This window comes from Pleurodeles waltl, chromosome 2_2 (assembly GCF_031143425.1).
Source record: "Pleurodeles waltl isolate 20211129_DDA chromosome 2_2, aPleWal1.hap1.20221129, whole genome shotgun sequence".
Lineage (NCBI taxonomy): Eukaryota > Metazoa > Chordata > Amphibia > Caudata > Salamandridae > Pleurodeles > Pleurodeles waltl.
In genome coordinates this window covers 17,737,566-17,809,654 of record NC_090439.1, presented here as the reverse complement: position 1 = coordinate 17,809,654, position 72,089 = coordinate 17,737,566, and positions in this window count along the sequence as shown.

Here is a 72,089-nt window from a genome sequence, read left to right as displayed (position 1 = left end):
AGGCCACCAGCACCCCTCCCCCTGCAGAAGGTGAACCACCCCGCAAATGTTCCCTGCGATCCAGACAGAAGCCAGAGACACTTGCAAAACCCCTCACCCCCCGGAAATGAGACTCTCCTGATTGTCCCCCTTGTATCCCACTGAGTCACCCTGTCCACCTTGAACTGCCATTGCTCACCTTCCTATGGCCCCTTGAACAATGCACCTGTGCTGCAAACAGACTGGAACAATAACCTTGACTTTCCTCAATCATCACCCCATCCAATTGCACTTTCCTCTCTATATATTAGCACTTCAATAAACACCCTTTGATAAAAATCGATTTTGAGTATGTCATGTATTTCAAATATGTATTGATTGAAACAGGTGGAAACATTGCAAATGAACTCTACATAGAATGGGCACAGAATTAATGACCTGAAGCTGGCTGTTGTGATCACACCAGGAGTATTTACCAAATCACCAACATCTGCACAATGAATAGCCAGAGGGTACAGTAAGTGGGCATAGAAGTGGGAAATACCAGCATGCCAATGCCACATAGAATACAACCAAAGTCATTGAAATGTAAAGTTACACTGTCTCACCTGTGTGTCATTGGAAGTACTGACGGATTACAGATGTTCTGTTATCCTCATGCTCATCCTCATCCTAGGCCTTCTCATCCTCACTTTCCACAGGGTCCACTGCTGCCACAGGGGAATCTCCATTCTCCTCCTCCTGCAGAAAAGGGGCATGGCTGCTGAGGGCCAGGTTGTGCAACCTTCTTGGGTGAGTAGCACAGGGATCCACCTGTTAGCTGGATGCACCGGAACCTGGCCTTCAGGAGGCCAAAGGTTCTCTTAATGATCCTTCTGGTTCACCCATTTGCCTCATTATAACATTATTCTGCCCTTGTCCTGGCATTCCTCACAGGGGTCAGCAGCCATGATAGGTTTGGGTAACCAGAGTCACCTGCAAATATTAAGGGCCAACATTTAGCCACACACTATCCTATATGGCCAACAAAATACCCATAAACCAACATATACTGGGAGGTAACCAGCGATCACCTATGAGCCACACCATGTGTCTCTGTAGTTGTGCCATCACATTTTGGATGCTGCTATTCCTCAGGACAAAGGCATAATGCACCGACCCACAATACTTAGCAGTGACGTAGGAGATATACTGGTCCGCCAAGCACACCATCTGCACATCTATAGAGTGGAAACTCTTACGATTTCTGGACACCTGTTCATTCTGGCAGGGGGGGACAAATGCAACATGTGTTCCATCAATCGCCCCAATTATATTGGGGATATGTCCCATTGCATACATTTCTGCCTTCACAGTGGCCAAATCCTCAACCTGTGGGAATGACAACATTATCAGGGCAGACAACACTCTTGTCAGCACTATTGAGAACACTGGCTGTGACATTCCTGCGACCAAGCTCACTGTCACTTGGAAAGAACCAGTTGCCAGGAAATGGAGAACTGATAGCACTTGCATAAGAGGGGAGATCCCAGTGGGATGACAGATATCAGATCAGGCTCCAATTACGCACACAGCTCTGTGATTATGGCCCTGTCTAGTCTATAAGTGAGTATTAGGTGCCTGTCCTCCAGAGTAGCCAAGTCCACCAGGGGTCTGTGCACGGAGGTTTGTCTCCGTCTCCTATTCATCCGCAGCAGTAGAAATCTAAGGGACAAAAGATGGGGAGGCTGTCACAAACTGAACAATGGAGCCAAAACAGTAGTCTGCAATCTGTAAACATGTAATGGGTCAGTGTGATTTGTCTAGTATGTGCCTATTTCTCCTGTGACACAGCATTATTCCATAGGCCTGCCCCCCCCTGAAATGGCATCCACCTGTCCTGTGTGGAGGGACAGGTGGAAGTGAGTTAATGCTGCTGACGCTGTGCACCGTCGCGGGAGGCGGTCGGGAACTGCAGTGCAATTCATCATTGGTTAAAATTGGGCCCTATGGGGTAAAGTGGCCAATGGTGATCTACGTCGGCGGTGACGGTATGCACCACCGTGGACATGACCGCAATTTCCTAGCTGATTCCTCACTTGTTTCCTGACCTTCCATAGGAGAGGACCTACACTGCACGTGCTGCTGTGACCTGTGCTGGAACCTCCATGGCCCGTGTGACCTGGGAAAGGGCCCTAGCCTTCACTTCAGAGGAGTTGGAGAGACTGGCGGATGGGGTCCTACCCCAGTATGGATTGCTGTATGGGCCTCCAGACCAACAGGTGAGTACACTGTGGGCACGATGCATGTGGCATGAATGTATGGAGGTGTGTGAAGGGATTGTGTAAGGGGGGAGGGATGTCCTCCTGGCTGGGTACACATTGAGTGCTGGGTTATGTGTGTGCCAATAGTGCTGGAAACGGGTATGGTGGGCTGGACTGTTTGTCTAATGGTGTTCTCCTGTCTGTATTGCCTCTGCATGTCAGCGCCCATCAAAAGAAGGATATGTGGTGTGCCTTCGCCAAGGAGGTGCGGACCCTGGGGGTCTGTGGCAGGCGGAGCACCCACTGTCGGAAACGGTAAGAGAACCTGAGACCCTGGGGACGGAAGACCACAAAGGCCCAGCTGGGGATGGCCTCCCAACGAGGAAGGGGTGCCTGTCGAACCCTGACCCCCCTGATGGCCCTCATACTGGCTGTGGCCTATCCAGAGCTGGATGGGCGCTTGAGGGCATCACAGCAGCCACAAGGGGGTGAGTACAATGGCCATCATTGAAGGAAACAGCTGGAGGGGTGGTATCTGGGTAGTGGGTGTGTGTCAGTGGTTGCCCTTAGGCCAGGCAAGACATGGCAGCATAGGTCCTTTGGTGGCTATGGGTCTGAAGGGGAAATACTGCCCAACTAGCTTGTTAGCTTCCACTACTGGTCAGGGCTACGTGGGTTCCAGGTGTACTGCAGTTGTCGGTGTGTGCTCCTCCTCATGCCTTGGTTGCTAGCAAAATCACTGGTAGTGCAATGCATAGTGCGTAGGCCTGTACCCTGTGTGTGAGGGTGCTGTGTACACCAACAGTGGTGTTGGTGCAGTCATTGACCCAGTGTATCCTTTGTCTCTCTCCCCCCCTTTCTTGTTTTGTCATCCTGTCCTTATGTGCATTAGCATCATGTGACGGAGGAGCAGAGGCACCAGCAATGGAGGGAGATGCATCCCACAGGACCCAGGTGGCAGAGTCCACTGACGTTGAGGGCACCAGTGGGACAGAGGGCAAGCGAGCACCACGGCAGAGACTGGAGAGGACAATACAGACTCTGATACCTCCTCCGATGGGAGCTCCCTGGTGGTGGCGGGCACCTCTGTGACAACCCCAGCTACAGGTACAGCCGCCACCCCCGTACCAGCCTCTCAGCGAGTTGCCCGTGCACACTCACTCAGGAGCGTGGGCATCTCCTTCGTCCCAGGCATCTTAGGCCCTGCCCCAGTCAGCCCTACTCCCCTGAGTGAGGAGGCTATTGACCTCCTGAGATCCATCTATGTAGGGCAATCAACCATTGTGAAAGCCATCCAGGGGCTGGCAGCCCAGATGCAACAATCAAATGCATTCTTGGGGGGCTTTCACAGTAGATTGGCAGCCCAACAGAGATCGATCAGGCTCTGGCCTCCTCTCTGATGGCAGCCATAGTCCCTGTTTCCACCGTTCCCCCCTCCAACTTCCACTTTCCAGTCACATTCTCCTCAACCCCAACCCATCCCAAGCACACAGCCAGACAAGTGTGCACACATGACAACACCCAAGATTGTCACAGGCAAACACAAGCACCACACTTTATCCCACAGGCACTCACACAAACACCATTCATTTGCTGACACAACAATATCCACTAATTCCACAGTCTCCCCCTCCTCCTCTTCCACCTCCCGCCTAATTACGCCCACACTCATACCTGCATGCACTACACCATCATCCACTACCTGCATCATCACCACACCAAGCAGAACACACACCTCACTGGCAGACACATCCACAACATCCATGCACAAGTCCCCTGTGTCCTCTCCCACTGTGTCGGTCCCTGGCTCCTGTCGCGTAGGCTCTCATTATCTTAATGAGACTACTGGATTTTGAGCAGCAAGATCGTCCACAATGTGGGGGACTGAGTCTGACCCACGGTCGATGACGCTTGTCACTCCAAATCCAGATTTTGCTCTGGCTAACTAGCAGTGCCTCATCTCCTCTCCAATGGCAGAGACAATTGGGCAGCCGAGCGCATGACATATCAGTATTTCTCAGGGAAGTCGTGGTCACTTAGGTCACAACCGGTTCTCTCATACACAGTGCAGTCTCATCTATAAATGACAATAAAGGCAGTATAAGTTTTAAAGATCGGTTTAATAAAACGACTGCATTTTGGATAGCAAAACGTGAGCTGCAATAACCAGAACTACACAACACAGTAATATTAAAATAGTAACGACGAGAGTGAAGCACAAGAATAAGGCTATCATACTGCTGCTAGCGTATTTTCTCTCTAAATTATATTTCGAGCACAGCATGTTAAGCTCTAAACCTGCCTTTCCGGTTCCCCCGGGAGGACATCAACCCTCATACCTGAGCAAAGGCCTGTAATCTGCATCAGCATCTGCAACGGGGCATTCAGCATACAGTTGTGGTTCCCTGGCTGGAATCTCCCTCTTGAAGTGTACTAGGACTAGAAAGTGTTTTAATGACTAACACGCAGATTTTCTAAGAAAATGGCCCTACGTAAGGATGTATATTTTCTACGAATGCTGTAGACTAAAATTCTACCACGTTTACCAGCAATATACCAGAATGTAGCCTTGACTGAAGCACAGGGCGATCAAGAATGCATTATTTGAGAACACAGTGCTGAACTAAGCTAAACAGTTTGATAGAAGAAATTAAAACTAGACAGTAAAAACTGGTTATTGTAAAATCACAGTGCAAAGCTGAATAAAATATATCTAGGGCAAAGTGTACAGTGGCCTAGTATGTTAAACTAACGTGCATGGAGCTACACATAAAATGGCTACACAACACTCCTAAAGTACAGAAACGCAAGCACTCACACACCCAACAGACATCCACCTCACAACAGCATAAAACCAATCCATCTGCACCCAAATCCAGCACACAAACACCTCCAACAACCACTCCCTCATCCTCCACTCCCATTTCTCCTCCCTCTTCCCGCCCCAATGTCCCTAAAAATCTTTTCCTTTCCACCATTGACCTCTCCCTATCCCTCCCCCCGTCCTGCATGTACAGCCAGGGTATCATGAACCCAGCCAAGCACATCAGCCAAATAGTCCATGGGCCCAGTTCCATCAGCACCTACTCACGTTGGAAAGGGTTCCTGGCCACAAATACTGAAGGGGAAGGAGCCTGCACCAGCCAGCAGAAAGTGGAAGGATCCTGCACCAGCCATCAAGAAGGGGAAGGAGCCTGTACCAGCCAGCAGAAAGGGGAAGGAGCATGCAACAGCCAGCAGAAGGGGGAAGGAGCATGCATGCAGCTGTCACAGAGCCCCCACCAGCAGCCGTGGTTGTGCAGCTACCACCAACACAGTGCAGCCATCGGAGGGTGCAGGGGCTGAGCAGGAGCCTCCCTCTACCACCATCACCATAGTGAAGCCATTGGAGGGTGCAGGAGCCTCCCACAATCACAACCACCACAGTGCAGCCATTGGAGGGTGCAGGAGCTGAGCAGTAGCCTCCCACAACCATCACCACCACAGTGCAGCCATCGGAGGGTGCAGGGGCTGAGCAGGAGCCTCCCACTACCACCACCACAGTGCAGCCGTCACCATTGGTGGATGCCGTATGATCCAGCCTCCATGGGCTGCTGTGCGGCCTGCCCCCACCAGAACCAGTGGGCAAGACACTCACCCAAGACTGTGGTCTTGCACTCCAGAGACTGGCCTTGCACTCCCCAGGACCAAGCCCAGGGCATATTGCCTCCTCCAGAACCAGTGGGCAAGTCACCCACTCCAGAGACTGTGGCCTTGCATTCCCAGGATCAAGCACAGGGCATGTTGCCCCCTCCAGAACCAGTGGTCTTGTTTCCACATCTCCCTGAGGTGCCCCCCCTGAGGTGCCTGCCTATTTGCCAACTGATGCCCCTGCACTGTTCTCTCCGTATTGGTGCAGGGAATGAGTGGGGTCTTGGACTTTGCCCAGTGGCTATGTGGCGCCTGTAAACTGAGGACTGGGCAGTGTCCCTTTTTTGTACATTTGTACACATCTGTTGTATTTGCCACATCAAATTAATACTTTTGATGTTGATCTTATTACAATCAGTTTAGTCAATTCCTGTTCTCCTTGCATTATACAGCTAATTTGCAGGGATAAATTGTTTTTCTTGTGCAGCTGGTTGTGTGTATGGGGTTTGAGTTATGTGTGTGTCACTCTCTTTTTCCTCCCCCCTCCTTTGTGTGCTAGGCGGCTGTACTCACCGTTGTCGTCTTCGCCGGCCTTGGTGTTCGTGGTGGAGCATGACGTAGAAGACCATCGGGAAGACTTGCAGTTCTGGTTCCAAGCGGCGTGGTTCCTCCCTGTGTCCCTGTGGTGAGTCATTTCACTTCTGTGCACTGCTTTCGCCAGGCTTCTGATGGCGTTAGTACCAACCAGGAATAGGTGGCAGTTTGGCGTGTCATAATATGGTGGGCAGTACTTTGTCTTCCGCCTGGCTGTAGGCGGGTACCGCAGTGGTGACTGTTGGTTCTGCCCAGGCGGTCAGTGTGGTACATTGGCTGTCTTTCAGAGATTTCATCGCCATGGACATAATTTGGCAGTACTTACTGCCAGCCCGTTGGTGGTATTACCGCAACTTTATCACTGACCGCCCGGGTCGTAATGAGGGCCTTGGTTTGTTTGTAATTTGTCTATTTAGTAGTCCAATCACACGTGGTTGGTAAGTCGAGTTTATGAGTTAAAATTTGGTTTTTGGACATTTTCGACAGATATTTGGCGAGTTCTATGTGCACTAGGACTGTCTCCATTGATCAGTTGAAGTTGCAATTTGCAGGCCGAATTTTGCTTGCGATGCTGAGGAACTGAGAAAAGAGAATAACTGCAAGAGCGAAAGCCAACAGTGAAATTTAGAAAGTTCCTGAAGCAATTGTGCTACCCTACTTGTAGTAAATAGACACATTTGTGTTTTTTGGATTTGAAGAAGTGCTTGCGATTAATTTTGTATTAAGCTTTGAGTTTAGGAGAACAAGCTGCATGACTTTGTCAGCTGCTGTGTGTAAATTTGACGCAAGTTTTGTGCCGCACTGGGATAGATTGGTTAGCGAGAAGGTTCGCACATGGATTGGTGGACAACCATAAAGGGCAATTGGACGAGAAAGGAGGTGAAAAGGACTGTGGGATTGTAGTAATTTCCCGATTATCGATTTTTTAAATAGATTTTGTGGAAAATGAATTTATCCAAGGTTTTAAAAAGTGCTCTTTGAGGAGATGAGTATATTCATAAGGGAAGGAGAAATTTGTCCGCCAGAAGGTACTCTGGCATCTTTCGTAATTGAGGAGAAAGCTACTGGAGCATGTGTTTGGTTAAAAAACTGGATTAAGATCACAAAAAGGAAGGTTGTTTAGCTTTTCCTGAAAATGGTACATTTAATCTGAGGATTTTGGTGAATTTGAGGCAGAAGATGTATGGTCTGAGACCTCCACCAAGACCAGCTCAGTTCGAAGCCTTAGCGATCTGGGAGCTAGTAGCTAGGCAACAACAAACTCTGAAGTTTAAGAGAAGAATGAGAACAGCAGAAATGTCACTAGTGGAACCTAGATTGGACGGTGAACAGAGAAAGTGGAGACTCAATACCTTACATGGTGTTAGATTGTTTCCAGCAATGTCAAAAGACAATCAAAAAGAGAGAAACACAATTTCAAAGAAGTCTAAAAAGAGTTCTTCAGCAGTTGAAGAGCAGGCATCAAGAGGACCTAAAGGGGTTTTGTTTAATGATGATGAATCAGATGATGATGAGTTTATTACACGGATTTTGAGAAACCATCACAGAGTTCAGTTCAGAGTGATCATAACACAACTGAGAGTTTTGTACAGGTTAATACTAATGTGAACCAGAGTTCAGGACAGAGATCACAGAGCTCAGGACAGACTAGTTCTTTAGGGCTAATACCTATGCAGAGTATTTTCAATTAGTCTACAGACAATAGACATCTACCGGAGATTAATGTTCCTGAGATTTATCCAGATGTCCTGATTGTGAAAACAACTACTAATTTAGTGTTATCTTCGAGTCAGAATCCACAAGAGCTGAGATTGATTCAGAAAGATCCTTCTCCTATATTATTACAACAGATGCGGGATATGGGAATGATGCAGTCTCGGAATGTAGAAACCAGAAGCCCAGATGCGATTTCAATACCAATTACATTTGGTTCACCTATGCCTTTATATGTCCAGGGCAACAGGGGTGTAGCAAGTCAAGTAGTTCAAAGTCAGAAGGGAAACATTGGGTTAATGTCATCTATAGGACAGACTCTAAGCAAGTCAAGATCTTTCACAGATTTGACTCCTCTTCAGAATTCTGAAATAACTGGATCATTTAGTGCCCAGGAGATGTGATTATTAACTCCCTAGTGTGTGAGTCCAATGCAGCAGCAATTACCGCATCTTCAACCTGATAATGTTTTATTAAAGGGTCTAACTGCACTGGAAATAACAAAATGGTTAGAGGATTTGAGTGTTTCAAAAGTCCTTGAGAATCAAAGTAAGGGAAATTAAGTTTTAAACAAAACAAGATTATCAATGGAAGCCTGTGACGTTCTTGACGGGACAATGGGAGTGAATAGATTTGAATCTTATGCTTAGGCGAGATGTTTGTGTTGATTAATTACAGAGGGAGCAGCTGAAGTGCATCAGCAATTCCAGGAATTAACAGACAAATACAAAATAGATCTTACAAAAACAAAGAACCTGGAGAGAAATTATAGATTACATTTTGAGAATGAAGATTTTGAACACATGAGGTCTGCAGGGATAAAAACACATCTTAGAGAACTACTTGAAAGAGTGCAAGTTTGGAGAGCATTAGAAAAATGGGAAGGCAGATGGATCAAGAAAAGAGAAAGACAGAGGAAAGGTTCAGTTACTCCTCTTGTAGACATAACGCAAACAAAAGAGCCAGTGAAAATTTTGCCATTCAGAGAAACTCTGGGAGAGAATTTTGTACATGTACCTTGAAGCAGGAGTGATATTTTGTCTTTTACGAATGACTACCCCAGGTTGAGAGAGAAACCAGTTGAATGGTACCAGCAGACAGATAGGTTTGTGAAACTTGCGAAATTCCTATGGGAGGACTTGAAAACTCTATTTGAGATTGTTGTTCCAGCAGATTTGTGGACTGAGTGTAAAAGGAGTGTAGATTGGCCTACAAATTAACTGTAAAGAGATCAGAAAACAGGTGCACCATCTCCTGAAGTAATGAAATATTACTATAAGGACATTGAGTTCCTGAAGACAAGAATTTCACCGAAAAACATTGATTGGCAACGCATAGATAGAACAGCTCAGGAAGGGAAAGAATCGATTCTTGAATACTATGAAAGGTTGTTAAAAGCGTTTAAACACTAGAGTGGTACAGAAACAATCGAGCTGAAAGACATGATTCATTTTGTGTTCAGGTTTGTTGAAGAATTGAGACCAGAGTTTAGCCAGATAATTAAGTCATTTGATTTATTGGCAAGCAAAACCGATTGATGAGGTGTTACAGTATGCGAAATAGTGTAGTGGTGAGATTGAATTGAAACAGAGAAGGTTGAAGGAGAAAGCAGTGGTGATGCAGATTAAAGCTGCACTGACAGTAATTCAAGGACATTTTTAGCAGCAACAGCCGCAGGGAAATGGTATGTTTTCAGAATCAAGGCAGAGGTAGAGGTCTTGGTGGAATGACAGTAAAGATATTACAGCCTCTACCCTTTTTTAGTTTGCCTGCATGATTTATTAGGAAGAGTTTTGAGCTTTTTGCAAGAGTTCCTTTTTTTCCTTGTCTTCATGCCATATGTGGCCTAAAATGCCTCCTCATGATCAGTTTCTGATGGTATACAGGTTGTATTGTCAAATAGATGTTTTTCCTCAAAGTTAAGTCTCTGGTGATTATCGTGCAATTACAGTTATTGGAGGCAACAGGCACAGCTGAAGTCTTTTGACAGCTGTCTATACTCTTCTTGCAATCGTCTATAATAGTTTGGATCACTTCTGGGACCTTTTTAAGCTTGATTACATTGATCGAGCAATTACAGGTGTTCGATTTAATAACTGCATTTTTCAGCAAGTCTGCCATAACCTCCTCTATTATTCCCATTCTCCTATCTTATAGGGCCATTATTTTAGTATTTATCTTTTGGGAATGAGGCACTAAAGTCCCGACATTTGCAGCTAGAGTGCTATACATTGTTTTTGTAAGTACAACCACCAGTTGAACTAGTGGTGCAGTGGCTATTTCATTCCCCTGGGCACTGGTGGGTAACATTTCCTCAAAAAATAGCAGACTTAGTAATGGTACTGATGGAGACGGGGAAACAAGGAGAAGCAATGGTATACATCACGGTCATCTCCTCTTTATCCAAATGCAATGAGTCATCCACATTTTCACCTTTACATTGTTCGCCTCCTGAGTACTTAAGCCTGTAAAGGTTTGCAAGGCTAAGACTGGAATCCATTCTTTGGGTGCTGGTAGCCTTGGACAGTTCTACCAGTACAGAGTCAAGTAAGTTTTGAAGCAAATATACAGTTATGGCCATGTAACTATTAGGAGGTGAATGATAAGGCTTGGTTATAACCTTGAATAATAATATTGTCACCTGGAGCTTTAGTAGGTCTACATTATTATGCATTTTTGTACATAGCTGCTCTGCTCTAGAAAATTATGATGTAACTTTATTTAGGACAGGGGTCTTTGCATTTACAGTTTGTGAGAAATTGGGTTATTGGTTGAGGGGAGAATCCTCCTCAAGCAACAACCACAGTTCTTGTCAGGGTGAACCACAAAAGTCAGTAAAAGTACCTGTGCTTAAGCCTCTGGTAGCTTGGAACAAAAACAGTCAGTCTTAACTTAGAGGCAAAGTGTAAGGTATTTATGCAGCACACAAACAGTAATAATGTAAAAACACAACACATGAAAACCACCACACCAATTTAGAAAAAATATAGAAAATCGTATTAAGTAAAATGATACCAGAACAACAAAAATGTGATCCGTAAAAGTTTTAGGTAGGTATAGTGCTTGAAAGCACAAAGTGTGACTTGCGGTTATCTGGTGGTGCTAGACAGTGGAAAATCACAAGCTCAGGCCAACCGTGATGTAGCGTGTAGCTGATACAGTGATCAGGTTAGTCCCATTGAAAAAGTTACCCTCCCAAAGTCCTGCGTGAAGAGTCCAGCTCACGGTGGAGGAGGCAGCGAGGAACATGGACAGCACTGCACATACTCTTTGCTGTAGGGTGAAGAGTAGGCCAGGCATTGCGTACGGCCACCACTATAGCACAAAGATCTGGTTGGATGGTGTGGACTTTCACCACTATAGCTTCTCGTTGGCACCACGGGCTGTTGCTAATGTAGCACAAAGTACAGATCTCACATTGCCATTCATCGCTGGAGGGCATTATAGTGCGAAGAGTTATGTTCACCAGAGCTTCATGTCGTTGTGATGACAATGTCTTGGCACAAATGTGCCCATTCATGGCTTCAAAGAGCCCAAAACATTAAGATTTCATCTACACTCTTATGTCAGCCAATGATCCAGTACTTCTAAAAGCCACCTCTTGGGCATCTGGTACTCACTCTAGCAGAGATCAGCACTTCTCAGGCAGGTCCAGTTGCAGGTCCTGTTGCAGGTCCAGGCAGGTCCAGTTGCAACAGGTCGGCTGGGTTTGTGCAGGGGGGGGGGCTGTGGAGCTCATTGTGTACCTGTAGTTTAGAACAGGAGGCCATCTAACTAGCCTTTGGAGTAGTGGTCCAGGGTTCAAGGTGCATGTCCAGTCTTCCTTCCTCAGGCAACAGGGTAGTCCTTCCAGCAGCAGGGCAGCAGGCCAGTCCTTCTAAGTTTTCCACAGGTCCAGAAGTGATCTGATGAGAGGCTCAGGTGGGTCAATGTCTATATTTGGTGCCAGCCTTTGAAGTGGGCGTACTTGATATACTACTCCCACATCTGGTTCTGGAAAGTTCCTTCCTTCACCTGCCCAGGGTCATAGTGGTCTAGGGTGACAATAGCCTGGTATCAAGTCCCTTTGGGAGAGTGCTGAAGTGAGCACTTTGAAAAGTAAGTGAGGAAGAGAATAACTCCTTCCCAGCCATCCAGGAAGGATGTCCCCTCTGGTCAACAACTAGTCCTATTTGTCCCACTGTCTAAGAAGAATCCAGAAAGGCCAACTAGTATGCTATTCACAGTCATGTGACCCAGGACATAGGTAGCAGGCACCAAATGGTTAGGACAAGCACATTTCAACTTTATAAAAGTGGCATTTTCATAATTGTGACTTAAAATCAACTTTCCCATTAAAATATACTTTTAAATTACAGTTCATTTGAGTGTAAAAATCATGTTCATGCCTGCTCCCAAGTGCATTAAGGTAACACAATGTTATTCCAAGGGAGAAATAGGCCTTGCAATAGTGAAAAATGACTTTAGGAGTTTGTCACCAGCAGTACATGGAACTCTTAAACCCACATATCCTACTTTTTAAATACATTGGACCATGCCCTATGGGCATTCAGGGTCTGCCTTAGGGGTGATGTATATGTATTAAAAAGGGCCATTTAGGCCTGTCAAAAGGCTTCTTTAGCCGGGTCAAAATGGCAGTTTAAAACCGCACTACAGTCTGCAGTGACAGGCCTGAGACATATTTTGAAAGGCTACTTTGCTGGGTTGGATAATGAGTGCTGCAGACTCACTAGTAGCATTTAATTTATAGGTCTTGGGTACATGTGATACTAATTTTCAAGGGAATTTCAAGCAAATTAAATGTGCCAATCAGGTGTAAGTCAATTTTACTATGTTTTAGGGAGGACGCACATGTATCTAAGCTCTGGTTAGCAGCAGTAAAGTGCACAGAGTCCTTAAGTAAACAAAAACGATTCCAGCAAAAAAGGAGGTGTGAGAGCAAATGTTTGGCTGACTAACACCCAAGGATGTTGATCTAACAGGGTTATTGCAGCATCTCTACTGTTTAGCATTACACTAGACTGGAGTACAATGTATCAGAGAAAATAGTTGCTAAATGGTCCATCCCCTTTTATTTACTTTTCTTGACCATGACTTATTTGCTCGACTGGTGTTTATGAGTGAGTATATAGCATGACCTTATCCATCTTTATCTGATTTATAAGGCCTCAGCTTTGGTGTCCTAGTGGCCTAATGTCAATAAAAATGATGATTAGTCATTGATGTAGTGGAGATTCAAGAACTTTAATGAGGCATCAAGGGCAGTTGCAAGATTAATGAGGGCAGCAGTGTCTCCACAAGTGCCCCGGCTCACCCACCCTATGCTGCTACTCGGTTGAGTCTATAGGCAGTATTTATAACAATGCAGGGCAGACACAATATTAAAGACCCTAGCTGGGAACTGTCCACAGAAAAATGCCCCCAGTCCTTCGGAAAAATACCCCAGTCCTTCAGTCTTTCAGCCATCAGCCCTGCTGGCACCAACTGCTATAGCCAAGCCTACCCTCCCACGTGGGGGGTGAGAAGGGTCGATAATGTTATTTCCAGGGATAATTCAACTCCAGGGGCTACAGTCTTCCTTCTTGCTCTTGCTTCCCAGTGAGTTAGGGTTTTTTTAGAATGCAAATGTCCAGCTCGACCTACTGCTCCACTCACCTTCAGTTAAGCTCTCTGGTGAGGCCAGAAGCCACACTACTCCTCAGTCCTTCCCACTGGCCCTACAAGTGCTAGTACCAGAACAAGTCCATCCAGTTCACTGACAAGCCTTGAATTGGCTTCCCATGTGTAGGCGAAGGGAAACAGGCATTTTGCAGGTTTCCCCCCACTTTTTCCCCCCATTTGGATTACTAGCTGCTGGTTTTTAGATTCAAAGAGTGCATTGAGGGCTTCTAACCAGACTTCAGTGCCAGTATTCTAATCCCTTACAAAGTGCATGTCGAATTGGCTATCACCAATTAGCAAGGACTGACTTACCTATAAGTCCCTACTTTATGGTACCCAGGGAATGTAAAGCAGAGTGTCCACCCATGGCTGCACCACGGATTGTGCCACCCTGTGTGACAAAGTACAAAATGGCTCCAAGCCTACCACTACAAAATGGAAGTACAGTGGTCATACTGCCAGTTTGACTTTACCATTCAACCTAATGACAAAGCCAGCACTTCCCTTCACAATATATATAGGTCTCACCTAAGGAAGGCCTTTGGAGCCCTTAGGCAGGGAGCAGTATATTATTAAGTAGGACATGTGTTTTTACATATATGTCTTAGCAGCAACACCTCTAAATTGTCATTTTGCTGTGGAAAGGCTAATAGCCTCATTGGCTAACACAAGATTACTGTCTGACCTCTCATCCCGGATAACTTCTGAATGGGACTACCTAGGTGATAACTGTAAGGTATCAAATTAATCGTGGCATTAAATCTAACTTGTCCAAGTCAAATTTAATGTCACTATTAAGGAAATGCAGCTTTTAGAAAGTTGCCACTCTGTGACCCAGTTTGTTCAGTGGCCTCACATGGTCACTGGTATCAGACAGAATTCTGCCCACCTCAGAAGTAGTGTGAACGACTTGAAGGCTTATGAACAGAGCAGCCTGCTGCAGAGCAAGGTTTTACCTCCCCTTCGCAGGAAGCCACTTACTGTGTTAGTCCAAAGGGTGAGCTTCAAAAGCGAAGCTGCCTTTGGTGGGCTAATGACACATTCCAGAGGGACTGCTTTTTGTTCAGGTATACAGGCTGGTGTTAGGGACAGTGGGGAGACCAGTGCCCAAACCGGTTTTCCAGTGGGCATTTATCCCACAGGTAGCCACCGTTTCCTTAGCTGGCTGGGCTTTCTGAATTCCTGGTGATGGTAAGAGTTTTCTGAAAAGTCAGACATCAGGCTTTTATAGAAGTTAACAATGAGAGTCTCTTGGCAACAATGCAATTGTTTTAATTTTTTGCCTAACAATGTTCAATAAAAAAAGTCACTAGACAAATGAGAAATTCACTGATTTTGGCACCTATTGGCGGGCTTCATTGAAAGGTTGTGCCTGTTGCTCAGTTGGCTAAACTGCAGGAATGGCCGGTGGCCTCTTTAAAAGTCTTACTTGAGGCTGTAATGGGTAGGATATTGGAGGACCATAAAAATTGATGTAGCCTGATGCCCAGATTGCAAACTAAGAATGTCTCAGAAAACACTGCCTGCAACACCCCCACAACAGCCAGTCCTCTAAATGTGTTCTGCTCAATGGCAGGTTTATCCCAAAAGTTACTCCCTTGTGTAGTGAGTGGAATTTTGTGGGAAATGGTTTTGACAGCAGATCAGCTCTTTCAGAACAGCATTGTGGAACTGCATCATGAGACCATGAAGCACCAAAAGCACAGGTGCATTTCTAGTACCTATATTCAAAAACTCCTGACATGGGGGTGATTTTTACAGTTGTGTTGAGGACATTTACTGTGATATCCTGTATGCACTTAAATGACACCATCGAATGTAGGCAAGCAGTCCACCACTGTTGGAAAATGGGTTAATGGTAAGGGCAGGTAGGTACCTACATTTAGCAATAGGCCACTAACCTCCACTAAGGTCCAGTTAGGTCTCAGTAAATTAACCCCAGCTCAACCCTTGGTAGCTTGGCAACGAGCGTCAAGGCTTAACTTAGGAGACAGAGTGTAAAGCATTAAAATATCACAAAACAGTAATTAAATAAAACACAGGAAACAGTTTAAATATCCAAAACCAATTTATAAGAATAGATTATGGGGGTCATTCTGACCCTGGCGGTCGGTGATAAAGCGGCGGCCAACCCGCCAACAGGCTGGCGGTCCAAAAAATGGAATTCTGACCCTGGCGGGAACCGCCAACAGAGCCCGCCACTTTAACACTCCGACCGCCACGGCGGGACCGACAAACAGCGCGGCGGTCACCGCCAACAGGCAGGCGGCAGACAATGTACCGCCCACCCTATCACAACTCACCAACCCGCCACCTTTTCCGGGGCGGGAGCCCCGCCGATAAAAACACGGTGGAAACGGACTACGAACGGGAAAACGCTCACCTCTATACACTCCACGAGGACGGAGGACAGCATAGAGCCCGAATTGAACATCCTACCTGCTCTCGTCTACCTGCTCATCTACCATGAGTACGAACTCCGGCGCAGACGACAACGGTGAGTACCGCACCTACGACACAGGTGGGGGGGAGGAGGAAGGGTTACGGGCACACACGTACGCATTACACCCACCCCCCAACTATCTACACACCAATGCAGAGCACCAAGTCAAAGTGACCCCACCCAAACCCCCCGGAATAACGAAAAGATATAATTAAAGTGAGAAACTAAATTGATGTAAAAAATAGGTTCATTGAAGTCATGTTAAAATAGGAAAATGAAACAAAAAAATCCAAGTGTAAACATTGCGTAACCGATAAATAGAGGCAATAAGTCCAGCACAGTCACTGAAATTGCAAATGTCTGTGGGCCAAAGTGTATCAACACATGGGCAAAGCCCACACAGGAGACCTGAGTCTGTTGGAGAGAACACTGCAGGGGCATCAGATGATAAAACTACAGGCACCTCAGGGGGAAGGGAAGGGGGGGCACCACAGCCACATGAGTCCACGACGCCAGATCCAAGAAGGGGCCACCATGCCCACTGTTCAATCCTGGGGAGTGCAAAGCCTCAGTTTCTCAAGTCTCTACAGTGGGTGGCTTGCCCACTGTCATATCCTGGGGAGTGCAAAGCCACAGTCTCTCAAGTCTCACAAGTGGGTGGCTTGCCCACTGTCATATCCTGGGGAGTGCAAAGCCACAGTCTCTCAAGTCTCACAAGTGGGTGGCTTGCCCACTGTCATATCCTGGGGAGTGCAAAGCCACAGTCCATCAAGTGGATAACAGTCTCCACAGGCAATGGAGGAGGCAGGGTGGCCCGAGTGCAGCGTGAACATTAGCACAACACAGAACCGGCACTGTCATTGGGCCAGCGGTGCTTGAGACGGCGGGGCCCAGAGGAGCGGTGCTTGAGACGGCGGGGCCCAGCGGAGCGGTGCTTGACAGGAAGGGGCCCAGCGGAGCGGTGCTTGACAGGAAGAGCCCAGCGGAGCGGTGCTTGAGACGGCGGGGCCCAGCGGAGCGGTGCTTGAGACGGCGGGGCCCAGCGGAGCGGTGCTTGACAGGAAGGGGCCCAGCGGAGCGGTGCTTGACAGGAAGGGCCCAGCGGAGCGGTGCTTGAGACGGCGGGGCCCAGCGGAGCGGTGCTTGAGATGAAGGGCCCAGCGGAGCGGTACTTGACAGGAAGGGGCCCAGCGGAGCGGTGCTTGAGACGGCGGGGCCCAGCAGAGCGGTGCTTGAGACGGCGGGGCCCAGCGGAGCGGTGCTTGACAGGAAGGGGCCCAGCGGAGCGGTGCTTGACAGGAAGGGCCCAGCGGAGCGGTGCTTGAGACGGCGGGGCCCAGCGGAGCGGTGCTTGAGATGAAGGGCCCAGCGGAGCGGTGCTTGACAGGAAGGGCCCAGCGGAGCGGTGCTTGACAGGAAGGGGCCCAGGGGAGCAGTGCTTGACAGGAAGGGCCCAGCGGAGCGGTGCTTGAGACGGCGGGGCCCAGCGGAGCGGTGCTTGAGATGAAGGGCCCAGCGGAGCGGTGCTTGACAGGAAGGGGCCCAGCGGAGAGGTGCTTGACAGGAAGGGGCCCAGCGGAGCGGTGCTTGACAGGAAGGGCCCAGCGGAGCGGTGCTTGAGATGATGGGCCCAGCGGAGCGGTGCTTGACAGGAAGGGGCCCAGCGGAGCGGTGCTTGACAGGAAGGGGCCCAGGGGAGCAGTGCTTGACAGGAAGGGCCCAGCGGAGCGGTGCTTGAGACGGCGGGGCCCAGCGGAGCGGTGCTTGAGATGAAGGGCCCAGCGGAGCGGTGCTTGACAGGAAGGGGCCCAGCGGAGCGGTGCTTGACAGGAAGGGGCCCAGCGGAGCGGTGCTTGACAGGAAGGGCCCAGCGGAGCGGTGCTTGAGATGAAGGGCCCAGCGGAGCGGTGCTTGACAGGAAGGGCCCAGCGAAGCGGTGCTTGACAGGAAGGGGCCCAGGGGAGCAGTGCTTGACAGGAAGGGCCCAGCGGAGCGGTGCTTGAGACGGCGGGGCCCAGCGGAGCGGTGCTTGAGATGAAGGGCCCAGCGGAGCGGTGCTTGACAGGAAGGGGCCCAGCGGAGCGGTGCTTGACAGGAAGGGGCCCAGCGGAGCGGTGCTTGACAGGAAGGGCCCAGCGGAGCGGTGCTTGAGATGATGGGCCCAGCGGAGCGGTGCTTGACAGGAAGGGGCCCAGCGGAGCGGTGCTTGACAGGAAGGGCCCAGCGGAGCGGTGCTTGAGACGGCGGGGCCCAGCGGAGCGGTGCTTGAGATGAAGGGCCCAGCGGAGCGGTGCTTGACAGGAAGGGCCCAGCGGAGCGGTGGTTGAGACGGCGGGGCCCAGCAGAGCAGTGCTTGAGATGAAGGGCCCCTGTTCAGCGGTGCTCCTCCCGGCGGTACCCTGTACAGCGGTGCCTTTCTGCACGGCGTGGCCCTGTTCAGCGGTGCCTTTCTGGACGGCGGGGCCCTGTTCAGCAGTGCCTGTCTGCACGGCGGGGCCCTGTTCAGCGGTGCCTGTCTGCACGGCGGGGCCCTGTTCAGCGGTGCCTTTCTGCACGGCGGGGCCCTGTTCAGCGGTGCCTTTCTGCACGGCGGGGCCTTGTTCAGCGGTGCCTTTCTGCACGGCGGGCCCTGTTCAGCGGTGCCTTTCTGCACGGCGGGGCCCTGTTCAGCGGTGCCTTTCTGGACGGCGGGGCCCTGTTCAGCGGTGCCTGTATGCACGGCGGGGCCCTGTTCAGCGGTGCCTTTCTGCACGGCGGGGCCCTGTTCAGCGGTGCCTGTCTGCACGGCGGGGCCCTGTTCAGCGGTGCCTTTCTGCACGGCGGGGCCCTGTTCAGCGGTGCTTGTTCTGTAAGTCAAGGGAGTCAGACCTGGCCACGACTTCCTGCTCAGTCGCCCTCCGACCGTGCAGTTGCTGGACCCTTCGGGGACGGTGTGCTGGGCCCTTGGGTGTCCTCCCTCACACCCGGGATGGGGCTTGTGGGGCCCTCCTGGTCCGCGCTCCTGCTGGCTGACTTATCCGCCCTGCTGCCCTTGCCCTCCTTTGATGTGGCTCTCTGGCCCTTGCCTCCCCTGGATGTTGTGGCAGGTGAAGTGGCAGAACTTTGGTCCTTGGGGGCAGCCATGTCAGTCGTCCCGCGGCGGCCCCTTACTTTACGGGTCCTCTTTCCGGGGGGGGGCTGGCTGTCCCCTTGCTGCTGACCGATGTATCACTGCTGGCAAAGGGGGGACTCCAAAAGCCATGCACTACGGTGACCCTTGAAGCCGGGCTGGTGGTGGCTGAGGCGCTCTTGGGACTCTTAGCAGATGGAGGGGGGGGGGTCAGGTAAGGGAAAGAGGTCAAAAGTGGAGAGGTAAACTTTTTTAGGACCAGGGTAAAGGGTAGGTGTAGTGGTTATGGGATTGGAGGAAGAGGAGGTGGTTGTAGGAGAGTCAGGTGTGCTGTCCTTGGGTGAAGGTGCATGGGCTGGAGGCTGTCGTGAGGTGGTTGGCTGTTGGGTGGGTGGCTGCCTGCGTTTGTGTGTCTTGGAAGAGGGGGTGACAAACACAGTGGGAGAGGACACAGGGGACGTGTAAATGGCAGTGGGGGTGGTGACTGCATGTGTGCGGACTGTACTGGAGGGTGTGCTGGTGATGGAAGTACTGGCTGTTGGTGGTGTGCATGCAGGTGTGAGTAGAGACGTCACAGGGACGGAGGAGGGAGACGAGGAGGTGGGGGACACAGAGGTGGTAGTGGCTGTTGGCATGTCTGCATCTGGGTATTGCTTGGGTGAATGTCTGTGTGATCTGTGGTGCTTATGTCTGGATGAGCTGCCCTTGGGTGTTGAGGTGTGTGCAGGCTGGTCTGATGGTGTGGGTGGGATAGGCAGAGGAACAGGAGACAGAGACAGGCTGGAGGCAGTTAGAAGAGGGAGGCTGGAAACAGGGACAATGGCTGCCGTCAGTGCTGAGGCCAGAGCATTGAACGATCGTTGATGGGCAGCCTGACCCGAATGAATGCCCTCCAGGTATGCATTGCTACGATGCACCTCCCTCTCTACCCCCCTGGATGGCATTCAAAATGGTAGACTGCCCAACAATGATGGTCTGTAGGAGGTCAATGACCTCCTCACTGAGGGCAGCAGGGGTAACAGGGGCAGGGCCTGAGGTGCCTGGGGCGAAGGAGATGCCCGCCTTCTTGGGCGAGCGGGCACGGAGCGAAGGCTGAGGGGCTGCTGGGAGGGCGGAGCTGGTGCGTGGGGTGGCGGCTGTACCTGTAGAGGCGGGGGGCACGGATGTTGCCGCCACCGCTAGGGAGCTCCCATCCGAGGACGTGTCGGTGTCGCTGGTGTCACCACGGCTCCCCGTTGTGAAGCTCCCCTCGCCCTCCGTATCACTGGTGGCCTCGGTGTCTGTGCCATGGCCCACCGGGGCCTTGTGAGTTGCAGCTCCCTCGTGCTCTGGTGGCAATTCTCCTCCGCCTGATGATGCTAATGCACACATGCACAAGAACATAAAGAAAAAGGGTGGGGGGAGACATAAAAACAGGTTGAGTGCATGCATTGTCAACACCGTTGGCGGAGAGGACAGACACAGGAGCCTCATGCACTAAGCCGCGCAATCGGGGTGCACTACTCAGTACTTGTGACTAGGCCAACAGGTCTAGGGACAACAAACGCGCACATGGGTGATGCAGGACCATGGATAGCTGTACTTGTCACCCTACAGAGGTGGGGAGCGGGGGCACAGGGACATGGCTAAAGGAAAGGACTACACTACAGAAAGCGCCCAGGCCTAATGTCACCCACAGCCCTCTTCCCCCACCCAGGCACCTCCACTGCGCGTAAAGATAGCTGAATGTGCTGGTACTCACCCCCTTGTGTCTGCTGTGATGTCCTCACGCGCCCATCCAAATCAGGGTAGGCCACCGCCAGGATCCGGGACATCAGGGGGGTCAGGGTACGACTGGCACCCCTCCTAGGTTGGGAGGCCATCCCCAGCAGTGACTTGGCGGTCTTCCTGGTCCCGCGGCGGATGTCCTCCCACCTCTTGCGGCAGTGGGTGCCCGGTCTGTTGTGGACCCCCAGGTTCCGGACTTCCTTGGCGATGGCACGCCAAATGTCGACTTTCTGATGGGCGCTGACCTATTTGACATGTACAGGGTGGAAATTGAAATATCATCAATTTTCCGCATGATAGATGCGATTGGCCCCCCCTCCCCAACCTTGCCATGTGGCACATGCTCTCATCTGTCGTGCCTTGCACTCGTCATTGTCTCCCCACCCCACCATCTTACATCCACCATACACAACCCAGGCATAGCCCATTCAACGTGCACACAGTGTACTTACCTGTTGGTCTGGAGGACCGTAGAGTCGCGCATACTGGGGCAGGACCCCATCCACAAGTTTCTCCAACTCTTCTGTAGTGAAGGCAGGGGCCCTTTCCCCAGTCGCAGCAGCCATTGTATCTCCCAGACCGAGGTCACAGCAGCACTTGCAGTATAGGTCCTCTCCTGTGGATGATCAGGTCTCAAGTGATTAACCAGATAGAAAATGGCGGTCACGCCCGCGGCGGTGCGTACCGCCGCGGTGCGTTCCGCGACCGCCGGTGGAGCTAGTCATTGGCTCGTGAAACCCATAGGGTTCGATGTTAACCAATGCGGCTTTGCGCCGCGGTCTTCGACCACCTACCGCCACGGTGTGTCACGCCAGCGCATTGACCTCACATCCCACTGTCACACTTCTCAGGTCAGGCAGCCGCCATTTCAAGGGCCCACATGGCCTGATTTCTACTGCGTCACACAGGCCTAGGCCTTGCATTGCCACTCATACAAGCCATTCAATGCATTGAGAATCGTGTACTGTGCAAGCTGTAGTTACGTACCTGTGGGTTGCTTGACTCTGTGCTCCATGTTGTCCTTCCTAGGCACCGTCCGCTGGGACTTGCGAGGAGAAGGATGAATCCTCCCGTGTACCGACCGCTGGTGGACCTGTCAACAATGGAGGAACGTCATATAATACTTCGATACCGACTTGACCGAGCCACTATACATGAACTGTGTGCCCAGCTGGAGCCAGCACTGATGTCCCCCATCCGCCAACCCCCTCTGGTGCAGGTTCTGTCAGTCCTCCATTTTTTGGCAAGTGGGTCTTTTCAGACAACAGTGGCCATGTCATCAGGGATGTCTCAGCCTATGTTTTCTAAGATTTTGTCCAGAGTGTTGTCTGCCCTGACGAAATACATGCGGAGCTACATTATTTTCCCTGAGGAGGGTGATTTGGCCACTGTGAAGGGTGACTTCTATGCCCTTGGACATATCCCCAACATCATTGGTGCCATTGATGGGACCCATGTGGCCTTAGTACCCCCAAAAGACGATGAGCAGGTGTACAGAAACAGGAAAAGTTACCATTCGATGAATGTCCAGGTGGTCTGTTTGGCTGACCAGTACATCTCCCATGTAAATGCCAAGTTCCCTGGGTCAGTGCATGACGCGTATGTTATGCGAAATAGCAGCATCCCTTATGTGATGGAACAGCTACAGAGACACCGTGTGTGGCTAATAGGTGACTCTGGTTACCCCAACCTGCCGTGGCTACTGACCCCAGTGAGGAATCCCCGGACCAGGGCAGAGGAACGGTACAATGAGGCCCATGGGCGATCTAGGAGGATCATAGAAAGGACCTTCGGCCTCCTGAAGGCCAGGTTTAGGTGCCTGCATATGACAGGGGGATCCCTAATGTACTCACCCAAGAAGGTGTGCCAGATCATCGTGGCCTGCTGTATGCTTCACAATCTTGCATTGCTACGCCAGGTGTCTTTTCTGCAGGAGGATGGTCCAGATAGTGGTGTTGTAGCAGCTGTGGAGCCTGTGGAGAGTGAAGAAGAGGAAGACGACGGGGACGACACGGACAACAGGGACACAGTCATACAACAGTATTTTCAGTAGCACCCAGGTAAGAATCCCCCACGCCATTTTACATTTACTTCTGGCCTCCTGCATCTCCACTTTCTGTGTTTCCCCCCAGTTCCTTTCAACTGAATTGTGACTTTCCCTTGCCTTTTCAGAGCTGTATGACCCACTGCGTGACTTCTGGTTTGTTCGCCCATGGAGTAAAGCACATTGACATTGGTATGTTGTCATCACAATGTAACTGAACAATTTTGAACCGTTAAGTGTAATACATTTGTTAAGAATACAAGCAGACTCCTGAGTGTTTTAAGTGCAATTAGTGATTTATTTAAAGTGCTACATATAGGTCCATGATAGTAAAACGGTGATGGGTGGGGGTGGAGTGATGTCCATGGCAGAGTCCAGTTCTCGGTCGCACAGGTGCATTGTCCATATGCCTGTGGAAGGATGGAGCAGGGGCAGTTCAAGGTTGGACAGGGTGACGATGTGGGACAGTGGAATGACATCCGGGGCGATCTTAGGCTGGCGGGGGTCTTGGCATCCTACTCTGTCTTCCTTTGAGATCTCAGGTTCCTCTTGCGGGGTGGTTGATCTTCAGCAGGAGGTGGGGTTCTGGTGGCCCGTCGTTGTGTGGGGGCCTCCTGTCCACTTGCGCCGGCGGAGGTGGTAGGCTGCTCCTGGTCCGGGCTGGTGACAGGGGCCCTTTGGGGTGCCACATGGTCCCGCAATGTGGTGACTATTAGGTTCAGGGCCAGGACGATGTTCCTGAGCTCCTCTCTGTACCCCATGTACCGTTCCTCCTGCTGTGCCTGGATCTCCTGGAAACTGGCCAGTACCGTCGCCATCGTCTCCTGGGAGCGGTGGTATGCTCCCATGATGGTGGTGAGGGCCTCTTGGAGAGTCGGTTCCCTGGGCCTGTCCTCCCCCCCTGTCGCACTGCAGCCCTCCCAGTTGCCCTGTTTCCCCGGGCCTCTGTCCCCTGGACGGTGTGCCCACTACCACTGCCCCCAGGTCCCTGTTGTTGTTGGGGTGTTGGGTCAGCCTGGGTGCCCTGTAGTGGCGGTCACACCGCTGATTGACCTGTCCTGGAGACAGAGGCATGGGCCCGCTGGGTGGGAGCTGTGCTGATATTCCCAGAGGGGGTTAGGTCTGCTGTGGCCTGTGTCTGTGTGTGGGGAACCGACTGTCCAGAGGTCCCCGATGGTCCGGGCTGGTCGTCAGGTTCTAGGTCGACAGAGCTGCTGTCCTCACTGGGGGCCTGTTCTGGGGGTGGGATGGACATATCTGGACCCTCCTGGCCGGTGTGTTGGCGTTCGGGCCCTGCAGGGGTGAAAGAGTATGGTTATTGCTTCTGTGTGTTCCATGGCGTGCGATTTGTGGGTGCCCTTGTCCCCCAGTGCTGGCATTCCCTTGTGGCAGGAGTTGTGAGGGTGGTTTGTGGGGGGGATGGGTATGTGCAGTGGTCATGCATAGGTGATGGGTGTCCATGGTTTGTGTTGGCATTCAGGGTTTGGTTTTGGGTTGGGTGGGTTGTGCTGGTGAGACATTGGCAGGGAGGATGTGTGCTGGGGGGTTGGGGGTGAGGGTGGGGGTGTGGCTTTGCATGCTGGTGGTTGGGGGGGAGTAGTTGATACTAGACTTACCAGAGTCCATTCCTCCGCCTACTCCAGTGAGGCCCGCAGGATGCAGGATGTTTAAGACCTCTTGCTCCCATGCTGTGAATTCGGGAGGAGTGGGTGGTGGTCCGCCGCCAGTCTTCTGCACAGCGATGTTGTGTCTTGAGACCATCGACCGTACCTTCCCCCGTAGGTCGTTCCAGCGCTTTCTGATGTCTTTCCGGTTTCTGGGATGCTGTCCCACAGCGTTGACCCTGTCGACGATCCTCTGCCATAGCTCCGCCTTCCTGGCTATTGTGGTGTGTTGCACCTGTGTGCCGAAGAGCTGGGGCTCTACCCTTATAATTTCCTCCACCATGACCCTGAGTTCTTGGTCCGAAAACCGGGGGTGTCTTTGGGGTGCCATGGGGTGGTGTGGATGAGGTGTGTGGTGATGTTTGTGGTGATGTGAGTGGTGGTGTGTGGTGATGTGTGCGTAGATGTGGTGTGGTTGATGATGTTGGGTTCCTGTGTGTGTTGGGGTTTTCCATTGCTGTGCTCGCTCTCTCTCTCTCTCTATTGCCTTCTCTCCGATTTCCAACTAGTGGGGGTTTGTGGGTGATGTGGGTGTGTGTTTTATAGTTGCTTGGATGTGTGGGGGTGGTGTTTGTATGTGTATCAGGTGTGTGTATTTCAAATTGTCCAATGTGGCTGTGTTTTGGAGCTGGGTGTGTATTTTGACCGCGGCGGTGTGTACCGCCAATGGAATACCGCGGTTGAATGATCGCCGCGTGGATTCGTGGGTCGTAATGGCATGGGCGTGTTTGAGTTGGCGTGGCGGTGGAGGTTTGGTCAGCTCCAGTTTATCGCTGCCCGCTGATGAGGCGGCCTTCCGTGGATGTCGGGTTTTTGGCAGCTTGGCAGTTGTGGCTCAGAATGACCGTGGCGGTTTACCGCGGCCGCGGCGGTAGAATGGCGGTCTTCTGACCGGCAGTAAGAGCCTTTTACCGCCGAGGTCAGAATGACCCCCTATATGTTTATCTTTAAAATGACACCAACATGAATACAATCGGATAAGGGGAACCGGAGATATGAATTTTTAAAGAATTATTTTTTTTTTAGCGCCTAGAAACAAAAAGCACCAATCAGGTCATCTGGTTGCACCTCGACTGGGGCAAAGTCAAAGTTTGAGGCCAACTGCGATGGAGCCCTGCTCGGCTACAGGCCGCGGGAGGCCTCGGTTAAAAGTTTACCTTCACACTTAGGGCCAGATGTAGGTAGGTATCCGTTTGCGAGTTGCAAATTGCGAGTCCCAGAGACTCGCAATTTGCAACTCGCTAAAGGAAATGCAGAAAGGTGTCTCAGACACCTTCTGCGACTCGCTATGGGGTCGCAAAGACCCACCTCATGAATATTTATGAGGTGGGTCGCAGTTTGCGACCCCATAGGGAGTCTAGGCACTCACGGGGATGGTGGCCTGCTGGAGACAGCAGACCACCATGTCCGTGACTGCTTTTCAATAAAGCAGTTTTTCTTTTTCTCTTTGCAGCCCGTTTTCCTTAAAGGAAAACGAGCTGCAAAAAGAAAAATTACCGAAACCTTTTAGTTTCGGTTTTTTTCAGAGCAGGCAGTGGTCCATAGGACCACTGCCTGCTCTGAAAAAATATTTTTTTTTGCATTCACAAGGGGGAAGGGGTCCCATGGGGACCCCTTCCCGTTTGCAAATGAGTTACCATCCACTTCAAGTGGATGGTAACTGCGAGTTGATTTGCGACCGTTTTCGCGGTCACAAATCAACTCTACATCGCGATGCGGTCGCAAATAGGAAGGGACCACCCCTTCCTATTTGCGAGTCGGAATCACATTTTGCGAGTCGGTACCGACTCGCAAAATGTGATTCTGCATCGCGTAAGGGCTTTTGCGCCTCGCAAACGGCGTTTTTCGCCGTTTGCGAGGCGCAAAAGCTTTCCTACATCTGGCCCCTAGTCTCTTTTTCGAAGATTTTCTTCAGCGGGACGAACCGGCCAGCCCAATCCAACCTCCTGGAGCCCTTCTCTGGATACGCGATGCGGGAATCCTTGGTGGAGATTTTTACCTTCGGACTTAGGGGGTGATTCTGACCACGGCGGTCGCCGCCCGCCAAGCGGTTCCCGCCGAAAGACCGCTCCGCGGTCAAAAGACCGCGGCGCTCATTCTGGCTTTCCCACTGGGCCGGCGGGCGACCGCCGAAAGTCCGCCCGCCAGCCCAGCGGGAAACACCCTTCCCACGAGGACGCCGGCTCAGAATGGAGCCGGCGGAGTGGGAAGGTGCGACGGGTGCAGTTGCACCCGTCGCGAATTTCAGTGTCTGCAAAGCAGACACTGAAATTCTTCGTGGGCCATCTTACGGGGGCCCCTGCAGTGCCCATGCCACTGGCATGGGCACTGCAGGGGCCCCCAGGGGCCCCGCGGCACCCCCTACCGCCATCCTGTTCGGCGGTAGGGGGTGTCAGAATCCCCATGGCGGCGGAGCGCGCTCCGCCGCCATGGAGGATTCTCAAGGGCAGCGGGAAGTCGGCGGTACACCGCCGACTTTCCGTTTCTGGCCACGGCTGAACCGCCGCAGTCAGAATGCCCAGCGGTGCACCGCCAGCCTGTTGGCGGTGCTACCGCCGACCTCCGCCATGGTGGTAATTACCGCCAGGGTCAGAATGACCCCCTTAGTCTCTTTTTCGAGGTGATCTTGATCCGACGTCCCTGGAGCCCTCCTCGGATACGCTGGCTGGAAGGTCACGGTCAACTTTTTAACTTCAGACTTAGTCTCTTTTTCAGAGATTTTCTTTACTGGGACGAACCAGCAAATCAGGCCGGGTCGCGGTTGAGGCAAGCCGGCTAGAGTTGCCGCGGCGGGTTGGTCCCTTTATGGAGCTTTTTTGCAAAAGTTCTCCAAACTTCTCCAAACTTCTGGGGCTTCTCCCAGATGTCCTTTTAAGGTTCTTTTGAGGTCCACAGCTCACCCCAAGGGTCCAGAAGTTCTGAGATGGTCCTTGGGGGGTGCAGACTACAACTCCTAGAATGCACCTGGCGCAAACTCCTTTTTGGCCACTGGCCAGTGGCCAGCTGGTTGATTTCTTCAGGAGTTGGTGCAGGGGCCTCTGGATAGCAATTTTTCACCTGTAGCAAACAGGGAGTCCCTCCTTGAACCAGTTGAAGCCAGGCAAAGTCCTTCTTGTGGTGAAGCCCAGGTGTGCAGCTGGTGCAGGCCTTCTGAGTGCAGGTTCCAGGTGCAGGCCAGGGGTCCAGCAGGGCAGTCCTTCTTCTTCTGTCGTTCTTCCTTGTTGGATGTGGTAGGGAACTGAGGTGTGGGTGCAGGTCTGCCAGTTTTATCCTTGCTCCTGGGGGAAAAGCAGGGGGGTCCGGGTTCTCCAATAAGGTGCAGGGTCCATCCCCCTGTGATGACCACTTCCTGGGAAGTGTGGCAAAAATCAATCCCAGGAGGCAACATTCTCCAAAAATCCATTATGGCTGAATCTGATTTTTGGAGGTTACATCTGGCTGAGCCCACCCACTGGTGTGGCTAAAAATCATAAACACACCCCTCTCCTGCCATCTCCTAATCTAATCAAGGGGACACCTAGTTGTCTGGGGTTGCAGGATGTGGGGGTGTTGCTGGTTGCTCCAAATGTCCTTCTCTGCCTTTGAAGACCAGTTTGGCAGCCCTCCCCCTTCCTGCCTCACCATCTGCTGAGGGGAGATTCCCTCCCACAGGCACATTCCTTTGTGTGAAACCAGGCCACTTCACACCTCATCAATGTAGCCTGGCCAGGCTGCTAGAGGCTGGCCAATCAGGGCACAGCAGCAAAACAATGCACGGCTGAAATTGGCAACTATTCAGGTAAAGTTTAAAACTCTTTACTTGAACAAGTTATATTAAATCCAACAACTGGAAGTTGTGGGATTTATTACAACAATTAATTTGATACCAAACTCTTGGTATGCATCATTTAAGGAGACTTTAAAAATTAAAATACAGTCTCCCTATTCTAGCCTATGAAGGCCATTTACTACAATGAGGGAAAAACGAATTTGGCTGTTTTTACCTCACCAGGGCTTATAAAACTATTTTCATAAGGTCCCTGCTTATAGTTACATGGCACCCAGCCCTAGGGGCACATAGGGCACACCTTAGGGGTGACTTATATGTAAAAATAATTTAGTTTAAGACTTTGGAACTACTTTTAGTTCCAAAGTCGAATTTGCATATAACTTTAATTTAAAAGCAGCCAGCAAGGCAGGCCTGCCTTTAAAATGACACTGGGCACCTCAGCAGTGCACCTATGGGTGCACTACCTATGCTGTGGTCCCTAAACCTACATGCCCTACCATATACTAGGGACTTATTGGTAGGTTAACTTAGCCAATTATGATTAGCCTAATTTGCATATCCATTTTACCCAGAGCACAGGCCCTGGGACTGGTTAGCAGTACCCAGGACACCATCTGAGTCAGGAAAACACCAGCAAAAAGTGGAAAATGGGGGCAAAAAGTTAGGGGGCCTCTGCAATCAGCCGTTTTCTCTCAACCACCTTTTGTGACAGAATCATAGATGCAGTTAGATATCGGCTGCTAATTGCAGGATGAAGGTGGACCCACCATCGGTAATATTAAGTAGAATGATGAGAAAGGCAGAAGAGGCATATTTCTTTTTTTGGTGGCTGTCTAATTAGCGCCCTCCTCTAAATCGGACTACTAGGTTCTCAAACAGTAATGTAGAACAATACATTTCCAAAATCAGAAAAACATATAACTTCTTTCACTTTGCAACCATTAAGATAGATGAATTTCATAGAGTGATAACAGATAGTAACAGTAATTCCAGCTACTGAGAGTCTCCACATGGAATCCTGCCTAACTCACTAGTGGCCTAGGTCTGCCAAGTTGTCTGGGTCATCCTATTAGGATACACCCTCTTGGACCTATCTTGATTTTCTTGGTAGGTCCAATATTAGCAATACCATTCCAAGATGGGCACCAAAAGCATGTGTACTGACTTAGGACCTGATATAAATCTCAGCAGTGGGGTTACTCTGTCATAGTGCTGACGGATCTTGCGTCTGCTGAAATCTGAATCCCATTGTTTCCCTATGGGATTTAGATTCTTGAGGATGGGATATCCATCACCATTTTGATGGAGTAACTTGCTGAGATCTAAATCCTGCCCTTAGAGCACCTCTTCCGCTATTTCTATTAAATCTAGTAATAGTACCCCTGCTGTTCTAGGCACAGAAATTGTACCCAGACATCAGTAATGATGTTTCTTGATATGTCTTTTAAAATGGGGGATGAACTGTCCTGCTTCATTTTCTATATGGAACACATATTTTTCCACCAAACCATGCAATTTATATGGGTAGGTGAATTCAAATGCTATGGGCAATTGAAATTCAACCACAAAACGTAATCATGATTGGATTAGGATTTGTCAGGTGATGAGCAATTCTGTAGTTCAACTTCACATAATCAGCACACTGATAAAATAATTGATGTTACAGTTCCTGAGTATTCCTTCATGTCCTTGGTGGCATCACTTTCATTTGTCGCTTCTATGACTCCAGTGTTCACACAATCTTATAATGCTGAGCTTTGGTGCTAAGCAGAAAGGGGTCCCGTGCATATTTTGAAATTACTTATAAAGCATGTATTAACTTTTATGAAAATAAGGCCCATATTTATACTTTTTTAGCGCCGCATTTTCGCCGCTTTCTGATGCAAAAGTCGTGCAAACATACAAAATACAATTGTATTTTGCAAGTTTGCACCGCTTTTGCATCAAAAAATGACTCCAACGCGGTGCTAAATAAGTATAAATATGGGCCTAAGTTTGCAGGAAGGCTTCCACAGCTGCAGCCCTGCAAAGAAATTCACTTATGGAACAGAAAGGCAGAGCATTTGGGCCTTTTGAGAGGATGTGTATGGCCCTTAGATTTCACAGCAGTTTCCAGGTACATCAATATGACCCGGTAACTTGCTTTTTGAGGACTGATATTTTTTTTGTATCTCCTCTCGCTCTTCCTTCTGTTTGTTCTTCACATCACATAAAATTGTCCCTCCTTAATGGTCACATCTGAAACTCTGCTCTAGTGAGGTGTCTGCTTTGTGGTCTTTGGACACCACTGCTATGGGAGATGTGCAATCTCTCATTTAAGTGCAACTTCATCAAAACCATTACTATCCTCCATGTTTGGGGCAAAGTGGCACTGGAAATTTAATGACACATTGGTTTCCAGCACTAAAGGTCCTACTTTGAAAATGGTCATTACAACTCATCAGACATACAGCATGCAATGGCAGTAACACTTAAGTGCAAGAACAGACTTAGAAGAAAAGTGTTGGGTTAATATCCACTAAGTTGTTTTGACTTATTTGTGTCACAACAGGTGCCAGATGGGCTTTCAAAGGATTCATTTTATAGAAACCTTGGCGGTTGTCATTCGTTGTCTCGTGGGATAATGTCTATTGCCAATGGAAGGCACAGTACGTATTCTTTATTATAAGACAGGATCTAGAAAGTGGTATTGATTATTACATCTAAACAAAAATCCTGAAAGTGGTATTGTTCCACAATGATTAAAGTTAAGAGTCTTTAGAAATGAGGTTTTCTTCTTTAATGATGAGTTCCTCTCGTCTTTGACTAGGAAGGACTCAGACTTTCGCCACCGGTTCCCTTAAAGTGCAAATGGAGAGAGCACTTTTACCAGAAGAGTGGAAAGGTACTTTGGCTCATATTTATACTTTTTTAGCGCTGCATTTGCGTCATTTTTTTTACACAAAATCGGCGCAAAGTTACAAAATACAACAATTGTATTTGTAAGTTTGCGCCGATTTTGCATTAAAAAAACGACACATATGCGGATAAAAAAATTATAAATATGGGCCTTTGTTTTTATATGATTATTAGATGCCAAATTTGCAAATGTGTTAAAAATTTGTGAATTAAAATTAGTTAATTTTATGGTTAAATTGCAATTTACATTGAAAATGTGTTCATTGATTTGTTTTGACCATGACTGGTTGGCTTCTTTAGGACCTTTACAAAAATCTGAAGAATACCTGCCATATTTAGATAACTCTTTCTCTATAAATAGGCTTTCTGTAGATTTGTTAGAAGTAGTGGGCTAGGGCACGATTTGAGAGTTAGAACAGTATTTTTTTCTAAGAAATTTGAAGTCATTCGTTGACAAATCTCAGAGAAACTCGACATAACATAAGTGGGCTTGAGGTGCTGTCCTAGATTTGTTAAACAGTGCTAAAGTTATTAACAAGTTAAAACATGTTTGATTCCTTCTACAATATTGTTGAAGGGCTTTCAAAATAAGGCATCTGTGCATGGCCAAAAGCCATAGGCTTGAATCTTAGCCCAGTGGCCACTGTGAATGCCAAAGACTAGATGTAACTGAAATGGGTGAGTTAGGTGCTAGGTGCAAGACCTAGCCACATGTCATTTCTTGTGCCTGGAAGTTAGTGCACGTGGTCAAAGGTTGAAAGACATTAGTTTGGATTGGTCTTGGTCATCTGCTCTAAGCTTGGTCACAGGGTAGGATATAGGTCCAAAGTCTTCTGTGCACATTGAAACGGCATCAGTACCTAGTTTGTATGGGATATAGAAGAGGTGCATGGACTAGGCAAAAGTTATGCCCCACACCTAGACCCTGCTTTGCAAGGCCAAGAGCCTCATGGTTTATGATGTCCCCAGGACCCCTCATGGCAATAAAAGTCAATTTTACACAGTTATCCATCATGTATTCTCTCTATCCATATATTATGTGTGTGAATGTGTGTATGTATGTGTTTGTGTATAGTAAATATAGTAACAATAGGAAAGCTTGAGATCTATAGAAAAGTAGAGGCATGCACAATTTAAAATGGCCAAAGGCAGGGAAGTGAGCATGTAAACAATTCCTTGTCAAACTGTTTATATGTTCAAAAATCCCAACAGCTTATCATGTCAACTAATCTTCCTAGTTGCCAGTCACACATGCCATACCAAAAAAGCACACTGCATGCACCTGGCATTCCGTGGGGTCCCACTCACACTCCTAGAGCCTAAAGAACTGGGCACATAACAGATATGGTACAGACTGAGTGAAAGTGTGTAGTTGTGACTCACTTGAAGAAACCTGACCAAGCGAGCAGACCGAGTTCTGAGTTCAATGTCTGGAACCAAATCAAAAGTTTTAAAGAGAATCTTACAACTTGCTATAGCCCCGGAAACAATGGACATTGAAATGTCAACTAATCAAGAAATATGACAAGAAATATGGTCTAAAGAACTGGGCACATAACAGATATGGTACAGACTGAGTGAAAGTGTGTACTCCTGACTCACTTGAAGAAACCTGACCAAGCGAGCAGACCGAGTTCTGAGTTCAATGTTTGGAACCAAATCAAAAGTTTTAAAGAGAATCTTACAACTTGCTATAGCCCCAGAAACAATGGACAATGAAATGTCAACTAATCAAGAAATGTGACAAAAAAACATGGTATTTTTCATTTTTACTGTTGTGAGCTGGGCAAAGTTAAATAGAAGACAATGCAGGTAAGCCCATAAGAAAATTGTAAATTTAAAGAAGGAAAGGTACAATTCAAAAGGAATTAAAAATGGAAGGCAAGAAAGAAGGGTCCAACAACAGTATCAAGAAGGTACTTCAAGATCTCTAGATAGGTAAAATGATCCATCTGAATTATGATTGCCAAAATTAAAGAATAGAAAATGTGCCTTTTGTTTATTGTCATACATGTGGTTTGTGCAGAGCTTCATGTTCAACTTATTCCAGTTTACCAGCTTCATAGAAGGGCCTATTTGCAACTGTCCCTTGATCTGGTTTAGAGTTTTTCCATTGAATTTGCCATTTGCCAGTATATCGGATATAGGTCGCTAAAACCCTTGCATTGGTAACTATGTCACATTTGAATTATCGGCAATGGAGGTGGACGTTTTGCCATCAAAATGGTATGTATTTTTAGGAAGGAGCCACATCAAAGGGAAAGTCTTTGACGTTCATTTGCCAGTGCTTGTTAGAGTTTCCACCACTTTAACACTAGAAATGTACCCAGAAAGAGAGGGAACATTATGTCTGGGGCGATTTGTAGCAAAATACAGGCACCATTTATACTTTTTGTGATGCTATTTCTATAGTGTTCTCTCACAGTGCTAGCATGGTGGTGGATCTTCCAATGTAGGTTGGGCTACTCAACCAACATCATCTTCACCAATATTACCACTGCAGGTTGGTGGATATGATGGTCAATGACGCATGAAGTGTCTTTGGCTGTGGGGTATCTGCCACTTAAGGACATCTACAGTGGGTGAGGAAATCAATATTCGTCAGTGGATTCTTTGTCCTTGCTCTCCTCCAAATCAAGGTATTATTTTCCAGCAGTTTCAAATTGAGCAGTGGTGGGAACATGTGTAGTTTTGCATAAGCATTTGCCTATATATACACCTTGATATCTTAAACAAGCGTTTATTGTGACAAGATCCACATTTGTTTACTGAAGTCAAAAAATGTTGTGCAGAAATATTTGTATAAAATATGTTGATGTCTCGAGGATGCTTTTTCTAAAAGACTGGAAACCTGGTTTACTGTTGGGTGACAATGGACAAATCGTCAGTTTCTTGAGGGGGTGCTCACTTCAAATGAAAATCCTCCAGTGGTATTTCACTCAACAAAGGAATGTAAAGCTATTCCTATTTGTTATTCCCCCTTTGAAATTAGTACTTGCTCCAAAAATTGGAGGATTTTCCATGACCACTTAATTTTTGTTCACCTTTAAAAGCCACATGAGTTTTTAACTTTGGCTATTTTGTTTGTTAGTCTCCTGGTATCAAACTCGGAAACTGCTGGATGATACAGGTGAGGTAAATTTGGAGTTATCAGCATACAATGAAAGTCAGAGTAGTCGAGCTCTATTTGATATGTAAGCCATTCATGTACTCGACTGAGTCACCAGTGCCAACGTGTACATAGTTACATCAAGCAGAATATATCACAAACGATCGCATGTGTTACTTCTTTTGGGGCTCAATCAACAGTTTTTTCTGCAGTGTATTTATATTTATGTGGCAGGATCCACAGTAAAAGCATTAATCTCTCTTTACAATTTTTTCAAGTAAACTGCTAACATGTCTGCCCTTAAATAAAATATTTCCTCTTACACTTGCTCTCCTCCTCTCCTTTTTTTCCTGTTCAGCATTTCCTTTTAGATGCTGGAATACCGACATACTGATCAGTGATATGTTTCCCATGCTCACATGTGTGGCAGGTATTTCGACACTCAGGATCATACAAGTCAAAAGATATTGATCAGGTTACATACCCCAGAGAAACACTTGTTATGGATTCAGTTCCAAAGTTATCATTTATTGGTGATTTAGGGGGAAAGACACTCTTTTCAGAAGCCATCTTAAACAGTGCAAAGATAAACACCAATTCACTGAAATGCCAAGCGTAGCAGATGAAACATCATCCGTTGACCACCAGATTACATCACAGCACGTTTTATTTATTTATTTTCTATCATGGGTTTAAATTTCCACTATGAGTTTGCCTGCATCTCCGGTGCTCAGTTGGAAACTGATGTATTTCTTGCCTCCTTTTGAAAATTGCTATAATAATAGGTATAAGTGACTTCATAACATTGCAGCTGCCTCCAACTTAAGTGTCTAAGTAGGTGTTTATTTTTGTTTCCTTCACAAATAAGAATAATGCATGGCTCCGCTGAAAAGTGTGTTGTTTAGAAATTTCACTAGGAAAAAAGCCACATGATTGCAGTTTTTTAAATTTCGATTATGTATTGCAGGCTTTTGATAGCCATGGCCAGGTGGCAGCATGTTTTTTTCCTTTTGCTTTTGTGGCAAATGGTTGAAATAATCAAATCAATAACCACTGCACCAGCTTGGCAGGCTAGACTGTTGGTGTTACTGATGCTTGTTTCTTACTGCTCCTGCCACTGCCTTGGTGACCTCAGAGATAATGGTTAGCAAGGGATTGCCAATAATATCAAAGATCAAAGCAGGGATAGCATCTGCCACCCCTGACCAACACTAATTGAGGACCATCCTTAAAAACATCAAGCAGTTCATTAGACCTTAGGCAGCCCATCTTGGGAGTCTTTTTTCTGTAAGGCGATCAATGGTCTGATAAACCTCAATCAACTTAATCGCCACACAGTGCAAGGATGCAATTGGCTTTGCCAACATTAACAAAGTTGTGTCTATTAAGATTCTGGAAACTTTCCCCAAGGAAAGTAGTTTTTTTTCTAGTATCTAAATGTGCATAGGACAGGTTTGACCATTACATTCGGGTAAAAGGAATTCTGATTCCTGATGAGACGGAAAATCACTCAAAAACTGTAGGGATTCTAGAAAACCTCATGAACATCTTAGGTCACCTCAAAGCACCTGAGATCGCTTTCCCCGCCCCTCTGATAGCAATTTCTCTTCATGAATGTGTGTATATTTCCAAAAAGCTAGCTGAGCAGTGCCTTTCCCGGACACCTTCGATATTTTGTGACTTAAATGAAATGGTGGTAGGTAAACCACCTTGCTGTTGCAATCAGAGTTTCAACGTGTATGTTTGTACAGTCAGAAATAAATTGTTCCCGTGGGCTATCTCTATAAACTGGTGAACACTAATTGGGCCTTTAAGGGTCAGCAATTACCTATCCGCTATTCAACACATCTGACAGTGCCAACTTTCACCGAGAACAACAGAGCCAGCAGACAAAAGGGACGTCGCCTAGTCACAAAGCCAACAGGCTGGCTCAGCTTCGACCCCTTTCACATGTCCAGGACGTATGAACTATATCGTATCTAGACTTCATTTCTATATGAAGGTGTGCCAATTATATTGTCTGAATTCTCAGTGACACAATGAAGGAATGAATCAGCGCCCCGGCGATTGAATGGAATTGTCTGTGAGTGAATCATATCGCACCCCTCAGGGAAAAATAGTCTCTGTGGAAGAAAATGCCCTTTATTTTTCACAAGTAAGATGGGATAACTCAAATATTTTAGTCGAATGGTGCTGCAATTTAAGCAAATTGTGTTCAGAGTGCCCCTGTTTGAGAGTGCAGAGGCTTGAAACTGTTGATGAATAATGTAATGACGCAATAAAACTAACTCAACAGTTGCGTCATTGAGTGGGACTAGAAGGGGGACTCATACAGACCTAGCAATGAAGAGGCACGCGCAAGACGTAGACCGCCTCGAGCTACGAACATTTAGCAAAATGCCTCACATGCAGTACGTATGCCGTTCTTCCCGGTCATACCATTAATCGCAGTTAAAGAGGCAAGCCACTTAAAATGAAATATCAAAATAAATGAATACTATGTTTTTGTCTGCCCATGCCTTTTAATCGCACTTCAAGATGCAAACGGCATAACAAGAAGTACCAAAAAAAGTAGATGCTGACGCAAAAAGTAGACACCTGTGCACCGATTCTCACCAGGAGGGAGATCAAACTGTTACAGAATATTTTCAAAAGAAATCGTTCGTTATTCCGCGCGGAATACCAGGCCAATCATTCACCAATAAAAAATAACGTGTCTTTCTTTCAAAAATGATGTTATATTTTTTTGTCCTCCGACAAGTAGTAATCGCTCATTGTCGATCATTTTTCTGTCGATATACGACAACATGTTTGCCGCGGTCCAGTCCTTATACTGATGGATTTTTTATCGAAATGTAATATGGATCAACATGCATAAACTACAAACTGAAAAATCAAAACGAAATGTAAAAAAGAGAAATCATTTTACTTTGGTTGTTTGCTAACAGTCAAACTAACCCAAACAATGAAGGAATCAGGAGTGCCAGGTACAGGTTAAAAATAACACCCCAACTGATAGTTCAATTAATGCAGTCTGTAGGTAAAATTGAAGTTCGGCGAAATTTATGATTTTTTGTTGTTGAGCAATAAATAATATGTGTGCTAAATGCACCAAATGCCACAGCGAAGCGTCGCTTATCTTTAGTGTAGCTGATATGATTATTTGTGAATGTCAAACGTTCATTGAAATATTCTAATACATGGCGTTCTTCATTTATAATAGTCTCAGGTGTCTCGCCAAATCCCAGGTACATGAGATATTACAGGAAAATATGAAGGGGACGTTGGGGAGGAAGATTACAACTGGGAGCTCTGTGAGGTAGGGGAGGCTGGAGGAACTCCTATCACCTGGTGCCGTCTGAGCTCTATGTAGATGATTGCCTTACCCCACTGTGCAAGGCGTGTAGGTACGCCTGGGGAAGGAGATTATAACTCCTGCTTTGCAGCTATGCCTGTGAGGGGGCTAAGGCTGGAGTAAAGTCTCTCACCTAGCGCTGCCTGCGTGCTATGTAGCTCGTTGCATTCTCAACACTCCCCAGGAAGCCTACACCTGGGGAGCAAGACTACAACTCCCACTTTGCGACTTTGCCTGTGAGGAGGTGGCAGCTGGAGGAGTATGTCTCATCTGTGCCCCCTGAGCACTATATAGTGCTTGCTTTCTCCCACCGCATGGGAGATTACTGGGAGAGGGAGTTTACAGCTGCATTTTGCAACTCTATATAGTCACAAAGGGAAACTGTTGTTAGATAGGTAGGAGGCAGAAGGTGCCAACTGAGTGCTATACAGCATGTTGCCTTTTCTCACTGCATGGAACACATGAGGGCCCTGCCCAGGCGAGGTGCCAAGAACAGGCCGGTCAGTGGCCTGTCAGTGCCTGCAGAGAGGCTAGGGTTGGGTCCCCTTCCTTGGATTTTGGAACCAATATACATGACTGTTGTCTACAAAATATAATCAAGATTAAAGCAAATTTATCCCTGGCCTCTTCTAACTATACAAAAAAGGACTAAGACTGCCTCCATTGAGAAATATTTAGAAAAGACAGTGCAGGCTTCAGGAAAATAGACTGAACAAGCTGAATCCTGCATCTTTAAACCTTTTTCTGAAAATTGTTTTAATACAAAAGATATTAACTTAGACACTAAACCAGGCTCTCTATGCAAGCCAGAATTGCCTATGTAGGTTCGGTCTGCAAAATTGTTACTTGCTGTGGTAATATACTTTTTCCCCCATGCAACAGACGAAAATAGCAGACATTTCACCTCATATTGCTACTTCTAATGTAAATTGTGACAAGTTAAGCAGACTAAAAGCTTTATTGTTTCAGAAACATGTAGCGCTGACATCTGCCCGCAAGACCTAAGTACTCCAAGTAGCAATGTCATCTGGAGGGATACAGTCCCTTTTAAATAAAAACTTTCCGAGACACTTCAGTGAACATGTTAAATACTGCTGGGATTGTACATTTCTTTAAAGCTGTTGGTTCTGGTTTCATCACTACATTTTCCTCAATGTTTGGCATAATAGCGTCAGCCGTACACCCAATATTTTCAGGCATTGTTAGGGCTTTCCCAATTACTTTGGCCTTCATTGGTGGCATTTTGCTGTTGCTATATTATATTCACAGTGGCTGCTCCTTGTCAGCAAGTAGGACTGATGGTGCTTCCACCAGCACAAATGTGTCATGTATGCATGATGCAGCATTTTGGAGTACCATTCCTTGAAGAACTGGAGTGTAACTGGTCTTTGTCATTTAGACTGGTCCTGGAATGTGTGCAGCCTGTGTGTTGTTGCCTGTGGTGCCTTTTCAAATGTGCACTGCAATTGTGTCTTTCTACGCAGCTCTTAGTTTCTTTAGACACTGATCTGTTGTTCTTGCTGAGGGATCATTATGAAACATTTTCACTGAGGGTGCGTTTGCTATGGGAAACGTCATATGAGCTGTACTTTGTGGATCAAGTGGCTCTTGGTAATTTAACACCTGGCACTACACACAATGCTTCTGCCCTGGCTGGAGCTGAGGCTTTGGAACACAAGTGCTCTCTGGTTTTCCTTGGTACAGTTTTGGTCACATTAACACATGATGAAGTGGAATCTTTCCTTGATTCAATTGTCATATTATTGGAGATTTTCAAAATAACAATGACTTTTGATGTAATGCTGATATTCGACTTTTGCTAAATTTTAAGTAACCATTATTATTTGGCCTGCTTCAGTATGATTTGCTTGTTAACTTGGACGTTCATGTACACATTTAATTTTTTTCTTAACATGGTACATTTATGTGGACCTCTACACTTTGAACCGACTACGTGAGGGTGTTGTGAGGTTATTTTAGCAGCATTTTATGGGCATGTGATTTTAGCCATGGCCTGCAGCTTGTCCCCTTTTGCCTACTAGTAATTCATTTTATTATTTTACCAGAAAGCCTCATTTTGCGGCATGTTTTTTTTCTTTATCTGTTGTTCGCTCTGCCCAGGAATTATTTTAATTTCTTAGAACAACATCTTCACTCTGTGCTTGCTCAAAGCTGTACACTATATTGTTGTCAGTATAAAGTAGAACATCACATTCCCTGCCACTTCATGGAAATATTTGTGTTCTTACGTTAGGCGTTAGGACAGTTTCTTAGAATACCACCTGTTTTATTATAAAACATCTCTCTGCCACCTATACGTTAGAGGGAGGTTCCAGCCAGACGCTGTCACAGCATGATGTTGTTTTACTGCAGCTGTCTGCTGAGAGTTGATGTCTTTTCTGCCTACATGGGAGACGACTCTCTGTAGACCAACGGGCCTCTTCGCTACTACCACCTTCAGATATGGGGAATGGTGTCTTCCCGGGGGTCCTAAAAGGCAGATTAGGGCTAACACTGCTGTGCTCTAACACAGTACTTTAGTGGCGTAGGTAGGAATTCCTATATTGAGCATTGTGACAGTATAGTGGTACTTTTCTTATGTTTCACTTATTTGTCACCGCTCTGCTACTAACATGTTTCATTATCCTAATCATTGTAGTGCATGCCTTTTTATCTAGGATGCAGTTGATTCAATTAAATACATTGAACCAAGTCCTGCTTCTGTTTGTCCTTTGCATGTGTGAGATGAACGTAACTGAGAGAAAAGGATAAGATCTGATCCACCAAAATTTCCCTGAGAAATCAGAATGTCAAGCGCACGGCTGCCACAAATCACCTCTACCCTTGGGTACTGGGGAGGTGCTGCTAGCTGGCCAGAAGGGTTAGGCTGACAATTTTCACACAGTGTGGGATTGGACTCAGTTCCCCACAATTTGGTGATGCTGCCGTCTGAATCCAGTAGTTTCACTGGTACAATGAGAACCAACACAACAGTCTCTCCTTGGCATTGCAAACTTGTAATCCTGGGTGGTCACTGACAGTAGCATGGAACATGCCTGAGATAGTGCTGCTCTCACTTCATCTTCTCCCCAACTGTGTCTGTCAGAAATCCAGCTAGGAAAAGGCAGGAGGTGACTGGATTCTCACAGCGCCACTCTCACTTCCACATCCCCGATCCCAGATAGTTGTGATGTCACAAATCACAGGCGACTTGTGTGAAATTTTTCTTTTTACAAACACAGTTTGCTGAAAGAACATCTTTATAGTAAGAGAGTAATTGCTAGGTCTTTATAAGGAAATCCCGTACTCTTCCCTCACTTAATTAAACTGAGGCCATGTTCTACTTAGCTAAAGGAACATCACCTAGTAATGAACATGTGTTTTTATAGTTTTTACTTGCACATTTTGCAATTGTTTTGTAAATGCATGTGCTGGATAATGGAATAGGTAAAATAATATATTAAGTGTATACTGCTGAGCATAACTTGATGGGATATTGCACTATTAAAGCACTACATAACAGCAGTGTGGGTTCTGAAGATGAGGCTGGTGTCAGGATTTTGTACAATTGAAGAGTTATGGAGATGAGCCATCAAGCTTCTAGCTGAGGATCATTCTTCTACTTGTTCTTGTTTGCTGTCACTGCAGATAAGTACAAGCTCCTTCTTGAAAGCCCTGAGCAGGGTTCTGACATCCAGGATTGAATTGTGGTAACTCAGTCCTTCAGATGAGTGATTTCAGTCCCAAGTGAGACTTTCAAGCAGAGCTGGGTTGTGGCCACATATTACTGAATTTGATGTCCTGGTGGGCCGACGTACATATAAGGATTTCATAGGGCTTTTGGCCCTGTTGCAGGGACCATTGGCAAAAACAGGAGGAATCTGGGCTTGCTTGTTCTGGTTGCATAAGAAATCATTAGTAGTCTTGGTTTTTGTAATGGGAGCTTGGGACAGCAGTCATGGACCATACACATTAATTTGTTGATGTCATTCATTTCCTTAGGCAGTGGCTGTGGTTGATTAGTATGAACTCTCTTGGAGTACAGATACAGGAACAAATAGATGAGTGATGCTGCTGCCTGCTATTTCCCCACAAGTTTAAGCAGTTTAGATACACTTCTAGGACCAGTTTCTGACATTTTTTTCAAAATGTTTAAAGGAAGCATTGCTTTGCACTTGTTCTGCTTCATAGCTGTTTTCTAGACTGACTTTTGTAGCCTCAACCAAATACAATAATAAATACATTTATCCCTGCCGCAACATAACAAACTCTCAGTCAGTTTAGTGCCCTATGATATGTTATACACTGCTATTATCGCTATGTGCCACAATCTCAACTTTTATGTCCTGCTCAATGCCATAATGGTTTCTGATTGCAGGCCTTAGCACTAAGGAATACCTATGTTTTGAGTTTGCCTTCATGCAGCTTTCTATTGATAGCCCACTTTTTTCTGTGCAATGGGGTAACATCCTATCATTTGACAGCAACAGGCAAACTATTCAAAATTGTCATTGCATTAATATTGTGTGTTTTTATCACTAGTATGGCTGCCTTTTGGCCTTGAAGGTAAGGTTTTGCATGCATTTGTGGATTGGAAGGATGCCAGTTGCTTTCCCTGCCGGAGTGATGTTCCACTTAGATTTCTAAAAGAATTCAAAGAGATAATCCAGCAACTGTGTGAAATGCTAACATTATATAGATGCAGGCGATCTATGTATAGAGTTGCACAGTGATCAGGATGATGATGCTGCATGTATGCATAACTTAGATGTAGAATATATGTTAGTATGAGTGACGTGCATTAAAATTAGAAATGTCCTCCAATTGTGGCACACCAAGAGGTATCAGAAGCTAAATCAGCAGTGAGTAGTTGCTCGCGTGCCTTCACAAGGAGTAGTTTTCTTCCATCTTCTGTTACAGCTTTGGAACCCAGGTGAAAGGTAGCCGGGTCCTTGATCAGTCATCATTTGTCGAATACTCTGTGGGTCAGTGGTCAGGCTGCAGATGATGACTTTGACTGGAACAATAGTTTTGTTTGCAACCAACATACATTCAGAAAATATACACCGTGACACTCAAGAGTATCGGGAGGATAGGAACAGCCGGGTCATCAGTGCATTGCTAAAAGTGACATGGCCATCAAAGTTGCTTATTTGAATGGCTACCGTCTTTCAAAGTTTTGTTGTCTGGACAGAAATTCCTGTGCCTTGTAGTAACAGCTTTCAGTATGAAAGGATTTCAGTATACCAGGTTGACATGAACAGAGTTTTCTTGGGCGGGGGGAACATTGTTGCTCTATTTAAGACATAGTGGGTAAAGCAGATAGACCTGAAGATCTTTCTTACAAATGGACGCCAGTGCAACGGATGCAGGGCTTCTTGATTGGATGTGAGCTGATGGTTGCAGACGCAATAGAATTCTGTCTGTAGTTTTTAGTGTCCATTTGCACATTTTGTGAGCGTGTGACCTTATATTTTTTTATATTTTTATGACAAGGTGACATGTAAGAGAGCAGTGACATCTACTACCCTCAGAGGTTGAGTCGAATCTTTTGACTCAGACAGGAGTATGAGATCATCCAATTAAACAATGAGAATCAATAGCCATCAAACTATCAAAATATGCAATAATGAATCAGTAATTTAAACACACTGTGACCTATATGGTTATGATTTACCACACCAATTTAGTAAAGTTTAAACATGAATTGCCCATAAAGTGACAATGCTAAGGCTGCGTAATTAATGCTAATAAGAGAAATTACCTTCAAACACTCCAAGAGAAGTATACAGAATAACAACAGAATTATTTGGAAAATAGCAACAGACTTCATTTAGTTGTGCAATTGAATCAATCACAATCAATTAATAAAGGTTTAAATTCAATTTTGGATTTGACATCCTAACTACCAAACACTAATTTGAAAAGCATGTGTGGGCTTCATTCAAAAATAAAAACAACGAAAAAAATTAATTAGGAGAACATCTAACTACGGCGCTAACCAAAACATGCAGCTGGATTCTTTTTAAAGGGAAATGGGTGTTTTTGGTGGAATGCTGACTACAACACCCATTGGAAGCCCCTCTGACGCAGAAAACTGCATTGGAGGGGCCAACATTTACGAGGAGGTGTAATGCCACAAAAAGTGGCGCTACGCCTCCTTGTAAATATAGAGCAGTGATTAGTGTCACTGGAGCATCACGAAAAGTGACGCTAGGGGCTGTTAATCTGCCCCAATGTTTGCAAAGTATTTTAGTAAAATCAATATAACATTTAAACATTGTGCTCCTGGAAGAATACTAACACAAAGGTATTTTCATTAATGCTGATACATGAAGAATAAAACATTTCATAATAATTTCAAACCTTTAGTTTTGTAGTACATATTATTAATCTTCCTTTGTCAGTACATGTAATTATGATTAATCAAAATACATTTTCACAGCCACTTTTTATTTCACATTGAACTTGAGGTGGTTGAGACCATGGCAATCACGTTTAAAGCTGTCCATTTATTTTTCTAACACAAGTTTTTCAGTTAGGCCTTTTAATACACGTCAGTATACATTGGGGGTCATTACGACCTCAGCAGTCTTGCGCCGTGCTGAAGACCGCCAGTGGTGGCGGTCTTCTGCGCCGCGTATTATGACCGCTGGCAGCCCACCGTCTTTTTTCATACGGAAAGCCGCCAGCAGCCATACTGGCGGACGGCGGGAAAGTGGAGGTTGCTCAACCTCCACCGCCACGTCAACAGAACACCGCCCACTGAATCACGTCCCATGGTGACGGTGTGTTGGTGGCGGAGCTGCCCCCATGGATCCCATCCCCTCCCGGAGGATCAACGGACAAGGTAAGTTGATCGTCCGTTAGGGAAGGGGGTGGGGGGGGTGTTGTGTGCGTGCATAGGGGTGTGCGTGTGAGAGTGTAGAGGGGGTGAGTGAGTGACTGTATGCATGCGGGGGTGTTGTGTGTATGGGAAATGTGTGCGGGTCGGACGGTGTGCATGTCTGTTTGTATGTGTGGGGGTATGTGTTGTCGGTGTGTATATGTGCGTGTAGGGGTGTGTATATGTGCATGTTGGGGGTGTGTGCGTGTAGGGGTGTGTATATGTGCATGTTCGGGGTCGGGGTGGGGAGGTGGGTTGTGCTACCTTTAAGGGGTGGCAGGGGGTTGGGGGATGTGGGGGAGGATTCGTGGGGGGTAGCGGGGGTGGGGGAGACCCCTATCAGTGCCAGGGAAAGAATTCCCTGGCACTGATAGTGCCTACCGCCATGGATCTCATGGCAGTTCCCAACCAGCCGAGATCCATGGCGGTATGCAGGGTCCTGCCCAGCGGTCTTCACCGCCATGGCGGTCGGAATGGAGAAGTGGCGGATGACCGCGGCGGTTCATAATTCCTTTTTTTTTGCCGCCGGCCTGTTTGCGATCTTACCGCCGCTTTACCACTGACCGCCAGGGTCGTAATGACCCCCATAATGTTTTAGTGACACATTTGTATTCATAATTTTTGCTGTCTAACAATTTCAAGCAGATATTTAAGAGTACCATGGTAAGGATATGTGCATGGTCTAGATGTGAGATCACATGGGTGATGCATTACTTGGACTAGAACTCTCATTATGAGTGGTCTTAAACCATTTTTTATTTCCCCACCCTGGAATTAACATTATTGAGAGTCCTGGTATTACCGGGTCAGACAAATAATAAGGATTATGAGATTTTAAGGAATGCCACACTGGAATTGGTTTACCTACTACATATTTCCAACTGGAGTTTCAGGTAAAAACTCAGATCTTGACTCACAAATGTAAACTTACACCTTTATCTAAGTGTACAATTTTTTTGGTATTCACAATCTATGAGTTCAATTTTACTAATAGTAATTTTACAACAGAGGAGACTCGTCAGACTGGTGGAGAACTCTGCACATAAAACGATAGGACAGGCAAAAGGCAATCACAGAGAAACCACCTGCTACCATAACATGATGGGCAGATTGCCTGTTTTTTTCACGTGCAAGGTGTCTATAGTTAAAATATAGTAGTCAGAATTTCTCCAGTTAATCTATTAACCTTAGGTGTAACTAGTTTGAAGCGAGAGAGGTATTCTCTGATCACTTTTTCTGACATATTGTGTTTAAAGTTCATGCATTAACTAGGAGAAATTCCGAGTTATATGTTTGAATTTTAAACACCTTGCACAAAAACATATAGGGGCGCTCGGCCCATTATTACACAGCCCCAAACGGAGTTTGATTAAATGCAGCTGAACCACATTTTCCGAAAAATGCAGTGGTCTACTGCGTCCGCAAACGCTTTCTTATGTTCTTGTATCACTCGGGGAAGTCAAGCCAATAGGGTTTTTTGGTGATCATACAGCACAGACAACCTTGTCAGTTTATGCGTAATAAAACATTTCTCGTTTTCTTATTTACGTCTAGAGCACAAATTACAGCTCTTCAACAACATGCCCTCTCCCCATTCTCCACACCTGGGTTGCTGCAGTTTTGTGAGTGAAGTATTACCTGTCAGTTCGTCTAGCTTGCTCATGTGACACCGTCGGGTCGCACCCATAATTCCCCGGGAAGACACCGGAGGTGGTGCCCACTTGTAAATCCTGTCTCTTTCGTCCATTGACTCTGGTGTCAGAAATGCCTCATTCTTCCTGGAGCCGAGCTAAATCACTGTCGTCGGAGAAGCACCTTTGACAGATCAGGGAGTGACAGGTCTATAATTCTAGCATTATTTTAATACTCTCGAGCGTGGTGTAATATGTTTAAGGAGCGTCATTGTCAGGCTTCATTTTTGATTAATTGCTTATTTCTCGTCTTCGCAATCCTCTAGCAGTTTTCTTGTTGCTTCCTGTTTAGGGTATTTGCAGTTCTGCAGCTCGTTTATAATATATTTTTTTTACCATTTCTCATATTTCTTGTTTTACTCTTTTTTAAAAATCATTTCTTCATATCTCTTTATGTCTACGTATTTTGAAACAAACACGGGCAAATCCAACATGGCTTGCTGTTTTACACTGTAGGTGAAAGTTTGTGTCTGTAGTATTGTGGACGGTATAGTGTGTGAATGCGAGAGTGAGCTGATGTTTGAAGAATGGATGAACTGGTGAGAGCGTACACAGATGAATGAAAATGAATGAGAGGATGGGTGAATGAATGCATGGATAAATGGATAAATTCATGGATGGAATGATGGATGGAGGAGTTAGTGCATGAAGAGATGCCTGCATAAAAGAAAGAGCTCCTGGATGGATGAAAAAGTGGGTAAGTGGTTTAAAAAAACAGTGACAGAACAGATGTAAAAATATGTATAATTTCACGACAGAGGGTGAATGAATGAGATTTGTCAGGTATTTTTATGTACATGTTGTGCGTAGTGTGACTTGACGTCAAGAGATTCAGATGCAATACATCCCTTTTCCTCAGACTTTCAAATATGGCCTCAATCTGCGGTTCTCTACTTGCATGAAACATGGAAGTTCACAATATTCCTAGAAAGGCACCGTAATGCTGGGGCCAGTATATGGTGCATCATGTCACGTTAGCAAGAGCCCAGAATTATTACAGAATTGCACTCCATCATGTTACGGATGATCAAAATATGCAAACAAATAAGCCATCGTACCCATCCCAGCATTATACAAGAGGTAGGCACCAACTGGGCCAGGGCCAACATCATGCTAGGCGTACACACCATCATGCAGTGGATGCCCACAGTGTGTCAAGAGTTATAGCCATTGTGCTGCAAAAATAATTTTGTAGTGGGCATCATCATGCCAAAGATGCCCTCATTATCCCCAAAATTAACACAATTATGGAAATAATTACCACCAAAATGCCATGGCCAGCATTATTATGAAAGTGGTCACGCAAAGGTGTCAACAGTATATAATGAATATCCCACATTATGCCAGGACCAGAAGTATGCAAGAAGTGGGTCCCATAAATGTCCATATTATAATAAGAATTGGCGCCATTATATCAAGGCGAATTGCCATTCATGTAGTTAGGGGCACAGGACTCCAGCACACTGCAAAGATGCATACTAACGACACTTTAAGCAATTGGGCAAAATATTTGGTGGAAAGTCCGGACAGGAAATCAAAATTGGCCGTTAATTTTAGATGTATATAATAGATTTCAATGACATAGTCTAAGAAGGTACACTGGCCCTAGTACTAATGATCGCAGAGCAAATCAATTTGCTGACAATGAATGTCATGCAGGGTGGCCATCATAAAATCAGATAGCCTTCAAAGTGGCCTTAAAGAGTGAACATATGGCATTGGCTGGAATATACCACCTACTAGACCATGGTGATGTTAAAGGTGGGATTCCCTTTTCCAACAAGAACACTAAGTATGCCACTATTTGGAACTGCAATGTGGAGAACTCAGTTAAAGCTTATCCATCATGACTGTAAAATAGGAATATTTCACAATTGGTGGCTTGAGACATAGACAGGCCTGTGTTAGATCCTCATCCAAGTACAGGAAAGGATGTTTCAGTGGTCCTGGGAAGGAACACTGGGTACACCAAGAGTTAGAGCAGCATTGCGCTCCCCTTAGCAACACATATCAAAGTGCAGGGGCGTAAAATTCTATGCATTACAATGGAGGTACTACATAGGTGAACTCACACACCTAATGGCCAATACTTACCACGGCTGATGCTAAATGTGAATGTTGCAGTCAACAAACAACGATGAGGAAGACCAACCTAAACCAATCAATCGCTGGAGGGGGTTGACCCAAAGTTCTTTCAATGTATGTTTTTGTTCCTCACAACGTAATTTAAGCTATCTCCAAGCTGACCTAAAATATTGTTTTTAATGGGATTTAAGTTTAGAATGGGTAGATACTAAAGCAGAGAAAAAGGAAAAAATACCAAAAGTAAGGAAATAAATGTGTGTAGGTCGTTTTTATTAAAGTAGCATACTGTCTCAAATGTCAATAAAAGGCCAAAGCTAAGTTATGACATCAGGGGTCTGGAACTTTACAGAACACTAAAACAAGGGCATACAGAAGTACAAATTTAACTCATTCACAATGATGTGACATGTCCTGTGTTGTACTGTGATGTAATGTTTATTGCTGAGGGTGTTTTAAAGTAGTCAGTCAATTACAGTTTTCTTAAATAGCCAAACCATAAAATATATCATACCTCCCAATTATTTCTCACATTTTCATCAATATGCCACACTTTTCATTTCCATCAACGAGCGGTATTAGGCTGTCTACTGCAAGCTCTGAAGAAGTATTCGATCACAGCTTGTTGCATACATAGGACACTCATTTTAGCTTATTTTAATCAGATTTGTTTTGTAAAATGCTATCTGACAATATAATGTGGACTTAATGTATTTCCAAAAGACAATGCAAGAGAAATGCACCTGATATTTGTCTTGTTCTAAACAGACTTCAGTAATTTCCATCGTAAACATTTTAGACATATTCATAAGATGTGCAAACAAGATTTTGAAATTGCAAGGCTCTTTTTTCAATTTAAAAAATGGCCCTATCTCAGTTCTAAGAGCATATTAAGCAAGCTATGGTAAATCCAATAGATAAGGCAACTTGCTAAGTACAACTGCGTCTTCATTAATTAGTAAGTTTGTCTGTGTATCTGAGTGGAGAATGGATGAATATGAGAATTAATAAACATAGATGGATTACTGAGTTCATGGATGGATCAAATAGCTATTGAATGCATAGATAGTTATTGAGTAATTTTTTTAGTGCATGGGTTAATCATTGAACTATTGAGTGCCTGGATGAAAAGTTCACTAAGTCAGTGCATAGATGGTTGGATGAATGAGTGAGGGAGTACAAGGATGGATGCAGATGGCTTACACCAATCTTATAGACTGAGACCTTGACATCAGTGTTAATGCCGGTAACTACTTGCTCTCCTGTTAACGTATAAATACACCATGAAAGGGTGTCCACAGGATGCCTTTCTGAAGTACATATACGTCTAGAGCAGCCAAGTGCCCAAAACTGTTGTTTTTTTGTCTGCTTGTTGGGGTCAAACTTCTCCATTTTCACCTTTGATCTCTGCCTTTATTTGAGAGGGTGCTCGAGGTTGGGCTGTGCTTGTGACTCCTTGCTTGGGATGCGCTTGGTGAGCTGTTAGATGGCTGATCGATCTTCATGCAAGCAGACACATTTCTGCCAAGTCAATCACTCACTAGGGAGCTGATGAATTGAGCTAAAAGATGGGTTTGGAAGGGAGAGGTGTAGGGCTGGTGGAGGTTGTTGGTGTGGGAAGTGGAATGCCCACTTTCAATGGATGGATTGCCGCTTGCCAAATCTGAGTTAAACCTCCTATTGAAATTTGAATTTATAGGTGAAAAGTAGACAACAACAAAACGAAATATAGACAGGTCGAAGCTGTTAAAATATCTTTTGAATTCTCCAGAGCTATAGTTGCTTGAGGTACCCTGATAAAGTAATCTGTCAGGAAAGTAAGACCCGCCAAATCCATCAACATAGATAGTGAAATACGACAGCAGCATAAGCCTGTTAAAAAGTATGCTGAGCAGGGTCGGCCTGGCCTGTAGAACAATTAGGCAGTGCACGATGGGCGGGACTGACAGGTCAGTATGTGGGCCAGTTTTTGATTATTTGTGGGCCTGTTTATGGTTCTGCTGAACTGGATTTTACTGTTGATTTGCCTGAAATAGAAACAAACATTGCCTGCAGCAAGCTAAACTCGCTCTAGTCTTCCATACCTTGCAAAACACTCATACAGGTTTAAAACTGTTCCAATTTGCAAACATATGCCACTTTTTAATATATATATACATATAAATATATATTGAGATTTTATTATGAGAGAGGCATCATTTCACTATACATTTACATAATGATCCCCATAAGGGAATAAAAACCATAATGACAAACAATTCAACAGTACGGTGGGATATATTTGTGGTACCATAGTTGTATGGAGAAAGGGAGGGGGTTTGGTAAGAGCTAAGGAGGGTGTGGGAAAAACGACGGAGTCCATTCCTGTAGGAGCTGCATGTGCTTATTCAGGTCCTTATCCGGAGACTCTGATCTCAGGCCCCCTTTCACATAAAGTTATCAGCTCCTGGTCGGGTTATAAAAGAGGGGGTGTTGGGAGTTTCCGTCACAGGGTAAAGCCCGGGGTAGGGGAGGCAGCTAATGGGATATTGAGGAAGTTTACAGAGAGTGTGTCGATTTAGGTGGGATTGGGGTCCATGAATATCAGCAGGGTGTATTGATCTTGATGAGACCCCTTAGGATTCAGCAGTGAAGAGGGTGTTACAGCATACGATGTGGACGGTGCAAGTGCTAAGGTCGCTATTACTCAGGGAATCTTACATTTGGTGTCTTTTCGGTTCTCAGTCCGTAACTACTCACTCTATGCAGTCAATGACCAGCAAGTTATGGGAACGGAGGGTGTGGTGATAATGAGGGGTTATTGAGAGCGGTGGGGGGCAGACATGTATAATCACTAGTCCTTTTCCCATCGCTGATTGGTGGTAAGTGTAATATTTTCGGCCATTACTGGATTCAGGGGGTACCTTAATAAAAGGTGACCATATCTGGGTAAAGAGGGCTACTTGATCTTGTAGAGCATATAGGATTCTTTCATGGGCTGCGGTACGTGTCATTGCTATCAGCCATTCCACTGGGGACGGGGATGTCAAGGACCTCCAATGTCGTAGGATGCAGTTTTTAGCTGTTGCGAGGGCCGTGTGTAGAAGTCGGCTTTGGGGTCGCGATAGGTCTGACGTGTCTCCTGTGTCATGAAGGAAGATAAGTGGGAGTGTCAGCGGCGTTTGGATAGGCATAATCTGTCCCAGTGTATTGCCAACTTCCTCCCAAAGGGCCTGAACCGAGGGGCAGTCCCAGAGGATGTGTATGATGTCACATCTCTGATACAGACACCACCAGCAATTCGCGTGTGGCAGCAGTCCCACCCTATGTAGCTTCAAGGGTGTCCAATGCCAATCATGTAAGGCCTTAAATTGACAAAATTTCATCCTCGCTTCTCGTACCCCTTTGTCCAGTGCCTCTAGTAGGTCTGGCCATCCTTCCTCCACTATGTTCACGTTCAGACGTATGGACCATTTGGTTCGCAGACTGTCTAGGAGGGGTTTCAAGAAGGCATAGTTAGCAAGGACTTCATGTAGACCCGACGTCACCCCCTTAGATCGCCCCCAGGTCATGAGATAAGTCACTATTGGGGAAGGTGCCAGGGACCCGGGGAGGTTCCAAGGCAGCGATGTAAACAGTACTTTAGTTGTATGTATCTGTTGTTGGGGAGGTAGATCGTACGTCTCTCGGAGGTGTTCAAAGGGCACAATTCTGTTCTCCTTTATCACTCAGTCAAGGGTTAATATACCGGCCACTTCCCACTGCGGCGATCTGAACGACAATCCACCTCTTTTGAGAGTGTCATTGCCCCACAGAGGAGCCTGTTGGTGTAGGCGGTGTTGTACCCCCAATAATTTATGCACCCTTTCCCATGCCATCTCCATGGGCTGGATCACCGGATTGGGTGATCGGTTGTGGGTTGTTTGGTTCTGATACAGAAAGGTGAGCCCCTTGCCCGTCGAGTACTGCATCAAGTACTTTTCATTCGTGACCCACTGAGGCGTTTATGGTACTCCTGGAAGCAAAAACGCCAATGGAGAGATTTGTAAGGCTAAGACGTAATGTTCCATTGATGGGAGTCCCAGTCCTCCAGTGGTCCGTCGTGCCATGAGTTCAGCAGAGGCATACGAAGCTGCGAATCTCCTTATCCACCAGTCGTAGGGTCAGCAAAGGCACTCGTATTGGTAGCATGCCTAGGACATAGGTGAATCCCGGGAGAGTCACCATTCGAACTGCTTGTACTCTGCCCCAGAACGTGAGCTGAAGCTGCGACCATTTGGTGAAGTCTAATCGCATAGTATGAAGAGTGGGTCTGGGTTGTCCGCCACCATGCTATCAAGACCTCTATTTATGAAAACCCCCAGGTATTTCAGGCGCGAAGGCGTCCATCGAAATGGGAAACCGTGAACCGCTGCTTTGGTGGTAGAAATGGAGAGGGGCAGTGCCTCACTTTTATCCCAGTTGGCCCTGTATCCAGAGAGAAGCGCAAAGCCATCTATAATCGCCAAGAGGGCTGGGAGAGATCGGGTCAGGTCCGTTAATGTCAGCAGTATATCATCTGCATATAGATAAATTCTTGACTCCGCCCCGGGACTCGGATCCCCACAAGAAGTGGTGATTGTCAGAGCGTGGCTGCTAGGGGTTCTAAGGCCAGTAGGAAGAGAAGGGGTGAGAGTGGGCAACCTTGCCTCATCCCCCTTCGTATTGGGAAGGGGTCAGAGAGGAAACCACCACAGTTTACTTGCGCTGTCGGTTTTTCGTATAGAAGGCAGACCATTGCTGTAAATTGGTCCCCCAACCCAAATTTTTGCATGACAGTTACCAAGTCATTCCATTCTTTGCGGTCAAACGCTTTTTCTGCATCCAATGATAAGACTATGGATTCCTCCAGTCTACTTTTTGCTTCCCATAAGGCGTGAGTTAGGTTCCTGAGGTGATTCCTGGAGGTGTGTCCCGAGACGAACCCCACTTGTGTATGATGGATCAGTGAGGGTATAACTTTGCGGAGTCGGGTCGCTTGGATGCTGGCCAATATTTTAACGTCACTATTCAGGAGGGAGATGGGTCTATAGCTACCACAGTGGAGAGGGTCCCTCCCCGGTTAGGGTATTACTGCTATCACAGCTTTGTTAGAGATGGGTCCTAGGGAACACGCTTCGCAGGCCTCCTGGAGTGCCCCATGGAGGGCGTCAGTTGCCTCTTCTCCCGCCCGTTTGTAGAATTCCGCTGGGAATCCATCTTCCCCTGGGAATTTATGGTAGGGGAGATTGGTTAATACCGTTGGTATCTCGTCTTCGGTAATCTTTCCCTCTAATAGATCTCGTCCTGCATCCGACAATATAGACAGGTGCACTTCATCCAAGAAGGACTCTATTTGTTGGGTACTAGCCACTGATTCTGGGGTGTATAATAATTTGTAAAAGTCAGAGAATTTGTTCACTATTTCCTGCGGTTTTGTAAGAATCTCCCCTTTAGAGGATGTAATGGCAGGTATTGCCTGTGCCGCTCAAGCTGTCGGAGCTGTGCTGCCAGTAGATGCCCAGCTTTTTTGCCTTGTTCATAATGGCGAGTTTTGAGTGGTTGCAGTGCGTATTCTGCTTTTGATGTGTATAGTGCATTCAGGGCTGCACATGCTTGTTCTAGTTCATGGTGCATAGGTAGTGTGGGGCCAGTTGTATAAAGACGGATGAGAGAAGAGATCTGACTCTCGAGGTCTCGCTGTAGTTCCTTGGCCATTTTGTTCAACTGAGCTGAGTCCCTCATCATGCTTCCCCTAATGATAGCTTTGGCCGCTTCCCAGAGCATTCTTTGGGAGAAAGCTGAGCATTTGTTATCTTGCATGTATTCGGAGACATAGGCTTGGAGTTGCCCCTTACCCTACAGCGTTCGGTAGCGGTGTGCTGTTAGTCCCCAGGGTTTGCGGCCCGAGGATGCTAGGCCTAGGGTCAGTGATATTATGACAGGAGCATGATCCAAGAGTGCTGTCTCCAGGATCCGCGATTCTGCCACTGTGGCTACCAGTGATTGTGAAGTGAGAAAGTAGTCCAGCCGGGACTGGGTACCGTGGACCGGGGATAGATAAGTGTATTCCTTGTCTGTAGGATGTGTTAGTCTCCAATGCTCAACCAGTCCATGGTCCGATATGATGTCTCTCAGTAGTGCCATGTCGGGATTATTGCAAATGTCTATTGGTCCTGTCTTGTCTAGGATAGCATCAGGAGCTAGGTTCCAGTCTCTACCTATGACATATCGTGAGGCTCCGATCTCTACTGGGAGTCGGTTGAGGTGGAGTAAGAATGGGCATTTAAGACCCATTGGGGCATAGATGGTACCCACGCCTAGTGAATTGTCCCCTATCTTTAGTTTCGCAAAGGCATACCGTCCCTCCTGGTCTGTCCATGTCTGAGTTACAGTTATTGGCAGTGTTTTTCGCAGTTATAGCACCACTCCGCATTTTCTGACCGGCTCAGACTTCAACTGAGAGGGGTTGAGGTAGCTACTTTATATGGCTTTCCCCACTCAGTCACGTCTTAGCATTTCGGATTCAAGGTCATCTAAGTGTGTCTCTTGAAGGTGTGCCACATCAACATGTTTCGATTGGAGATAGGAGAGTACTTTTTTGCGTTTCACATAATGGGTGAGCCCATGGACATTCCATGTCATAACCTTGAGTGGGTGGGCAGTGCAGGATTTAGTGGGGACGTTCATGTCAGGGCTTTGACCGTAAGGCAGAGTGGGAGTCATAGGGCTATGGTTTTTGAATGTAGGGAGGCGATCTGAGTGTGTGGGGTGGCAGAAGGGAGGCTATGTGCAATGGTTGGGGGTATGTGAAAGGTTGGGGTCCTACTGTGGGTGGGTGTCGACCCTGAGTTGGAGTAAGTGGTATATAGAACAAAGTTGAGGCGGCTACCAGGGAAGAGAGGAGTAGGTGAGGAAAGTTCAACACTAGTCAAAATCAGGCCCCTAGGGCTCAGTTCTGTAATCTGCCTGTCTAAACTTGGAGGACATCAGCATTGCCGGTCCCTCCTGGTGGGAGAGGGGCATCCCTTGAGTATGTATAGGTTGAGTGTGCTGTTTCAGAAGGAATGGGGGAAGCAAGTGGGAGTGGGACAGGCATACCTGGTTGAAGAGGACAGAGGTGAGTATGAGAGTGAGGGTGGAAGTTTGGAGTGAGGAATAAGGTGGAAGGGAATGGCATAGGGTAATAATTGCCTAACAATAAATAGAACCATAAACAATTTCAAATATTAGGGGCCAACATAGCCGCAAAAGATGTTAACATGCATTATGTCCGCATTGTAGTATCCTCAGAAGGCAATCTGATATGGTTGTGTCTCACAAAAGACCATTGTCTCGAAAGGGTCTTGTGATGTCAAACGTTCTGTAGATCCCGGATTGTATCCCCATAGGACACGGATTAGTGGTACAGATCTTGGCAGAGGTGTGTCTCTAGGTCATAAGCAATGGGCATAGAAGTCACTATGAAGTGCATTTGCCTTGTGGCTCTTTGTAGGAGAGATTGGGCTGCTCTTCATCATAACCCGCAGTGTCCAGATAGCTTATGAGTAATAGTGGTTTATGTTCCAATGTTGGTCAGAGTGTGCATACACGTCATAGGGTTAAACTTTTCGATGAATGTATTGTATGCCTTAGGCCTACCTCTTCTCCGGCAAAAGGTCTGCATTGTTAGGCTTTAGTATTCAGTGTGCGGGCTGAGGAAAGGTCTTTGTTTGTCATAAGCTGCTTGGTGGTCTCGAGGCGATGAGCATGAGTTTTGGAACGTAGAAAGCCTTGAGGAGGTGAGTCTGTGGCTCTGATTATGAGTTTCATGATACTTGTCTGTGTGTTGGAGCATTGCTGCTGGATATTGCCTGGTCTCCTTGGGGTGTCACGCAGGTCCGGGAAGATGGTTTCAGAATACTGCTGCCTCAGTTGTGGGGAGGAATGGGCTTCAGCGGCGAGCAGGATTTGTCTCTGTCTTAGAGATGGGTGAGATTGGTCACTGCCAGTAGTACCTGATCTCTGTCCTCCTTAGGCTGAGAGAGTTTGCTGTGATCTCTTCCCCTGTGGTGAGAAGTGGGTTTTTCTTGTCGGTGGGACTCACGGGGGGTCAAGTAAGATATAGGTGGCGTGGAAGTTGAATTTGGAATTACCGATCCAGAGGTCGCATCCATGTCCATATGTTGTGTCACGAGCGTGTCCAGGAAGTGTTGCAGGTCCTCCGGATCAAAAAAGTCTCTGGATTTACTCTGGCTGGTGATCCACAGCCGTGTGGGTTCAAAGAGGCTGTATTTTATGTTAAACTGTCGAAGCTGGGGGCGGAAGGAGAGAAATATTTTGCATTGATCATTGGTTTCTTTAGAGAAATCCACTGCCATGCGTATCTCGTGCCCCTCATGACTGTATGGCCCATGGGTCCGGGCTTCGGTGAGGAGCTGGCATACCTGCTCGTGTCGCATGAAGCAGGCAATAATGGGGCGAGGCCTTGCCGATCCTTTGGGTCATTTTGGGCCTATTCGGTGTGCTCTTTGGAACTCCAGTGGAGGGTCAAACGCGAGACCCGTGATCTCTGGAAGGGTTTGGCGAAGAAATAATGCAATGTTCGTATCTCCTTGTTGTTCCGGGAAGCCAAAAAACGGACGTTGTTTCTTCGGCTCCGATCCTCTAAGTCTATTATTTTACTGCATAGGAGGAGAAGTTCTTGGCCACAGTCTGGGACTACATTGAGGCGGTCCTCCATTGTTGCAACTCTCTGTTCTAGCCCCTGGACTCTGTGGTGGAATTTGTCAATATCCTGTCATATGGTTTTGATCTCAGCCGCCAGGGCCGATATGTTAGTGTCCATTCCCTCTAATCTGCAAACCACCCTCGTTATTTCCTGCAGTATTCATTCCATATTCGGTCCCTGTGTCAATTCGGAAGGGGCTGTTGTGCGGTCTGGGGATGGTGTTCCCCTTTGTTCAGCCATGGTGCAGGGTTGTTGTATTGCTTTAGAGAACAGTAGTTGTCATGTGGGCTTATTGGCGGGTTTATGCGATTTACCTGAGGGCATCTCTGAGCTGGTTGCCAGTGTTCCAGTGTTTTGACTGCCCCTCCCACGTTAGTGGTGCTGTAATGTGGCGTTGCAGTGCTGGTGAGTAACCAGTAGGCCTGAGGCTTAAGTTTGTAGGCTTTTTCACACTGGAGGTGACTTCTATTGCTGCTTCTAGGCCTGATTCAAGCAGGTGATCCCCCCTTTCTTAGTTCCTGGTATGGGGTGTAACAGGTGCTGTCTACCAGGCCTTCTCCTGCGCACTGGATGAGTTGATTGAGCTAAGAACCACCTCTAGGCTTCACCCGGGTAGCGTCTATGGGGCCCTCCTGATCCCTGTCCTCTCAGGGTAGGTATGCACTCCAGTATTGAGGAGGGGAAGCAAGGCTTCGGTACTGTGGGACATTTCCCCCTTGCCCGGCTCCCCAATCACTGACCGTGTGCTCCTGTAGACCGTGTCTGGTCTCCTGTATGAGCTGCCCGTGGTTTGCAATGTTACGGTGTTCAGCCCCTTAGCCCTCGCATGCAGTTGAGCTGAATCCGCCGTCTTGAGGTCCCGTCCATGGCATCATTCTGCTGTCCGGGGGGGGTCAAGATCATTCCGGATTATGTTAAGTGGCCCCCGTCGCTTAATGATTATAAAGTGTCCAAGAATCCCTGTGCTTTAATTTTAGAAGTGAAAAAAGAATCCATAGTCTCACCTATTACTTTCAATTATGAAGGGTTCATAAACAAGTCCTTGCAGCTTTTTTATTGAAATGGCTTCATAAGCTTTCTCAAGTGCCATTGTCTCTCCATTCTTGCATGATAATAGTCAGGCATGACACAAAGTGTGTACTTCAGCTGTTACCTGAACGTCTGGGTGGGCCTTCTCAAGCACTCTTTGTCTTAACATAAATTTGCTAAAAAAGATCAGAATTGCTGTTGGTTATATGACAGACTATTTATTACCAATAAGTGGTTATCTTCCATTTAGCAGAAATTTAGAGGCGCTTTGTATTTGTTGCTCCCAATATCAGTAACCTAGATCCAGGAAAGCAAACATAAATAGCTTAATATTAACCACTCTAATATAACTACCTTTAGCTCCTTCCTCTATGCCAGTGCCCTGGAGGTTATTTCGGAGCTGTCTGTTTTCAGTGCCCTCTGATTTCAATAGAATGTCAATGATCTGGGCAGCTTGGCTAGTAGCCTGATCGTGAATGGCAGTTTGTCTTGATTCTAGAGCTTCAGGCAGAGCTACAAGGTAGCCAAGATGTCTGCAATGCTGTTGCATATTTTAGATTTATTTCGACCCAAGCCCTGAAACTTCCTTGTGGCTTGCCAGGCCTTTTGATTTTCTCTATGGGTATCCTCACTATTCACCATTACTGCCTGATAAATACCCTCCAAGGTTCGCTGTGGGGTGACATGATATTATTTCAAGGACTTGAGGCAAGAGGGTTGAGTTTTGTTGCTGAATAATGTAATTTTAAAGGTTGTGAGCTGTGTTTATCCTTGTCTTACTTTAGCAGGTTTAACTTGTGCTTGGACAATATGGACTCATTTTACGATTTTGGAATTGTCAATATTATTTCTGGCGGAGGGCTCTGAAGAAAGATCAGTGAACACAATAACTGCCCCACTCTAACTTACAGGAGTGCCAGATCTTCCTAATAGTCCTGAGTCTTGCAGTCCATCAGGAGCCGGGTCAAGTCCACCATAATTGTACCAGACTCCTGCATCACTACGAAGCCCCCAGAGTGATTAGGAGATTGCACCAGGACTAAACCTGGTGCTGCAATGTCACCAGCATCGTTGCCTGAGCTAATTTGCATTATCTGAAAGTTGCCTTCTTTCAGCCATTGGGCCTTTGTCAGAATTAGAATTATTCATATTGTGCATTGATTATGCATTGAGGAGAAGCTCTGTATGGGGCCCCATAGTCTATTCTGCAGTTGGAGTTACCACTGTAGCTCTCCAGACTTCAAGTTCACTGAGATTGATCTTGCTACTCTTATCAGAGCCAAGGAAAAAAAATGAACTCTGCAGCAGGATGCATCCCAGACCCAGCCTCTGATAGATCCTCAGTAGTTTGTGAGGGAAAAAAGCCTTCCTCCTTTGGACACCAGTGCAGACTCAGGTCAGCATTAGCCCCAGTCATGGTGGTCTCTGAAAACTCCAGAGTATCCTCCAGTGCCCCACGGGACCTACCATCACCAAGATATGCTGCTACAGATCTTGACCAAGGCTGCTTGGGAGGCTGATAAAAAACAGCAATCGAGTTGCTGCTGTGACCAACAGCAGGAGTGTGAAGGAAAAGGATTTCTTCCACGTCCTATTTCTGCTGAAGATCCACGCCTCTTGAGTCTCAATTCTGCTCTTGAATCCTTCATGTCCCATGGAAGCCAGGCTCTTACTCCTCCGCTTCCTGTCCTAGTGGCTATACGTAAAAATAGAACCAAGCTTCATATATTGTTTCATATCCCATCTATATATGCCAAGGCACCACTGGTCGAGTGTTGCAATCTACCCAGCAGTGATACCCAAATATGCTCAATGGTTGGAGCACGTTGGTATATCAAAAACTGAAGATCTCTTTGCAGGTAAGATCATCAGGATATTTCATATTTGTGAGTTAGCTGCACTGAAAGACACTATCCAGTATTATTATCTTTTCTTTTATCCAATTATCCCAGATATTGAAAATACTCTAGTTTTAAAATAGTCAATATCAATTGTGCATCAGCTTTACTCACTTCATCCAATACTTTTTAGAGTGGAGTTTTGGCACGATAATTGTTTTCTGACCCGTTAAAGAAAATCTTCAATAGTAAAACCAAGTGGGCGGAATTTAAAAGTTTGGTTTACAAGGACAGAACTTGGTTCCACATTAGCAAAATAACAAATAACTTGATATGAGTTTGTAACTTATATTGTATAATGTTCGTTAACAGATGGGTGCTGTATTACACTACGCTAAAGCTGAGAAAACTTTCTTATAGTATATTGCCTTGTTATCTTTATTTTACTGATAACTCAGTGGGAGATTAGTAGCATATATTCTGGGAAATTCAAAATTTTGATCAGATATTTTCCGTTCCCTCACTCAGAAATTAGGTCTTCAGCTACTTCCTAACCCTAAAATAGTCTGTTTTGATTTGGCAGAATAAGAGACTGTAATGGATTTTCAAAATAAAGGCATGGTTTTTATTTCAATGTTAATAGCTCTGTCAATAACAACCACTTTTTGAAAGTTATCTGCTTCACCCGCCTTCACAAATGATTGCAAATATAGGGAGAGTCAGCAGACTTGAGGATTGGTTTTATCTGCATATCACTAAAGAAGATAAGTATTGGAGTAACCAAAATGCAGCTTGATACAGAATCATGACATCTGTATACATTTTGTAAGTGCTATTTTCTTGGGTATCCTCCTTGCAAAAAGTGATGTAGTGTTCTTTAAAGAGGTGTGTGTACTACCGTTTGTTAAATTCCATCAGGGCTGGGGCAGTCCTAATAGATTCATGGCTTTTATTCCGGATCCTGGGTAAATTGATGGGAAAATTGTGTTTTACATTCCTTTATCTCAAATCTGATTGTGTCTCTTCTTAGCCTTATCAAGTTTAAATAGGCACACAATGCTTTTCAGTGCTTACTAAAGACGTTAAATCTAGTTAGGTACTGGGACATTAAGGAATTTTAGTTTGAAGAGGACTACATTATAATGAATAAATCGTCCGGGAACCCTCCTTATTTAAATTATGTGTTTTACACCAAAATAGTTGAATGTTACCAAATCTGTGAAATCCAGTTATAAAATTTCCAGGTCCAATTATTATTTGGACCCTTGCATAAGCATGCACTTTAGGAGTTCAAAGTGAATTATTGGCACAGTTTCTAAGCTTAATCTGTTTCCTTTGAATGGATTTTTCACATTTATGGGTATACCATTCTGTCTACTATGATTGCATTACTATGGCTATTTTCAATTTTCAGAAGTTTAGCTCCAGAATTAAGTCATGGACTGGCAGAACCACGTTATATACTAAGGTGAAGTAAAAGGCGTGTTTTGGCCTAGAGCTACTATGTATTTGAATATCTGTGATTCACTTAGTTTTTTTGGGTTACTTTTGTATTTAGATATTGTTTGATGTTGTGTTTTGGTTAATTCTGTACGCAATCAGCAAAAATGAAGATCTTTGTAAACGTACTTCCAGGCATTAGTATGTACTAGCACCAGGTATAAACTCATTTGCATGGTTATAAAATGATTAAGGTATAAAAATAAAATATTTGTCCCTCTCAGCTGTTGTCACCTTGCCTAATCACAGTGCATCGGACTATCAGCATCTTAGAGTCTCTTGGAACTCTCTGTCTGCCACGGTTGTCTTGCTGACCGCTTTGTCAGGTACTGCCTAAAAGATAGTATTGTAAAATGGCATGTTTTGAAAATCGTTCATAAACCAATCATATATTCAATAAATATACTGTATAATCAAGGTTTTGATTTCATCATGTAAGCAAAATTATTAAAGTTCATAATAAAACAAGTTTTTTTTTGCAAATGCCAAAGAAAATTGGGCTTCTCTCTTAGTTTGGTTTATTTCTCTGTGTGAAAATAGCCAACAGGTGAAATAAATGGTTGTCAAGTGTGCTAATTAGTCCAGTTATATTCTCACAGACAATAGATACCAGACGACTAGAGAAATTGTGTATAATGAGTCTACCAAATGGGGATAGAGGAACCACAATATGAAAAATATCAACTGATGATTGTTGTGCCTCAATAAAGCTATTTTACCTAAAAAGAACGGTAACCATTACCTGCTGCCAGAGGCATAATTTATTATCAGGTTCCTCCTCAACACAAATGTGTTGTTGTATGTCGCAGGCTCCACTAGGACCTCTTTAGGGACTCATGTCCTTCCCAAGGTTGAGTTTTGTTGTCACACAACAACTGAGGTAGTAATCTACTCCTTAGAAGTATGTTAGAGCTTCTTTCAGTCCTCCAACTCTGTGAGAATATGAAACTTGAGCCCTAATTAAAACTGCACCAGGATGGTAACTACATTTTAACTGGATAATATTGTCACCTCTCTGTTTGCATGAGTAAAATCATAGTCCAATTGAGATTTGTTACATTTACATGTTTTTTGCTTTTCTAAATCCATTCAGTGGTTATGGGCATTCATCAGGATAGGTCCCTAACTTAATTGATCTAATTTAGATGTGAAGGTGAGGGTGTGGTACTTTGTTGAGTTTGAATCCAAGAGATTTTACTGGGGTGATCCTGTTTTGGCGAAAGACTCAGTATTGGTAGTTTTACATAGAGATTGCATGGTTTTCCAGATATATATCTGTTAATGCTTTATCCCATTGAGTCATTAAAGTCTCTGTCAAGTTCTAACCTCCAGTAAACTCTCTGGCCCTGATTCTTTAAAAAGGTTAGGACATCTGCACCAACAGGTTTACCATCTCGTCTGACAGTAGATTTTCAATTCTTCGAAACTCTCAAGAATTTCTCAGGCAAATTTCAGGTTTTCAGACCTACTCCTCGAAAACATTTGCATGTATTAAAGCAAGGCACTTTCTACATGCACAATTGTAGATATACTACAATTTTGCATGGAAAAAATACCTTCCTTTGCTAAAGTATAATTTTAAATATTTTTATTTTTTCTCCTTTGTTAAAATATGTTTCCCCATGAGAAATATTTTAGCCGTTTGGAGTGGTTCCTGCAAGTTTCTGCATTGGAAAGGGATTTAATTCTTCACTTCATAAGTCTACAATTCTTTCCAGGCTAGGAATGGGTCAGGGAAAAATTTACCATGCACAATCAAGTACATTTGCCGTGTTGAACAGGCTTTTTAGATAGGCCAGATGGGCCAGCTTAAAAGAGCCAGTGTGTGGGCTTGGGTTTTTGATCCTGTCATGACTCATGGGACACAAAAATGGCCAACAGCCTTACTCCTTCAAGCTGGTTCAGCTGGTGGTGCCAGGGTGCCTGTCTGAAAGGCCAGTGCAGTACTGCACATTTGTAGCATTCTCTCACTGGAATGCCGGCTTCTTCCCTTAGGACTAGACTTACATAAACATCTTTTACAAGTATAAAACCACCTTTTTGAACGTTAAAACCTGCTTTACACTTGTGAAAAGGCTGTTAACTTCTTACTCTTCTTCTTTAGCCTAGACCTTAACTAGCCTCATTCAACAAGCAGGATTCACCTATCCAAACCCTAAAAAGTAATATTTTAAGCAAATACACCTCATCCTTATCTATGCTTCCTTCCGCTACTGGGAGCCATAAACAGGAGCCACCCCTTTCAGACCTGTTTTTTTCACAAAAGTCAAATACTTTTTCCAGATTCAGGTAAATTGTTTCCTTTTTCCCATACTTTATGCTGCTCATGCAGCCGTTCTTTAGTCAGTGCCGAGGACTTCTCACAGTCTAAGTGTGTTCTGTGCAGTGCTGCCCTGCCTCAGCAAATCATTTAGCTTCCCATGTACCACTGTGATCGTGTACTCCAGAAAATAATAAATTTCTGGCCCTGGGTGTGGTGGATATCAGTGGCTGAAGTTAGAGTCACGGAATAGCCCTCCAGTTGGAGATGTGGACATAGGTGTATGGGTCATCCATCCTCATGCAAGGTATAGGGGTCTAACCAGTCCTCCATGAACATCAGTGTGTCTTTTGTTTTTCACCCTCTGTGCCTGACATGTACTCAACTGCGTTTTCTGTCTTCAGTAGGGCAGCCTTGTGAGGTTTAGGTAGGTCACATGTAACATGCTCTGATCCTTTCTCCACTGCATATGGGTACCTGTGGTTTCTGCACACAGTAGGTCCTGGGATGTGGTAGCTGTAATCTGGGGCAATGCACTCCTCTTTTGGAGTTGGTGAGTGTTTTGGGCTGAAGACTCCAGAATGCTGCCTCCATTGACTGCTGTACTGGTCATCATTCATTGTCCAGAAGTCCTTGCTGTGTGTCCTGCCATGAAGCTGAGGCCAGCTCTATTGTGGTTCTCCTCACCTGGGGGGCTTTGCTGAAAGTAGCGTTGCCCTTGCTTGCTCCATGCAAAAGTGGGCAGTCAGTTTTCTGGATGGCTTGATGGGATGAGTGCAGGTCACAAACCTTTCATGATTGGCTCTAAGAAGATAATTGTTCTGGTAGTGCAAGAGGTCATTAATGCTAATCTGTTGCCTGCCCAAGGTACTTTATTGAGTTCTTGTGATGGAGTGCTAGATTTGAGTTCAATTTCTTCTGGCACCAACTCAGAATTCTGTCTTTTTCCAGGTGAATAGTGTACTTAGACTGGGGTGTTCAAAGTTCTCCAGAGGTTAAAGCTCTGTCTTTGCTTTGTCTTGCACCTGCCCTTCAGCAGTACGACACGCTCCTGTGGCATCTTGTTCATTACTTTGCTGTAGTATGTTGTACTCTAATGAACTCTGGAATGTGCATGTTTATTTAGATATAGCAGAAGTTCATTATTGCAATGTTCCACCTGCTGTTGCAAGGAAGTATCACAAATGTTGAGGTGCTCATCACCTATATGAATACACTCAATCAATCAATATTTGTAAAGTGTGGCTTATCACCCGTGAGGGACACACAGAGCTGCGGGTGGGGGGAAAACCCTCATCTGAAGAGCCACATCTTGAGTTTCTTACTGAAGATGGTGAGCAATGGGTTTTGTCTGAGGTGCAGGGGGAGGTTGTTCCAGCTCTTTGCTGCAGTGTAGGTGAAAGATCGTCCTCCGGTGGTGGTTGTGCAGATGTGAGGGATGGTGGCCAAGGCCATCTGGGCAGAGTGAGGGATCTGGTGGAGTGTGGAAGGAGACTCGATGGTTCAGGTAGGCTGGTCCTCTGTTGTGTATGGCCATGTACGTGTGGGTGAGAAGCTTGAAGGTAATTTGCCTCTCAACTGGTAGCCAGTGGAGGGTCCTCAGGTATTTGGAGATGTGTTCTCGGTGAGAGAGGTCCAGAATGAGTCAGGCGGTCTGCCGGGATCCATCTGAAGATCTTCAGAAGTTTGCGGAGTGTGTGACAAAGTTTACCTAGCAGGTCATGGATAGGGAGGAGTCGAGGATGATTCTTAAGTTGCGGGTGTGCTCGGTCGGTGCAGTGGGGTTGCTGAGGGATGTGAGCCACAGGAGTCATCCCAAGCTGAGGTGGCGTTTCCGAAGATGATGAGCTCTGTCTTGTCGGAGTTGAGCCTGAGGCAGCTTTCTCTCATCCAGGTTGTGACGGCTTCCGTTCCTGAGTGAAAGTTTCTTACACTGATTGCTTCTGATACCTACTGTTCTTTTATGCCTTCTGTACTACAGTGTCAGAGTGACCACAGAGTCAAGCTGCCGAGGCTGCCTGGTAGTATGATCTCTGTACTATGAAACACTCTTTTAAAAGAGTCTTTAAAATTGCATTTGCATTAGATTGCCTGTATGCCTACACACATCCCAAGGGAGGAAGGCCTTCTAGACTCACTGGGTACCTCATTCATGGGTGTGTGCCCTGGACCCATGCATTTCTGCCTGCTATTTGGACTGCAGCACTTATTAGCAACCTATCGCAACACATTCACTGTGGGACCACTTTCAAGTTGTTTGTTCTGATTTCTTGTCTTGTTTATTCTGGTTGCTTATGGTTTCTGACATGTTGCATCTTATGTGCCCTGTATAGCATCACTTTCCCGCTATTTTGAATATGTATATGCAAGAAATTGGGATATTAGTTTTGCAGAATGTGAGTCCTGCAAAAGTAATAGGTCCACAATTTTCTCCTTACTTGGAACTAAGGCCCATATTTATACTTTTTAAGTGCCGCATTTGTGTCATTTTGTGAAGCAAAAGCGGTGCAAACTTACAAAATATAATTGTACTTTGTAAGTTTGCATCGCTTTTGTGTCAAAAAGCGATGCAAATGCAGCGCAAAAAAAGTATAAATATGGGCCTAAGTACCCTAATGTAGCATCTGACTTTCATAGGGTTGTAACGATAGTAGTCAAAGGCCTACTCAAGGGAAGTGGTGTGGGCTAGTAATCTTCATTTGCTGGAACACAACAACAAGACTCAATAAATTAAAGTCCTGTCAGTTCTTTTCCTTAAAAAAAAAAGAAAATTACATTTATTACATAGACATTACTAAATACTACACATTAATATCCTGTCTGACAAAATATAAATCCCATATAATATGATGGGAATTGTATTTTAGGGGAAGGATAGCTGTTACCGTTGTGATAGAGTAACTTGGCCCTAAATTATAAATATGTACATCAGTATATGCCAATACCTCAAGAACCCCATAATAATAATACCCCTTTCTTATACCAGATGCAACCCCACAACATATGAAGGTGTCATTTTAAACAAAGTAGGTCTATTGGCTTTGTCAGGAAGAAAACCTATGCTACAGTTCAACATTAAAGCCAGATGGATTCAATAATCACATGTAAGTGCATTCCATATTAATATAAGCTTTGCAATGTTCAACAAAAAAATTTGTCAATAAAATACTTAAAATACTTTAGCTAAAACGTTTGAAAACAAAACAACTAAACAATTATCAGAGGCTTTCTTTTACCATACTCAGGCCACATAATTCAACCATAGGACTACCCACTAGAGATCCCTACATTTTAGAGCCAAACATAAAAAGCTGCAGATCTAGTAGTGTTTAAAAACAAGACAAGTCTCTCCTGGGCTGATTCTTACAAGGCACTAGGAGTCATTGGGTTAACCTTTGGAAACCCCATATGGGGAGGTGCCTCATGTTCTGCACCACCCCACAACCATTAATCACAAAGTTGGTGGTGCTCCTGCCCTCCTTTCGGACACCATAAGCAAGAGGGATATTTAAATTAGTCCCGTGGGGTATTATGGGGTGCTCCTCGGCTAATAGCAGTGAATAACTTATGAGCGGTCAGCTCAAATCTATCTCCTTTGTTCTCTGGCTGGTTCAGTGTGTTTGTTCTGCTTTTGGGTGCCTCAACCATCCCAGGTATGCACAGCCCTTGTCTTCCTTTGGTTGTTTTCTCAGTTGTGTGACACTCTCCCAGTTCTGCTCCTGTGGGGTTGGTGGTGGGCAGCACTGTCCTCTTTCTTCTCCAACCCGCGAGGAGTGTAGGTGGGGTCCTGCTACTTCAGCCCTGAGCCCCACCTAGACATGGACACAGAGAGGGTGGGAGGAGCCCTACATTGCTGCCAGACCTCAAGACACTCAGGAGCAGAGTAAAGAACGCAATGTCACTCCAACAGTCTGCAGTCCTTTGTTGTTCTGATTCTAGGGATGGGGTCCTGGAGCACACAATGAATGTGCAGCCCTGTTGCAATCTAGAGCTGGGGAGAGGCCCCAGGCACGCCTGCTCCTCCAGGCTCCCAGGTACATAATTAATTGCATGGGCCGCTTGGCCCTGGCCCAACCCATGGGTATTGAAATTGAGAATCTGTAGAGCACTACACGCCCGTTTTATTTCTAGCGACTGACCTGAGGCCCTCAGAGGAGCTCTTTACTTATAAACACCTGCACAAGGGAGAGACGGAAAACAAGACCTTGGACTGGGGTACGAGTTATAATTACTTGAAAAACTTCTAACTATAACAGCTGAATTTCTATTGTCTTGTGCTTGTAAAATCTGAACCTAACTATAACGATGGGGGGGTTGGATACAGGGCCTGGCCTGGCATAGTGCTGCCCTTACACAAGCTTGCTGCTCCTGCTCCCACCTCCTTAGCATCCATTATTCAAGTCTATGTCCCTGCTTCCTCCTTACAGTCCTGTGTGGCTGTTGTTCTGCCACTGCCCTTTCTGCCTGCCCTGAACAGTTAGCCTGCTGCCCCATCCACTTCCTCCATGCACTGTTTTCTGAGTCCATGCACCAGCCCCTTCCCTGCTGCCCTGCTGCCCTGCAAGGGCCAATGTGCTGTCACTGCCCTCCACTTAGCTTGATGTCCCTGCCCACTCATCCTGCCCTCTGTAGCCCAGTTCTCTGCCTCATGATTGCCCTTCTGCTTACCCCCTTTGCTTAGCTTGCTGTCCCTACCCACTTTACCCCTCCCCTTCGATGTCTGTGCGCTTGCCCCTGCTCCCTCTTTTTTGCCAACCATGTTCTATGGACCTGCAATTGCCCCTCCTATCTACTGTGAGTGCAATGTTGAGCTGCCACTGTCCCTCCCACCTGCATGGTCAGATAGCTGACACCTGTCCCTGCCACCTCCACCCTGTCTGTCTGAGTTCCATACTCCTATCCTCTCTCTCCTGTCCTCCATGGTCCATTTTGCTGCCACTCCCTTCTGCCTTCCATGCTCTGTTGTGCTGCATCTGCTCCTCCTGCCTGCCATATGTGGTCTGTTGTGAAGCCCCTTCCCCTGCCCACTCAAGTCTGGGTCCAGCACCTACCTCTTCCTTCTAACCTCTATGTCCTTTGTGCATGCTCCTACCCCCTTCTCTTGCCCACCATGGCTGTTGAGCTGCCACTAACCCTCTCCCTTGCAATGCATGGTCTTCTGTTCTGCCACAGTCCCTCCCACCTGCCACGTGTGGTCAGATTGCTGCCCCTGACCTTCTCCAACCTTCCCTCCATTGTCTGTGTGTATGCCGTTATACTCTCACTGTTGATCTCCACAGTGTGTTGTGCTTCCATTGCCCATCCCACCGGTCCCCATGGTCATCTTACTTCTCCTACCCCATTGCCCATTGCACTCCGTTTTCCAGGTGCAGACCCCATCCCCTCCCTCCTGTCTTGTCTGGTTCATTGTCATGCCCCTACCCGTCCTTCCTGCTCTTTGTGGTCGGTTATGCTGCTACTGTCCCTCCTGTCTGTCCAGTATTGTCAGCTTGCTGTCCTTACCTGTCTGCTCTCTGTTGTTCACGTGCCTGGCCCTGTCCCCTTCCTATTGCTTTCCATGGTCTGTTGTGCAGTGCTGCCAACCAGCTAGCCCTGTGTTGTGTACTGTGCTTCTGCAACTCCTGCCCTGGTGCCCTACCAATCTCCTGCCTGCTGTCTGTTATCTGAGTCTGTTTCCCTAACACATTCCTCTTGCCGTCCGTGATCCAATATACCATACTTTCCAACATTTTGATTTTGGTAAGAGGGAGATTTTGAAAAAAGATTCTAGGGAACTGATTTTACCTTACTGACCTACATGGAAGAAGAAGAGATTTTAAGCAGGAAACAGATAAAATAAAGGCTTTTGGGGCTTTAACCTGTTCTGTGCCTTGGACGAGATGATCTCGTCCAAGGCTACAGTTCCCCTGTGCCTTGGACGAGATCATCTCGTCCATGGCACAGGGGAACTTGGGGGAGCGCTAGCGTGCCCCCCGTGCACCCCCTCCCCCCCAAGCCGGGGATGGAAGGGGAAGACCTTCCCCTTCCACCCCCAACCCCCTCCACCCCCGTGACGTCAGCGCGCGAGCGCGCGCTGATTAGTCACAGGGGCCTCCCCCATCGTGCTGGAAGCAGAGCTTCCAGCGTGATTGAAAGAGAAATGCTAAGTATTTTGATGAGGCCAATCTGCCCCCAAGGGGGGTAGAAACCACTAGACACCAGGGAGTTTTTTCTTTGCGTGAATTTCACGCAAGGGGAGCGACCCCTTAGGCAAGGGTCGCTCCCTGGGGGGGGCAATTTATTTTAGTCCATTTCTGCCCCCCCTGGGGGCAGATCGGCATATTATTAGGCCGATCTGCCCCCAGGGGGGGCAGAAACCTCTAGGCGCCAGGGCAAATTTTTGTTTTGTGTTTTTTTTCTTTTTTTTTTTTCTTTTTTTAGAGATGGGGAGCCACCCATCAGGCAAGGGTCGCTCCCCTGGGGGGCAAATTGTATTTAGACCATTTCTGCCCCCCTGGGGGCAGATTGGCCGATTTTAGGTCAATCTGCCCCCAAGGGGGCAGAAACCACTAGGCACCTGGGATTTGTTCTTTGGCGCCAATGTAACGCAGGGGGAGCGACCCCGTAGGCAAGGGTCGCTCCCGGGGGGGAATGGGGGTGCAAATTTATTTTAGGCCATTTATGCCCCCCCCTGGGGGCAGATCGGCCTATTATTAGGCCTATTAGGCCGATCTGCCCCCAGGGGGGGGCAGAAACCTCTAGGCGCCAGGGGAATTTTTTTTTTTTTTTTTTTTTTTGTTTGTTTTTTTAGAGATGGGGAGCGACCCATCAGGGAAGGGTCGCTCCCCTGGGGGGCAAATTGTATTTAGGCCATTTCTGCCCCCCTTGGGGGCAGATTGGACGATTTTAGGTCAATCTGCCCCCAAGAGGGAAGAAACCACTAGGCACCGGGGATTTATTTTTTGGCGCCAATGTCACGCAGGGGGAGCGACCCCGTAGGCAAGGATCGTTCCGGGGCGGGGGGGGGTTTGGGGGGTGGGGGGGGGTCAAATTTATTTTAGGGCATTTCTGCCCCCCCCCCTCCCGGGGCCGGCTGAGCTAGAGGCCAAACTCCACAGGTAGGCACTTTGCAACAAACACCTCTGTTTTCTGTGAAAAAATATGTTGTGTCCACGTTGTGTTTTGGGCCATTTCCTTTCGTGGGCGCTAGGCCTACCCACAGAAGTGAGGTACCATTTTTATTGAGAGACTTAGGGAAACGCTGGGTGGAAGGAAATTTGTGGCTCCTCTCAGATTCCAGAACTTTCTGCCACAGAAATGTGAGGAACATGTGTTTTTTTAGCCAAAGTTTGAGGTTTGCAAAGGATTCTGGGTAACAGAACCTGGTCCGAGCCCCACAAGTCACCCCATCTTGGATTCCCCTAGGTCTCTAGTTTTCAAAAATGCACAGGGTTGGTAGGTTTCCCTAGGTGCCGGCTGAGCTACAGGCTAAAATCCACAGGTAGGCACTGTTTTCTTCCAAAAATTTGAATGTGTCCACGTTGCGCTTTGGGGCGTTTTCTGTCGCGGGCGCTAGGCCTACCCACACAAGTGAGGTATCATTTCTATCAGGAGACTTGGGGGAACGCTGAGTGGAAGGAAATTTGTGGCTCCTCTCAGATTCCAGAACTTTCTGCCACAGAAATGTGAGGAACATGTGTTTTTCTAGCCAAATTATGAGGTTTGCAAAGGATTCTGGGTAACAGAACCTGGTCCGAGTCCCGCAAGTCACCCCTCCTTGGATTCCCCTAGGTCTCTAGTTTTCAGAAATGCACAGGTTTGGTAGGTTTCCCTAGGTGTCGGCTGAGCTAGAGGCCAAAATCTACAGGTAGGCACTTCGCAAAAAACACCTCTGTTTTCTTCCAAAAATTTGCATGTGTCCACGTTGCACTTTGGGGCGTTTCCTGTCGCGGGCGCTAGGCCTACCCACACAAGTGAGGTATCATTTTTATCGGGAGACTTGGGGGAACGCTGGGTGGAAGGAAATTTGTGGCTCCTATCAGATTCCAGAACTTTCTGCCACAGAAATGTGAGGAACATGTGTTTTTCTAGCCAAATTATGAGGTTTGCAAAGGATTCTGGGTAACAGAACCTGTTCCG